The sequence below is a fragment of the Coenobita brevimanus genome, chromosome 75 (assembly GCF_032717465.1).
Source record: "Coenobita brevimanus isolate Jiangsu-jjx chromosome 75, ASM3271746v2, whole genome shotgun sequence".
NCBI lineage: Eukaryota > Metazoa > Arthropoda > Malacostraca > Decapoda > Coenobitidae > Coenobita > Coenobita brevimanus.
In genome coordinates, this window is record NC_137028.1 from 4,394,009 (window position 1) to 4,466,097 (window position 72,089).

Genomic DNA, 72,089 nt, shown 5'->3' on the forward strand with positions numbered 1-72,089 from the left:
TTTGTGAGCTGTAACTGTCCCCTGATTGCGCCTTCAGTGACGAAGAACGTTTTTGATCAACACCGGTCTGTCTGGCCGAGCAGACCCATCAACCGCAGGCGAGTAACCCCCTCCCCCCCCTGCAGAGTCGTTCTTTGCAGTGAACCGATGTTCCCTTGCAGTTGGCAGCTTCCAGAAACAGCGAGACGCAAGGAAAAGTGTAGAGGTTTCTTTCGTGGATGATTGCTGCCTTTGCGTCTCTCCACCAAGTTATCAGGAACAGCACTACAGGCTCCACGCCATCCCCTTATCTAGTTATATGAATACCACCCAGCGTTGTAGAATAGTTTTTCATGGCTGCAGGATTACATTGGACTTGTCACTTAGCGCAGAGCCACCCGAATGGAAAGAAGAAAAAAAATGACAGGAAGGAAAGTGAGAAGCAAGGAAGGAGGTGGGCAGACAGTAATAGAATGACAGAAGTAAAGGAAGAAGTAGACAGTATTACATTGAGTGGATGATGGTCGCCACCACCTACCACCTGAAGAAGAAGGTAATTTGTAAAGGAAGAAGTAGGCAACACTACATCAAGTGAGTGGATGATGGTCGCCACCACCTACCACCTGACGAAGAAGGTAATCTGTTACTTTTAATTTCCCAAGTGGTACTAGTGAAGATCAAAGGAATGAAATGATATTGTGGAAGTACTTTTTTTCATACGGCCTTTCATCAGTAATAAGCAGCAGTAGCATTTATGACAATATATTTATTGTTCATCATTGCTGTATGTTATATAGGTTTACTAATAACCTCATCGCACCGAGTATGTATCTGCTGTGTCATTCTTGCTACATCCGGACGATTTTATTCAATTTAGGAAAGACATTTAGAACTAGGGGGTTTAGATATAGGTTCCCGTGGCCCCTTCACTACAAAAGAAGAGTAAACTAAGCGAATACATCACGTGAGTCAAGGGCGACGAAGTATTATGTAGCCGTGTTTAGGATGTGGTGTGTTGAGTGGAGTGTGTTGTAGTGGTGGGGAGGCAAACTGCTGTTCGTATGGTGCTGTGTTCAGACCTACAAATCATGGCTGCTGTGTTGAGTGGAATGTGGTACAGCGGCGGGGAAGTAGACTGCTGTTCTTAGGGTGTCACGTTCGAACCCACAAATCATGACTGCTGTGATTACCCGGTTATTGAACTGCACACTTGCACAGGCTCAATAACGCGCCAGTCACCGGTCCGTATGGTGAGGGGGGGGATGGTCAGAGTCTTGGACAAAGTTCATTTTCTTCTTGTCATTCTTCACCCATCAGTGAAACTTGGGATCAGAATATAATTTTGTTAGTTGCCTGTTGTATCCTTGGCATTGATTGAAACAGCAAATGTTGATTGACTTAAAGGCCCTCAGGGAGTTGATAACCATTTCTTTTACGGTAGTTAAATAATGAGAGAGAGAGAGAGAGAGAGAGAGAGAGAGAGAGAATACTGGACATGATGCATCGTCAGATAAAGGGTAAATGAAATCAACGTAGAAATATTCGTGAGGTTTCAGTATTGGGATGGCAGATTCTCAAATTTCACTAATAGCTAGCAAAATCCACTTACAAATTCCACTTAAAGCTCCCAGATATCGCATATATTCCGTGAATTTCACATGTGCCCCAAATTTCACATGTAGCTCTCACTCCATATGTGACTCATAACAGTTCCTAAATTCCACATGTAGCTCTCAGATTGAATTTATGGCCATCAGCTTCCATATATGTTCCAGAATTACATTTATACTTTCAGACTCCACATACATTTAGCTTGGATTTATAGCTCTCTGATTCCATATATAACTCCAAGATTACATTTACACTTATAGGCCTGGATTCTACATACAGTTCGGAGATTACATTTATAGATCTCAGAGTCCAGATATAGCTGCCAGATCACATATATAGCTCCAGGATTTCACATATAGCTCCCAAGTTACATTTACAGCTCCCAAATTCCTCATACAGCTCCCAAAGTCCAAATACAGCTCCCAGATTCCACTAATAGCTCTCAAATCCCACTCTAAATTCCGGTTATCGCTCCCAGACTCCAATCATAGCTCCCAGATTCCACTTATAACTCCTACACACCACCTCTAGCTCCCAGGCCTCTCTTATAGCTCCCCCCGAGTTCCACTTTTAGCTCCCAGATTCCGCTTTTAGTCCACCCAGTCCACCCAGTGCGCAGTGCCCCTTTAGTGTAAGCCTAACCCAGCACTATAGCCGAGGGTGTCTGTGTAGGCGCCCTTCATTGGCTGGCGGGGGATGCTGTCTTGCTACCTGGACGCTGATTGGATGGCGAGGTGGCGGAGGGAAACGGAATATAGTACCATGAGTAAGGCTTTTGCATGCACCCGCTTTAATCGTGTTTATTTCATCAGTGTGCTACTTGTGGACGATTTATTTCATTCTTTTTACCGCCAGACGATTTATTCCGGTCATCCTGCCTGAAAGCTATTGGCTGGCGGGGTGGCGGACGGTCTTATATAGTACCATAATTAAGGCTTTTGTTTCCACCCTCCGTGTGCGTATTTCATGTCGTGCTACTGTCTGGCGATTTCGTTCCGGTGGCAGACAATGGAAGAGGCACTCACACTTTGCTTATTTTATTGTTGCTGCCGCCAGACGATTATGCAAAGGTGGCGGATGGTCGCGGAGTGAAGTGCCATGACAAAGGTTTTCTACTCAGACCCATTTTATTTGGATATATTTCGATCTGCCTGGTTTAATTGAGTTCATTTTTATTCTTGCCACCGCTAGACGATTTTGTTCAAGCGGTGAAGGCTTATGTACTGACCCACTGCAATTCCTTTATGTTATTTTTGCTACCGTCAGACGATTTTAATGAGATATCGTAGACTAAGTGGCACTCCGACGACTGTACCCTTTTTACCTTAGCCTGGCCCAGATAGCCACCCTTTTACAGCTTATTTCACCTACGTCGATGGAGGAATATTATACTACTTCAGCTTTACGACCTTACCATAGCAATCCTTCATGACTACTGCTGTATATCTTGTTAATCTCTTTCTACAACTCGGCACTGAAGATGGAGAGATGGCAGTTTTAGCCAAGTTAGAGTAAAAGCAGTATAGCACACCGATCCACTGAATATGCGTTTACTATTTTTACAACCGGACGATTTCTCTCAGCTTGGAAGAGAATCGTTGGTACTGAAAGGGCTTGAAACTGCAGCCATAAACCTCTTCAGTTTTTCAGTCTTTTGGATTTTACTCATGCTAGACGATTTTACCATGACGTGAGACTGTATTTCTCCCTTCGGCCGTCAGACGATTTTATTCAGCGTATACTTAAGGCCCCTGGTACTGAAAGGGTTAGAAGTATCCATCAACCCCTTCAGTAGCTTGACTTGTTAATCTAGCTATCTTCAGGCGATTTTATTCAGCATATACGGAAGAGCCCTCGCACTGAAAGGGATAATTTCATTCCCCGATAGTAAATTGAATCCTTTAATTATGATTTCATTTCATTAAGGACTGAATGCGGGATGAGGCATAATGTGGAGAGAGGGAGAGAGAGAGAGAGAGAGAGGGAGAGAGAGTATTGGAAAATAAAGGGAAAGGGAAGACTTGATGAAAGCGAAAGAAAGGAGATCAAGGAAGAGAAAGGAAAGATTAAGGGACGAGAGACAGCTAAAGAATGAATAAAAAGGTAAACGAAAAAAAAGCAAGGAAAACTGATGAAAGCAAATACAGAAGAGAGAGAAGGAGAATAGTGTGTTTCCCGGATTCAACATGTAGTTCTATTTATATCCGGAAAAACAATGGTACCGTTCTGGGACCTCTGTGTGTCTTCATTTTCATCTTATCCTATTGTTTTTCTTCCTCCTTTCCATCATTTTCCTTCCCTCTTCCTCTGTGTCCTTCATTCTACTTCTCATCTTTGTTTATTATATACAGAAGGCCTATGTCCTCTGTCCGAGTCGTTCAGTTTTCCTCTTCACTGTGTCTTCATGTTCAGCTTACCGTATTGTCTTCCGTCCTCCCCTCCAACATTTTCCCTAAATTTTTCCTCTGTGTCTTCCATACCACCTCCCTGCTCGTCTATGTGTTTTTCTGTCTGTATCGTTCAGGTTTCATCTTCATAGTCTCTCCGTTTTCATTTTGTTTCATTGTCCTCCTTCCTCCCTTCCATCATCCTTCTCCATTTTTCCTCTGTGCCCCAGTTTCATATATATATATATATATATATATATATCTTGTCTGCTCCTCTGTATTCATCACTTTTCTCCACCATCTGTATTAAATCTTTGTCTATATGTTTTTTTTTTTTTTTTTTATCTGTGTCTCTTCCATCACTCTCCTTTCTTCTGCGTCTGCGTCCTTCACACTACTTCCCCGCTGCTTCTTTATCTACATATCCAATTTTTTTAATACGTCAGTTTTCTTCAGTGTTTGGTCATTTTTACTTAGTCTATTTCCTCCTTTCCTCCCTTTCAACACTTATCTCCCTCTCCCTGTGTGTTTCCCACCCAGCTTCCTTTAGTCACCTGTAGGCCTGTTTATCTCTCTACCTATTTTTCTGCATCCACGAGTTTCCATCTTCATTGTGTCTTCATTTTTCCCACTCTACAGCTCGCTCGGGGTGGTGAGGATGCAGCATTTCTTTACGATGAAGCCAGAGGAATTGACTCTAACTGAAACCATTGCGTGGCAGCTGTTAGTTTTTTTTTTTTTTTTTTTTTTCAGGGCCAACTACGGTATTTTCACAAAGCTCTAGAACTGGGAGTCATTTCCCACGTGTTTTCCCTCAAGAACATATTTTCATCCCATAGGCCCATTAGCGTCCGTGGACCTATTTTCCCCCTTGAACCTATTTCCCACAGAAGAACCTATTTTTTCCTAGTGAACCTATTTCTTCCGTTGACCTATTTTTTTTCCCCTGTGAATCTATTTTCCCAATAAATTTCCCCATGAGCCTATTTTCATCATAGAGCTATTTTCCCACATGGACCAATTTTCACCCATTGGACCTATGTTTCCACCTGGGGCCATTTCCCCACGAGGACAATTCCCCAATGAACCTATTTTCCCGCCTGGACCTATTCCAACCATGAACCTGTTTACCCTATTGACCTGTTCCCCAGTGGACTTATTTGCCCACATCCATCCACCTACTCACCCACCAGCCCACATCCCTACCCACGTCGCGTAGTCTCGTGGAGAAATAAATAAATAACACGATAATACGACCAAGAAGGACAAGGTGAATTCAGAATCATCTCATGTTTCTTGCTATCTCATAAAAACAGGTCGTGGATAAGAGAGAAAAGTTATGGCAAGAGATTTAATTACTATAAAAAAAAAAAAAGGCATCATCCCACGTTTTTTGGAAGCATGCAGAGTCTTTCCATGTCCCTTGTTTGTTCCCCCCCCCCCCAAAAAAAAAGGTCAAGTTAGGACAAAGAATCAATCGTATATATATTTGAGAATCCCACCCCTATTCTCTTTCTCCCTCCATACTTTATCTAGATTCAGTACTGAGAGAGAAAGAGAGTGAGCAGGAAGGAAGGGCATCAGGTAGCGAGGCCCGTGAGCGGATCAAAGAAGACGTGGGGGGGTCTGTCTGGCTCCCCCACTTCCCCCCCTCAGCCCCCTTCTAACGCCAGACGCTTCTTCCCACTTCCGTCCCCTACCCTCCCTCTCTTCTACCCCGACCTTATTCCTTCTCTCTCCTTCCCTTCCCCTCTTGTTTCCTCTCTCCTCCTGGTCTTCCCCACCCTTTCTCCCCTCCCCTCCCTGTCCCTTTCCTCCCTCTCCTCCTCTCCACTCCCCTCTTCTTTCCCTCCCCTCCCCTCCCCTTCCTTCCTCTTCCTTTTCCTCCTGTTCCTGTTCCCTCCCTCCCTCTCCTCATCCACAATAGCCATTCCTTTATCCGTCCTGTTCCCTCCCTCCCCTCCCTGTTCCCCTTCCTTATCCACTTCCTCTTTCCTACTTTCCCTTTCCTCTCTCCCTCCCTACCCCTCGTCTTCCCCTTCCTACTCTCCTTCCTCTCCAAGAACGCGATGCCAAACATTTATTCCCGTTTCTATTTCCAGTCCCCACCAACGCCAGACTCTTTCTAACCCTCTCCCCCCCCACCCTTCTTCTGCCCTTTAACACCAGACGCTTCTTCCCCCTTCTCTTACCTCTAGCTCCCACCACCCCACCTCTTCCCTCCCAACCTCTCCCCCTCCACCCACAACACGACGCTTCCGTCCCCCCACCCCCCTCGTTTCTTTCCTCCACTCCTCCTCCCGTCCCAACGCCAGACACTTCCTGCTCCGTGTCCTACTTCCCTTCTTCCGCTCCGCCTCTGTGTCCTACTTCCTTCCCTGCCGTCTCGTCTGATCCTCTTAACCCTTTCGCTGCGACGGCGCCATACCCTCTCCATCACAAGACGATTGCATTTTGCCTACCAGCACACTCTTTATTAACTTTCAGTACGATGACTTATTTTTTTTTATTATTGCTACCACCAGACACCTTGCCTCGGTGGTACAGCAATAGATGTGGTCGGAGAAGGCTCTGTAAGCATGCATGCTTCCCACGATTCAAATCCTGTAAAAGCTACCTGGGGCGTATAGTGACCTGTGGGTTAAATGGTCTGAACTCCGGTAGCCCAGTGGAGGTGCACAAAGGGTTGGCTGTTACCGTGTTCTTGCCGCCGCCAGCCTACATCAATCAGCTTAGGAGAGACCTGTAGTAATGGGATTAATAAGAGGCTCCTTGTGATGTTGCTGATTAAATCTTTCCTAATCCTTCTTGTGCTTCTCGTCCAACTTCGCCCATTTCCTTACCAGATTACTTCCCTTCCCTTTTTTCCCAGCGGCAGCAAGAATTAGATTAGATAAGATAACGCACATACAGTAACGGCTAACGTTTTCATCATACTTCCGTTTTCTACTTACGCACCAGATTTTTTCACCTTTCCTCTTCCCATCGTGTACCTTCTTCCATCTTCATCCTCGTCTTCCACCTCCAGCCGTCCCCCTTCTCACCCGTGTTTACAACCCAGCAAGGATGAAATCCCTTCTAATTTCCGCACGTCCTTTAAGAGTTAACTCATTCTTTATGTTTTCGTTCAACACTATTTACGCACCACCAGATTTTTTCCTTTTGTCTCTGCCCATCTTTTAGCCTCTGCCATCTTCATCCTTTCCTTTCCCTCCCTCTTCCCCCTTTCCTTCCCTCTCCTCCCCTCCCTCCTCCCCCGCCTTCACAACCAATCACTCTGATGATGAAAGCCTCCTACACCCTTGACCGCGTTTCATTGCATTTCGGCTCCAGTCTAGCATGTAACTCGCTCTCATTCCTCCCCAAAAGATGGCCCTCGTCTGTCGCATCCTGGGGACATGAAAGGGGAAATGACCACGCGTCTGTGAGGAAAGAAAGAAATTATCTTTTTAGAAAATCCTGTAATATTTTGTTGGTAGAAAATTAGGGGCCCACCTCCGTGAATTAACGTCAAATCCAGTGATCCATATTTTCCCTGTGAGCGAACGTGGAAGGACGAAAGTTTGTGAGAGGGGAGCGTTCACCCCGTCACCTCGCTTCCCACAAGGTCACACAGGTTCCCACCGCTCTCTCTCTCTCTCTCTCTCTCATACGGTAAATTCGGTGAGGCCGTGGAGGGAGAGGACAGATGCAGGGGAAAGGGAGAAGGGAATCATTAGGCTTGGAGTCTCTCGTGTATAGGATTAAGGGGGTTATCGACATTCATTTTTGGAAAGGTGATCAAGAGGATCTGGCCAGGGGGAAGAGCTGGTGTGTGTGCGTGTGTGTGTGTGTGTGTGTGTGTGTGTGTGTGTGTGTGTGTGTGTCAGCGGTCAGTGATGGTGAGTAAGGGGGGCAGTGTGAGTGTGGGTCTGGAATCGCAAACTTTCTTTGTAATTTCGTGTCATAGCAATAATTTGCTTTCGCCGGAAGGACGAATAAAGGAAAACACAGAATCTTCCCATGTCTCTTCGTCCCTCCAGCAGAAAAATGAATCTTAATTCCGTGAGGGAAAATATAGTGAATTATTTGGTGCACAGGCTAGAGTAGGTGGTGCGCTATGGAGGTGGTGGTGGTGGTGGTGATGTGGTGTGGTGATAGTGGTGGTGTGGTGATAGTGATGGTGTGTTATGGTGAGATATCTCCGGCAACTGTATATGTGTGTGAGTGTGTTTGTGTGTGTGTGTGCCTGGCTCTATCTGGAAGCTTCCCAGGGATCGCCAGTGCAGAGTCCCAGCTGGAGGACATTGGAAGCTGTGCTCGCTGATGCGCACCCGCCGCCCCTCACTGCCACCCTCCTCCTTGCTCCTCCTCACTCTGCACCCGCCTCAGTGTGTCCGTGTGTGGGGGCCAGGGCGGCGGAAAGCAGTGGCAGGGAGCAGGGTACAGGGGATCTGGTGTCCGGCGGCCCCTGGCAAGGAACGGCAGGGTTGGGGAGGCGGGGGAGGAGGGTCGGGTAGGGCAGGGTTGGGAGGGAGAGGGTTGGTGGTGTGTATGTTTGTGTGTGTGCATCCCCCTTGCATAGTATTGCATAATGGCGACTTACCTCACTACGGTGAGTGTTGACTGTGACCTGGAGGCACTCAAGGTGAAGGCACTGTAACACATCTACGGGTATACGTGCCTCACGCATTTATTCCTTTCCTCGAAATTATCCACAGGGTTGTACTTGTCCATAATGTTTACCATGGTGCTCACGAATTATCCTTCTTCACGATACTGTCTCTGGTGTCCATAGAACTATTCCTGGTGTCCAAAAATATAGCCTTGGTCACAGAATTATTCCTCGTGTCCGCAGAAAAATCCGTGTTCTCTGAAATATCCCTTTTCACAGATTTGTCCCTGGTATCCACAGAAATATCCCTGTGCACAGAAATATCCTCGTCCACGATATCTCCACGGTGTTTTCTATGGTCTCCACAGAATTACCAGTTAGTTGAAATATTCCTCTTGGCAATAACATCCCCGGTGTTGACGAATCACCCCTCTCCTCGGTATTAGCTTGGTGTATGGCGGTTGTCTCTGTGTCGAGTGCATTGATTTATCCTCAGTTGGCGAGAGGAAAGAAAATAATGTTCAGAACAGTAAAGAAAAGCAGCTAATATTGTCCTGCGAAATAGTGTGTGAGGTGCAGATAAAATAATGCTTGCAATAATACAATAAAAAAAATCTACTCCTTTGTATTCGATTTTATTGTGTGATTTACATATTTAAAAACCAGAACAGTAAATTAAAATTGTTACTACTGCCTTAGAAAAGAGAAAATATTGTGTGACGTGTATTTAGTTACCCAGTGCAACAAGAAGGGTAACTAATCTCACCCATCATTGCTTTGTTTTAAGTGGAATAAGTTGTACATATATATATATTTCTATTTGCCTGCGTTCCTTGTTGTGTTATTACTGTATATGGCATGGTACTCTAAAAGATGAACTCTGCCTTGGACACTGCCATACTCTTAATGAAACTGTAAGTAGGTTAGTGTGTTTGCCTCTATGTGTGTGTGTGGGGGTGGGTGGAAACTGGTATGCGTGTGTGTATATTATGTAGACCGTGTGTGTGTGTGTGTGTGTGTGTGTGTGTGTGTGTGTGTGTGTGTGTGTGTGTGTAATGTGAAAGAAAAATATACTTGTATACTATAGAACCATTAGTATACAAGGGACTGTATATGTGTGGGTAAGTCAGCTTTAATTGTAGGCTATTGTGTGAGTGTAAAAGAATAGCTCTGTGGCTGTTATTGAGTCAGTGCCAGTGTATAAAGACCATTCAGGCTTTGCAGGTGCTATTAGGTCACTTGGACAATTACCGCATGATTTTATTCAGTACCTGGAACACCCTCAGATCTTGAATGGGCTGTAGTCTATCTTAGTGTATAGTTATTTCAGTATATCCACGTCTGACGACTTTATTCAGCTTCACAAACACTGGCGGGTCTGAATGAGATAGGAAAATGAGTTAATGTATGAGTATGTGCATATGTAGTTTATATAGGTGGGTTAGTATACTGTATACATGCAAACTTGTATGAGAGAAATGTGAGCTTGAAAGAGAGTATAAGTTATGTTTATATAAGCAGATATGAGCATTTAAATGAATACCTTCGTGAGCACACACACACACACACACACACACACACACACACACACACACACACAGAGGCACAGTCTGTCTGTCTCTCTCTCTCTCTCTCTCTCTCTCTCTCTCTCCATGTGTGTATCTATCTATCTATCGCCAGATGCCTCAATCCCGTTTGGGGTGGCCACAAACAAATCGCCTCCAAGTCGCCCTGTCCCCCGCCATTTCACTGCCCTGCTCCCAACTCACACCCCCCTCTCTCATATACCTCTCCACCCCATCCCTCCATCTCATCCTCGGCCTCCCCGTCCCTCTTCCTCCCTCCACTTCACTCACATACACTCTCTTCGTCAGTCTTTCACCCTCCATCCTCTCCACATGGCCAAACCACCTCAGTGTGTTCCTCATAACGCTTCCTATCACATCCACATCAACACCACAACGCTCCTTTATATCCTCATTCGTCAGCCTGTCTCTCCATGTGACTCCACAGGCTCCTCTTAAATAACTCATTTCCACTGCTCTCACTCTTGACTTGTGTCCTTCCAACAACGTCCAAGCTTCACTTCCATACGTTAGAGTTGGTATCACAATACTGTCATGTAGTAACTTTTTCACTTCCATGCTCACTTCCCTGTTTCTTATCACTGCTTTCAAAGAACCAGCAACCTTTCTTCCCTGCTGTACCCTTTCAAGCACTTCACCCTCCAAACCTCCGTCCTTACTCATCACACTACCCAAGTACTTAAACGTACTCACATTTTCCAATTCCTCACCATCCAGCCTCGCTGTACATTCACTGACTTCACCTCTCTCAAAGACCATCACTTTACTCTTCCCTACATTCACCTTTAGATTCCGTTTCTTACACACTCTCCCAAACTCATCCACCAAGCCTTGCAGCTACCCTTCGTCTTCACTTAACAACACAGTATCATCTGCAAACAACAGTACAGGGAGTTTCCAAACACTATCCTCTCTCACCAGGGCCACTCCAACATCCACTACCCTACCTTGTACCTCTTTTATTACCCCATCCATGTACAGATTGAACAACCATGGAGACATGACACATCCCTGTTTCAAACCAACTTTCAAAGAGAAAAATTCACTTAGTTCACCATCCACACGCACTGCAGCCTTCGCACCATCGTACATACTCTTCACAGCGTTCAGCAACTTCCCATGTACTCCATATATTCTTAACACTTTCCACAATCCTTGTCTATCGACCCTGTCATATGCTTTCTCCAAATCCATGAAAGCCACATACAACTTCTTTCCCTTCTCTAGAAACTTTTCCACTAAAGATCTAAGAATGAATATCTGATCTACACAACCTCTTCCCTTCCTAAAGCCTCCCTGTTCTTCTCCAACTAATTTCTCTGTTCTTTCTCTGACTCTGTCAATAAGTATCCTACCATACACTTTTCCTATTATACTAAGAAGACAAATGCCCCTATGATTACCACACACTTCTTTTTCCCCTTTTCCTTTGTACAAGGGAATAATTATACCTGACTTCCAATCCTCCGGGACTCTACCTTCCTCCCAGGCCAGTCTGCACATCTTCTACATCCATTCTACTACTATCTCTCCCCCATGCTTCAGCATTTCTCCACACACTCCATCAATTCCTGGGGCTTTCCCCGATTTAACTTTCTTCATTGCTTCCACAACTTCTATCCTACTGATTTCTTCCTGTCTTCTCATCTCCCTCCTTCTCCCAGCCATTCCCCAGCCACTTATACTCGCATTACTTCCATCCTCTATGTTCAACAATTCCTTAAAGTGTTCTCTCCATCTGCTCACTTTTCTTCCTTCTCCACTAGTAATCTACCATTTTTATCTTTCACTCCCCTGCTAACTTCACTTCCACCCTGTCTCACTCTTTTCACCTCTTTCCAGAACATTTTCTTACAGTCCCTCCACTTTACACTCAATTTCCTTCCAAATTCCTCATCCACTCTCTTCTTACTCTCTCTTACTAATCTTTTCACCTCTCTCTTTCTTTCTACATATAACTCTCTCTTCCGCCTCTCAACTTCTACCACGCCCCTATTTCTCATCCATTCATTGTATACTTTCTTCTTTTGTGCCACAGCCTGTCTCACCTCTTCAGTCCACCACGCTGTTCCTTGCACCGCCCTCTGTCTTCTCTTCCTTCCACACACCACATCACATACTGCACATATTTCTTCTGTAAATATCCTTCACACACCTTCCACGTCTCCTATCTGCTCCAATTCATATTTGCCCAATCGTTCCTCCACTTCTCTCTTATACTCTGCATATGTAGTTTATGTAGGTGGGTTAGTATACTGTATACATGCATACTTGTACGAGAGAAATGTGAGCTTGAAAGTGAGTATAAGTTATGTTTACAGTATATAAGCAGATATGAGCATTTAAATGAATACCTTCGTGAGCACACACACACACACACACACACACACACACACACACACACACACACACACACACACACACACACACACACACACACACACACACACACACACACACACACACTCTCTCTCTCTCTCTCTCTCTCTCTCTCCATGTGTATATATATATATATATATATATATATATATATATATATATATATATATATATATATATATATATAGACAGATGGATAGATATGTGTATATATAGATAGATGGATAGATATGCATATACTGTATATAATGTATGTACACATACATACATTTAACCCATTGGATCCCGGGGGTGCTGGGCGAGGCAGGGCTCTGGGTGGGTACTAAGCGTACCGCCCTCCTCCTGTCGGCTCATAGTCGCGAAGCTCATTAGGTCTCTACCCGGGGGTTCCCTACTTTATAAAGACTTGAAAAATCCCAGTTCTGTCCGATATTCCGGACACTGGGCTCCAATGGGATATGCATACATATATGTTTTCTATTGTAATATCGGAAGGAGCATTTGGCTACGTGTACGGACGTCACCAAATGTCATCGAATGTGTGTGCTGTATATGCCCTCGTGTGTGCGAATTTGATTTATGTGATGTAATAACAGAAGAGAGGAATGGCTGAAGATGTCTGATGATAGTGGCTGACTCAGGTTATGTGCTGATATCACAGTATTACCTACTGTCACTGACATAAGTTCGCCTAATATTTCACCCTTGCTCGTCACTTCCCTCTGCTGGCAGGCTAATAATTCAAAGCTAAGAAAGGTTTGGAATGTTTTTCAATCCATAGATGGTTGTCTTTGGTGTGGCGTATCAGGAAGGAAAGTGACAGAAAAGCATCAAGTGTGAAGTAGTTGCACTGGAAAAGTAGGTCAGGTTCTGTCCCATACTGTACTCTGGTTTCAAATATTCGCCTGACTCTGTGCCCGTGCATGAATTCCTTCAGTACGGTGACGTCTTGATTTTGTTTACTGAAGGGGTTAAATGAAAAAAAAAAAAAAAGTAAATGATCGGAGCCTGTTGTCCAAATGATCCACTCTTACGTAATGATACGAAGCTCTTACTGAACAATTATTTCGATTACCTAGTTTTTATCTTATTCTTGTTACCACCAGTCTCCTGATAAAATAAACCAAAGCTCTTACTTAACGTTCCGAAACTCTCACTTAATTGATCAAAAACCCTTGAGTAAACGATCAGAAATGTCGCTAAAACGATTCGAAATTCTCACTAAAATCGTCCGAAACTCTTGCCTAAACCATTCGAAACTCTCATTAGAATGATCCGAAAATTTTAATTAAACCTGTCAGAAGCTCTTAATTTAAACGATCCGAAATGCTTAATTTAAATGATCTGTAACTCTTGATTCAAACGATCGAAACCTCTTAAACGATCCTAAACTCTCACTAAAACGATCCGAAACTCCCCCTTCTCATTGCGTGGGCCGTCATGCAGAGTTCATGCTCTCATTCCGTTGCATCAGTGTCACATAACGGTAACAGTCTTATGGCTCGTTACTGTTTATGGCTCAATGTGTCCCATTAACCCTCTCATGTTCGGGAGAGGTCCAGCATTCTTCTCCATTTATCACCATACGGTGTTACTCAACTGAGAATGAGTCATAGGAGCCTGAGTATAAATAATCACGTTTGGGCCTGTCTTGATTAGAACAACCCTAATATGTTATGCCAGATAACTCCAGACAGTGTTATTCAGCTGAGTCGCAAGAGCTTGGAATTGTTAATACAGATAACATTTACCTTTACATGGTCAGGACAATTTCAGTATAATTTTTTCCCATAACACCAGACTAGTGAATGTAGGAGTCTAAGAGTGTTATCGACATTATTCTCAAATTCAGGATGGCTTTATTTTTGTATTCGTATATAATGCTGCACAAGGACTTAGAGGACCTACAGGGCCGCTAAGCTCTTACTCTCGCCGAGGGCACTCGGAGGGCCCCCGAGACAAGCGCTGACACCAAACTTGACGTGGGGCTACTCTGACATACCGAACATGCCCATGCGAAATTTCACCTTATTCCACTCAGCAGTATGACTTGTAGAAGGTTTCCAGTGTTTGGCGGAAAATCGATCACAATAGTGCGAATGGCTTGCTTGCAACTGCTAACAGGCAAATAAAATTTACGTCATCGTTTTCAGCTCGTCGTTCTGCGTCTTTTGATGTATGGCACGTCGAAATCCAGGGGGGTCAGATGTGTACAGACACACAGAACAACACTTATTCGCATAGTATTATTGGTTCCTTTGTGTTGAATTTCCAGATGTAGTAACCCCTTCTACTATATACGAGGAGGCTCTCCTAACCAGTATGAAAACGTCTGGTAGCAGCAAAAATACTCTACAAAGGGACGTCACCTTACTGATTGAGTTAAAAACAAGTGCGTAGTGAAAGCGTAGGTGAGGGAACTGTCCTGAGAGTGAGGGGGAAAGAGAGCATGGTAGAGAGAAGAGAGTGGGGAGAGGGAGAGGTGAGAGGGGATACTGACTCAGGATTGCAGAGTATTGAGAGAGAGAGAGAGAGAGAGAGAGAGAGAGAGAGAGAGAGAGAGAGAGAGAGACCTGAAATTGAAAGAGAACCCTATTATACAAACTGTACCCAACTTTTGAATGGCTAACTAACAGAAAAAAAAAAATGAAATGTAACTTTTCCGAGGTATGATGTAATGTTTCAGTGTGCGCATAGGTACTGTGGAAGAGAGAGAGAGAGAGAGAGAGAGAGAATGGATGATGTATGTGGGTGAAAATAGGGGTAGAGAGAGAGATAAGGTTAGTGGAGGTAAAAAGAGAGAAAGTAGGTAGGGGGAAGGACAATACAGAAAGTGGGTGGAGGGGAAGGGAGTGAGAGAGAGAAAGCGAGTGGGTTGAGGGGGAGAGAGTGAGAAAGAGAGTGGGTGGAGGATAGGGAAGAGGGAGAGAGAGAGCCAGAATGATGAGGTCCACTTTAATATCGCTACGCACGGCTCACTCCCCGCACACACACACACGAACATACACACAAACACACACTGCCACCCTCACGTGCGTAGTTAAAGCTTCACTGGCGTAGTAAGTGGCCTCAATGACTCTAGTGGCATATTAAAGAGCACTTAGCTGAAAAAGAAAAAGGGAAAAGCTGTGAGAAGACGCTCATGAGAAGACGCGCAAAGTACCTCCGTCAGTTTACTCGTTTTTTCGGCCTAAATATTCCTCTTGGTGTTATGATGTTATTGTCATTTATCATAGAAGTAGGTGGCGACGCTTACCATCCACTTGCTGGGTGTGATGAAGCCTTCAGATGACTTTACACTGAGTGATAAGTCAGTGATTTCCTGTAACCCAGGATACCATATGCCAGGGTGGGTGGTAACCGTTTAACCAGCAGATCAACGCCTGAGGTCCTAACAGGTTAATACTGTAGATTCAGGCACTGCAACCAAACGAGGCCTTTACAGGCTGTATACGAGGGAGGCTTTAAGTTTATTCCCCACTGGCACTGCTACCCAGCATTGCTCGGATTACTCAAATTACGGACAATAATGTGTAAGGGGAAATCGGTGGCCGAATCGATGAAAAGGTTACCTTCAGCCCTAATGGACCCAGGTTCGAATCCTTTCTGGGGCAGGGAACAGTTTACTTATTTGAATTTCATTAAAGCAGACTTTTGAGGTCTGCCAGAAGATCAGCCGACATGGCGTAAAAACACTTGTGCTAATACCGATACACCAGTCCTGTATCGGCATAATACCATGAACAGCAGTCCACGGTCCACCTAAAAGGATTTATCTTGGGCATCACTTTGTTTTATGTGGTTTCCACGACTTTCGTAAGAAATCCACCCCTGCTCCACGTCCACCATATCAGGGCCCAGTAATACGACACTCCTATTTACCTTGGAAAACTCCGCATATATATATATATATATATATATATATATATATATATATATATATATATATATATATATATATATATATATATATATATTGAAGCGTATATAGTGCTTATAACTTACTTGATCCTGTATCTATATACATTAAAAATTTCATTCCATCATGAAAACTGTATGTATTATTTTAGGAGTTAGAAGAGGGGGGCTGTGCCTTCCCTCCAGGCCCTCGAGTACAGTCCCTGCTGTGCCTAGAACCTGAGTGCAAAAAGACATACAAAATCCATCCCTTAATCTCGAAAAACTCTGGAATTATCATTTTGCTAAGTCGGGCCTGGGGATCGGGGCTGCTCCCCTCACCCGAAACCTCAAGCATAGTTACTGGGCATCCTGTTCATCATATTTGATTATGTCTATATCCCTGCAAAATTTTCCTTTGTTATTTTGAAAACGCTGTTAGGTTTGTGGGCTGCTCTTCCTTTCCCCGCATACAATGCCCCGTCCATAGGGTGCCCATGGCCCTTGTCTGGCTTATATCTGTACCCATGCAACTATTCAACGTTGTTGCGTGAAAACTATGACCATGCATAGCAGACGGACAATTAGACAGATAGAAATTGTGGATCATTAAATGGATGCACTGCTGCTTCAGGAAGGGCGATTGGTCTCTGTGGTATAAAATGCGTGGAGTGTGTCGCCAAGCCCCAGACCCTGACGTTTCGGATGAAGCAGTAAAGGAGTGGATGATAGACTGATGTATGATATTAGAGAGTACTTATCTGAACCAATAGAACAGTGAATAGAACCATATTACCCATTACATCTTACTTGTTCTTTTACACATACATTTTTCTATTAGTATTACTATTTTCTGTACTATATTTAAAACGCTTATGAAAACAAATACACAAGCTGAATGCACAAAATGTTAATTTCATATTATTTCAGACAGTTTTTTTTATAATATTTTTTTTTCATTAAGTATAATACTTTTTTGTATCATATTGAAGAGCACCAGGCTTAATAAATTAAGAACAACGAGATACATAAAAAGCGTATTTCCTTTTTTTTTTCCCTCGACACTGAACCTCCGATAAGCATTGCGATTTTTTTGTGTGTGTGGGGCAATGAATGCTCCTTTAAACTAGAAAGCACTCAGAGAGCGCATACCTCCGCCAATGCCATTGCTGTTAAAAAGGATCCGGATTTGGATCCGTGGAGCTATTGTGTGGAATACATACAGTAGGAACCGGTTCCGCCCCCCAAATTTAATCAATTGTTCCTTGACCCATGGCCAACTCTGCCACAAAATTTCATAGAAATTCATTGAGAACTTTTGGAGATATTGTGCGGGAGACATAGGATCCGGATCCGCCCCCAAATTCAGTTCTGTCTTGGCCCATGGCCCACCCTTCCACAAAATATAATTGAAATTCATTGAGAACTTTTGGAGATATCGTGTGGACAAACAAGCTAACAATCATTGGTGAATACATAGCCACCTCCAACTTCGTTGGCGGAGGTAATAGCGGTCAGAACATGAATTACTGTAGACTACATGGCACTTTACATACTTAGTCAGCAATGTGGTAGAAAGGTCACAGTATTTTTCAGTAATGATTAATGTTTAACCTTTAAACCTTGGGGTATGACTTGCCTGCTTTACTCTAGAGTCGGATACACAGAAGTGATCACAGATTATGACAGGGTGGCTGTCATAACGAAATTATAAGTTACGACATGCCTATTATATAAAAAATTGTCATATGAGGATTTGCTAATGTTTCGGTAGTGGGCCAACTGACGCGTGCTCTGCAAATCAGTATCACAGCTCTTTGCCACAAGAGCCAGTGGAAGATAAGCCATGTCCGCATGCAAATGTCTGTCTGGTAAATTCATCAGCTGCTCGACGTTTGGGCGTATGGTTGGTGTATTATGGTCACTTGCTCCTTTATTCTTCTGATTTTTTTCCCTTTTCCCCTGTGTCTTCGTGTTAATAACTCATTTTCTTTGTTGCTATTTATTATGTTTTCATTTCCGCTGTTTCACTTTTCTTGGTGGATCTCTGCCAAAAGCATTATTTTGTGCTGTTCATAATTACCATTCGCGCTGAGAAGTGAGCGGAGTGGTAATGTATTCAGTTATGAGGTTGGCTGGCTGGTTTTGTTGTGTATGGGTTAACAATATCTCTTGAACGGCTTGAGCTATCAAAATGAAATTTTCAGGGTATCAAAATATGGCCAAAATCTTGGACAAGTTCGAAAATGGGCACTCGGGGTCGAGGTCAAGGTCGTCAAAGGTCAACTAGTAGACCTTTAGCATCCATTTTGGTGACCTTGACCTTGACCCCCGAGTGCCCATTTCCGAACTCGTCTAAAATTTTGGCCATATCTTGATACCCTGAAAGTTTCGTTAGATATCGTTTACCCACACGCAAACAAAGCCAGCCAACCAGCCTCACAACTGCAATCATTACCACTCCACTCGCTTGCCACCCGCATTGCGGAGCGAGCGGAGTGGTAATGTTTTCAGTTGTGAGATTGGCTTGCTGGCTTTGTTTGTGTGTGTTTTACATCTGAATTTGCATCAAATTAGAAATGAAGGTGCAAAATTATGTGCCGAGGGAAAACTTTCTGGCTATGCGGGTGGCGAGATCCCATCGTGAGATGGCTTCTAGTTTCATCTGTTACCGTACAGTTTTCTTTATTTGATTTTTTCATCCTTATGCGTTTCCCTTCAGGTTTTTACTTATCTCCAGTTCTTAACTTTTCTGTTGGGTTTAGACATTTTCCATGTAATTCATAGTATGAAATTTTGTTGAGTTAGATATGACCCTCACGTATGACATGTTACCAAATAATGTCTGAAATGTTTTGGGTAATGATGAAACAGACAGGTATGGCATCAACTGGCAAGATATGTCAAAATGAGATACGCCATTCATAAGTGTTTAAGTGTCCGGCTCTTGGTAATCGCCAGAAATTTTACTTGCCACTGGGAAACTCTCCGAAGTGTAAGGACTAAGAAACTATATCTAATGGTGAATGAATGGGTGTGTGGACCATTCCATTGAGCATGCTGTTTAGTTCTTCCACTATCATATTCTTTCTTTTCCCTGCTCTCTAAACGCTACTTGAAAAATAGGTGAGGAGATGATAAAGAAAGCACCAGTTTAATAATATGTTCAGTACCACCTGATTACAGAAACTGAAGAATTACAGGAGTTTAAGAACAGGACTACAAAGCAGAGGACCAGAGAGTAACTTATTAATTCACATACAACAAGTGACGAATAAGGACTGCATTCTTGGACAAATGTAGAGTGTGAGATAATTCTGACGAGTGCGACGGCTTGACTGTATAGTATGTACTGTAAGAAGATGGGTTTGTGAACGGACACCTGCGGTGGGAGTATCTTGCACATTTCAACCAAAGCTGCCAACCTTGTGATATAAAGCTGCTTAGCGCATGAGTACTGTATACTTGCGAAATTTAGAAAAATATTATGAGGAAACTGTGAACTAATAATCCAACCCCAGCTCACGAACAGTGTTAACACGATCTGCATAAGCAAACTAAACTGTGAACTAGAAATCTCACCTAAACTCCTGAACAGCACTGGCACGATCTGAACTGGAAAATGTGAACTAGTAATATGTTCATGAACAGTTCTGGCTTGGTCTGAAGAGTAATAGTCTGCAGCAGTAGTTTGATAATATCTAAGCTCATAAACAATACTGAAACACCCTAAACAGAGAATAGTACTCTTATATAAGCTCATGAATAGCATTAACGTGATCTTAGCACGAACAACTATGAACATGTGACCTCGCTTTAGCTCACGAACTGCACAGAAACAGTCTGAACAGGAGAACTGTGAATAAGTAATTTTACATTAGCTCATGAACGATATTACTCTGATCTGAAGAGGAAAATCGTGAATTATTAATCGTAGCCCAGGAGCAATATTAACACAGTCTGAGGAGGAATATTGTTCACTGGTATACATAACATTATCGAATTTCATTAACAGTTTTAAGACGATTAAAACAAGAAATAGTAATTTTATCTCTGCTCATTAACAGTATTAACACTGCCAGATCTAGAAAACTGTGAAGCAGTAATACCATGAACAGTATTAACATGTTCTGAGCACGAAACTTGTGCGTTACAGATCTTAGCCCATGAATAGTATTAGCACAGTCTGAACAAACAATTATACTCTTAACTAGTCTCGTCTAAGCTCATCTGTCATTTTGGTGAGAAAGCAGTGTTTCTGGGGCAACTGGGAGAACACCAAGATGACTGAGGCGCCTGGAGAGAGGGGCAGTGTGAGGGTTGGTGGTGTGTGGGTCGGAGTGAGTGTGAGCCTGTGTGAGCATGGGGTGGTGGGGGTGTAGCCGCCATGCCCTGTGCGACACTCCTGGTGGCGGTGGTGGTGGTGGTGGTGCTGGGGTTGGTGGGCCCCTCAGACGCCATAGAGTTCCAAACTTTCGACTCACCGTCAGTGCCCCTAAGGGAAGTGGAGTCGCTGCTCAGGAACCTTCAGAAGGAGGTTGCCGACATCAGGAAGGAGGTACACGCGCGTATGGACACAATGAAGTATGAGCTCACATGCGAGATTCGTAACATGAAGGAGGCACTGTCTAAGGAACGTGAAGAAATGAGCGTCAAGGTAGATCAGGTGGTGACTGAAATGGCTGATTTCAAGAAGAAAATGAAACGTGGGTTGAAGAGAGTAGGCGTTCAGAACGACGACATCAAGGGTGAACTGAGATCGCAGAAAGCAGAACTGTTTGCTGTGAGAAACAGTGTGTATGATGCACGGGAGGAAGTTGTAGACAAGAGCAACATACTGCTTCAAAAAGTTAACACCACCAACTCCACTTTAGTGTGCCACCTGAGCGACTTACGAGGCAAGCTGTACAAGATCAACAACAACCTGGCGTTTATATCCGATGAGCACAGGAAAATGATGGAGGTGATGGCCCGGAGTTTTGGCCAACCAAAAACTCCAAAAACGTACAACAGCGAGGACTACGATGAGAGAGTTTTGCCTGGCTGCACGTACACACCCCTCGACACACACGAACTTGGTTTAGATGCTCTGAATAAAACCTTCCCAAATGATACGCACATTGGGATACCACGGCCTCCTGAACCACCAGACGCAGGCAGGGAGAATGGCTGGGGTGAAGTAACCACAACGGAGGGACCTCGGTTACCAACCATGCCTGAAGACTGCAACAACGACAGACAGCGTTACCTCGAATATCCACCCTTTCCGGTCGATTGCAAAGCTGTGTTCGATCAAGGATTCATGGAGGACGGTGTATATCGAATTAAACCCCCCGACCTCGCCACCCGAGATGTGTACTGCGACCAGCATACATCTGGAGGAGGGTGGACGGTGGCAGTGTTGCGACGTAAGCTGCCCAGACACATCCCCTTCAACCGAACCTGGCACGAGTATGAGGTGGGCTTCGGCGACCCCAGGAGGGAGTACTGGATAGGTTAGTTGAAGTATCTATTTGTTTTACAGTTTATCTATCTATTGTCTGCTGCCTTACGATGTTCGTCTGTGTATCTATATAGCTGGCTCTCTATCAGAAGTCAGTAATGCTGTTTTTGCTCTCTTACCTCATCGTCATGCATCGATCAGATAGTCAGAGTATCCTTTATGTCAGTATATCTGTCAAAGTACTGCTTGACAGCGTAATGAATGGCCTAGGTAAAAAAAAATAATCTAAGCCAGTACGATATCGTCTTGTATATTTCAGTCTCATTATAGTCATGCACTTTTTATTCAGCTCTGGGAAGGCTTTTGGCACTGGATAAGCAACAAACAATGTCCGTGAACCCCTCCGCTGCGACGATGCCCTTTCTGTTTAATTCATGTTACCCCCTGACACTTTCTACGAGATCGGGAATAAAACGGGGAGAGGGGGCGGGGGGCACATTCCTGTTTATGGATGTAGACTCACGAGCATGATACCTTGAGACTTTTATCAAACCTTCTGGTGCGAAGAACCTATTTTGTATTTTATTCCGGCTAACCTCAAAATAGTTTAGCATGCTCTGGATAGACCCAGGACGCAAAAAGCTTTAAAACTATCACAGTTAACTTCTGGGCCGAAAATTAAAATAAAAAAGGAATTTTGCTTAAATATCAGTATACAATGTACGTTTTTCTTCAGCTGAGAGGAACTGATCGCAGCCAGAAGGTTATTGCACTTCTTCATGGAAATTTCTAAGTACAGATCCGTTAGCATGTTATGACCATTCATCTTCACTTGATAACAACTTGTTCTTACCCTGACTTACTCTGTACTCTACAAACCCCTCTCTGTTTTCACGAGTAACTTATGGTCAGTTGTTAGTCGTAACTGTTTTGATGTGCAAGATGGACGAGGAGAGGAGAGTGCAAAGTCTTTCTCTGTCTTCGTAAAATAACAGAAAATTATTATGGAATATGTATCTGCTTTCTGCACGAAGAACAAAGCGAAGAGACAGCAAAATCAGACAGTGTCTCAAGTTCTTTCTGGAAAAACATGAACAGCCTTGCTGTTTTCCAGACAAACCTTCTGGAAGACATGACATAACTAAATGAAAATTTGTATATACATGTCAGTAAAGAGAACGAAGGGATGGGGGGGGGGGGAACAGGGGGAGACAAAGAGGAGTTGTTTACAACCTTCCTCCACCACCATGTTGATCAAGGCTCTCTGGCTGTTTGTCTCTCAGTCTGTGGCCCATCTAGGACTACCTTTGTTACTGGCATTTTCATTGTTCACATTTTCTTAAGCAAAGCATATTCTTTATATTATATATATATATATATATATATATATATAGTAGACCTCACTACCATAGATTAATTGGGGGAAAACTAAGTCCTTTAAAGCCGATAGTCTGTTTTATCCCAAGTTCCTCCCTGAGGTGGGATTTCAAGCACTTGCTTGAAAGTAAATGATTACAATAGCATTTTACTGTAACTTGGCCCATAGTTTGCCCTATTGCAACTTATTTCACATCCTTGTTATATAACTTCTTTATATCTAGTACCGTATCACCATAGCCTGTTATTAAAACTCAGCAGTCACGATGGGGGGAGGGGAATTTCAGGCCAGGTTGGAGTAAAATGGGTAGGAAACACAAATTGCCCCCCATTACATCCCATATAATGGACATTATTCATTACAACTGACAAAAGTTCGTGGGGCATCGTCATATCCGTTAATTCCTATATCTGCTATACCAGGGTCCGTTATAGCGAGGGTTTACTTTGCATATATATATATATATATATATATATATATATATATATATATATATATATATATATATGATACAATGGTCTGCCAAACACAGTTCTAAAAGCATGAGGTTCACACAAAAGATCGAGTCTCATAGTGCGACAGCTGCAATACTGGAATAGTTGTGCAGCCACCAGCCTGGCTGATGTGTGTAGAAGTTGATTACTTGGTAACTTGGTGACAAATGTATTTTGACTTAGGCAGTCCCTAGGAGGGTCCGACAATAAATCCTATTTACATTTTTGAGTTGTTCGTAAATGTGCTCTGTGAATCCATCCCCAGGTCTGAAAGCTCTACACGCACTGACCAAAGGGCGGCCACACCAAATGCGGGCTGATATGGAGGACTGGGAGGGCAACACTGCCTGGGCTGTCTACAATTTCTTCTCGTAAGTAGGTTAGGATGGAGATCAGGAAGTCCAAAGGACCACATCAATGAATGAATAGGCGTTTGGCTTATTCAGTTAGCTTTCTGTGGCTAGTTCTTCTACATTTGTGGTCTTCTTTTTCGACTTCTTGATCCTATCAACGACACATTTTGGGGAAATAAGATCAGGATGAGGATAGGTGACTCATTTTACGGGGCATTCCGTTAAAACTTATAGATCTGTGCTTTTGTTTTCCATCATCTGCGTCCAACCTACACCAGTTATGAGTAACAGGGTTAGGATGATGGTACTGAATGATAATGAATGATGAATTAATGGCTAAAAATGCTTAATTTCCCAGAGCTTTCTGTTGGTAGTTCTATATTTGTGCTTTTCTTTTTTTTTCTACGTCCATCCCACTCCGATATTTAATGAGAAATAGAGTTACGATGATGATGATGACGAATGAGTGGATAATCATTTCCAGTGTGCGTATAATTCTCCAGTTTCCAGTTACAGCTGTCTGATTAAAAATTTTAATTATATTTTTCTCCGCATGGTGCTGACGATGGTGTGGTGATTGCGGAATACCGGTATGATGACTAAACAAACTGAACTCCGTTTGTCATGGCGATGTGGTGTTAACTTCAACTACAACAACAACATTCACCATCCAACATACTATAACAACACAATCATCGAACAACACGGCGTCAACAACAATGCTCCCCAATAACACGACAACAACACTCAACATCCAACACCACAATAACAACACTCAAAAACACGACGATAACAACACTCAACATGCAACACCACGACTTCACCAACAACATTACTCAACATCCGGTTACGTGGGTGAGCAGCGTGGCCGGCCCCGAGGACAAGTACCGGCTACGGATCTCCGGCTATTCGGGCACGGCCGGCGACAGCATGAGGCATTCCCACCTGCAGATGTTCTCTACGATTGACAGCGACAACGACCAGGAGAACTGTGAGTAGAAAGGCAGGAAAGTAGGAGAGAAGAGAGGGAAGGAAAGTTAAAAATGGAGGGGGGGGGGAGATGGAAAAAAGTATAGGGAGAGATGTGGAAAAGAAGAGAGAGAGGAGAGAAGGTTGAGAATGGAAAAAGAGAGGAAGGGTTGGGATTTTGGAAAAGGGAGAACGAAGACCAGGGGGAGAGGAAAGAAGGAAATTATGTTGAGGAACTGTAGTAGACTGGGCATTTTTTCTTTTCGAGGAAGGTCGAGAAAGTTAAGTTAGGCCGTTAGGGTTATGGCATGGTGTGCTGTGGTATATTGGGTTTAGGTAACTTTATCCTTTGCTATGACAGGTTAGGATAGTCTAGGTTCGGGTTATGGTATGCTATGCTAGTTTTATGTTAGGTTGAAAATTTTTAAAATGCTAGATTAAGATGGGTAAAGTTAGACTCTCATGATATTGCTTTACAGTGCTAAGTTAGGATTAAATGTAGTACACTTTTAAAATATGTCTTAGAGTTTCTCTCAGCTTCACCTTCTTCACAGTCTCCATCTTTTCCCCTCGTCTAATTGCCCTCCCTCTTGCGATTCTCCTCCCTCCTTCTCCTGTCACTCCACAAGACGTTATCGCTGCCTTCCCTCTTACGGTCCACATTCACCATCTCTCAAGTCCTTTCACCCCGACCGCCTCCCTTTTGTACTGTTCGTCCTTTCTCCAGACAATTTTTAGTCAGGCCATGAAAGAATTTTCGTACTGGAAGGCGTAGGCACAGCCACTGTTAACCCTTTCTGTACAATAAACCCTTTTCTAACTAAAAAAAAAAATAAAAATCTCGTTCAGAGGCAGCAATGATAAAAATGAGAAACGTCGTCGTAGTGAAGGGCTTAACCCGTGCACTACGATGACACTTATTTTTAGTTTATTCTTGATACCATCACACGGTTTTTACTCAGCTCTGGAAAGACCTCTTGTGGTGAAATGAATGGAAATAATCTCCATTAGCCCTTCCAGTACGACGACACCGTATTATTTATTTATTTAGGTTTTAGTTTATTACTGCTGCCTCAAAACAATATTGTTCACCTGTGGAATGGCTCATAATATTATAATGAAGCAATTAACTGCTTCACTTCGATGCGACATCATTTCCATTGTTCTGACTCTCTGCATGATATTAATGAGTTCTGGAAAAACCTAATGAAGTGAATAAATTAAAAGCAGTTGCCATTAACTATGCACTACAGTCGTGGCTTTTCTGTTGTACTATTATTACGGCTAGACACTTTGCTAGTTTGGAACCCAGATATGTAAGGGAAGTTACGGACTGTGCAGTTGTGGCCACTAGTTCGTATATGCCCTCTTTAAACCGTGTCAGAACGTAATATGGGACTGCCAGATTTCATTAGTTTGGAATCCCAGACGTGTAAGCATGCCAAAACCAACAGAGATCTAGCTAAGCTAGTCATTAGCAACACTCAAATGGACTAGAATCTTATTTCATTTTGTTTGGAACCACAAGTGTGTGAAAGATGCCAGAACGTAAGGCGGTCTTGATAGGCTAATCATCAACAATAATCAGACGAGTTAGAGTCTCACTCCAGTTTTTGGAACCATACACTTGTAAAAAAAAAAAAAAAAATAGTGATTAGGAGTGTACAGACGCCAGAAGTCCTTTTAGAGTTTAGACCCTCTCGAAACAGTGTCAGAGCATTATGAGAAATAGCTAAGCTAATGAAAAACGATAATCAGATGAATTGGAAACTTTCACCACTTTTCTGAAACAGACATATAAAGGGTCCCTCAAGTCAAATGAGATACTGATAAATTGATTTATAACAGTACTTAGGTGGATGGAATCTCGTTTCATTGGTTCACACCCCAGATGTGTCATGGCTTTCAAAACCGAATAAGATCTAGTTAACCTAATCATCAGTAGTAATCCGACGATCCGGAATCTTGCTCCATTAGTTCGGAACCCCAAATATGTAGATGAAATATTGACCGGAATTGTACAGTTAAGGTAAAAAGTTTCTCTAGATCATCATGAGACCGTGAGATCTATGTTAGCCGACAAAAAATGATAAAATTAAATGAAATGTTACATCATTAGATCTGAATCTCAAACGTGTGTAGAAAGTCAAAACCAATTGAGATTTTGCAAAATTAATCATCACTAATAATCAGATTGGTCAGAGCTTCGTTTCATTAGTTTAAAACCATACATGTGTCATGGATGTCAAACCTCATGAAATCTTGCCAAATTAATTAAGTTATGAAATGTGTTATAGCCTCATTACAGTTATTTGGAGAGAAATTAGTGGCCCAGTACCGTAATTATCGGTTACAGCAATACATTTTTCCATCGCGTATAATAGATGGTAGCGTATGCACCATGTGATGACAGGAGTGAGAGAGAGACAGGTTTTGGGATGAGCTGGATGAAGCATTTGGAGAAATGCCCAGGAGCTATAAAGTGAGTGTAATGGGCGACATGAATGAAAGAGTCGGCATTGGTCCTGCGGATGACATAATGAGTTGTAATGGAGTACTCTGTCGGATACAATTATGTGAAGCTGCAGAATGTGGTGAAAGTTTTTGGCATATCTGATAGAGCCAGGATTCCTGGGGCTTGAATGATGAGTGAATAGAGCGTGGCCCATTAGACTGGGCAAACTTGGGCTGTCTGGACGTTGCTACTCCTCACCCTGCCCTCGGGTGGGGAAGGGGGTCCAGATGATGACGATGGTTATGATGGATGGTCAAACCTAATCAGTTATAAAATAAGCTGAAACTTTAATTTGAAGTAAGAAGAGTAATATTGGGTCAGCATTTTTTTCAGTCACGACGATATATTTTTCTCGCTTCCCACAGGGGGCAGCTGCGCACGGGGTCGTGGTGGTGGTGGGTGGTGGTGGGGGCGGTGTGCCTGTACCCAGCCCACGGGACAGTACCGCAGGGGACGCTACCAGGGACCTGAGAGGGGCGTCACCTGGTGGCATTGGAAGGACTCAAACTACTCCCTCAAGACGCTCGTCCTTAAATTCAGGCCGCTCGAGTGATGGAACAGCGACGACAAACCAAAGGAGTGATTTGAAAATACGACTGGCGTGATCTGAAGGCTACGGGAGTGAGTAAAGATCGAAAGGAGTGAAAATCTAGCCACAACTCAGCCTCATTTGTGATGAGTTGGCTATAGAAGTGATCAGGTAATATGCCGGGTGCATACGGGAGTTGGCACTTCGTTCCAAAGTGTGCAGCCTTGAAACTGACACCCGGGACAAAGAAGTACACCATGAGGACTGAAGACAGGGTGTGGATGTCTTCTGGATGCAAGTCCTGATTGCGAACGTTTGCCAAAATGCAAGATTGGTAATGGAAGTCCGCTTTGATGCAAGTGTGTTTGGACGTCTGCCGGAATGCAAAACTGATAATGGATGTCTGCTGGGATGCAAGATTGACTGCAAACGTCTGATGGGATGCAAGATAAGCAGAGATATCAGTTCAGAGAAGACATCAATTGTGGTATGTAAAATTCAGAAGTTTTTTAACAATGCCTTTTGGAGGGTGTTAAGAAACTGTTCGAACAAGTGCATAATGGGATATCATGGAGCAGGATGCCTTCACTGCCCTCATAAGGATGCAATTGTTATTAAGTGAAGAACACTCTCATGAGAATAAATACATACATGTGTCTTATTAACTGCACAGTTGGATGTCACTGCCAGTAGAATGCGGACTGAGATATATATTGATGTCAGTCTCTAAGTATTGTTTAAGCTTCAGCATGATGCTATGACTCTCTCCTTCACCACTAACAACTGCTTCTGCTATATGTTGATGTCACTCTTCCATATCCCACGGTCCAGATTGTCCCAGAGTGTCTGTCCTTATGTTTACCACCCTTTGCTTACGCTGATGTCACTCCCCAAGAAGTGGTTCATGGTTATGGTGCTCTGGAGAAAAAAGCACCATGGCCTGTGTAAAGATTCTATGTAGTTTGAACACAAAAATATGGCTTGCGTAAAGATTCCATGTAGTTCGGACCAAAAAAAAAAAAAAAAAATCAGGCTTGTGTAAAGATCCCTCGAATAGTATGTTGTGGCGCCATAGGGTCAGCGCACACACACATTCACTCCCTCATTGTACACGGTTTGTCGTCGTGCTGGCTTCGGATGAACATTGACGGGCTTCCACACTTATCTGGTAACAGGTTAATGACCCCTCTATACTCCATTAACCCTTTCTCTGCCAGGCCTATGTGCTTACTCTATACTTACTTCCACCAAACTGTTCTAGTCCAGGCAGTTGAACAGTTAAGGATGATTAATCTTGTCACTGCTGCAGACACACTCAGATATTTCATTTTCAGACAGATAGCCGACACTTCTGTACATCTAAGGGAAACTGTAGCAGTGAAAGGGTTAATGAGGCTCATGTGAACTTGCCATTGCTCGGGTCACTGAGTTATCGCAATTAGAATTAGGGATTTATCAAAGTAACCTATCAACAAAACATGGGAAATTGTTAAAAAATCTTAAAGTCTTTGGTATGAAGATGCTTATTCTGTTTCTTGTCACTGCCAGACGATTTTGTTCAGCTAAGGGAAGACCTTTGGTAGTGAAGTTTAAGGGTAATTATTGTTCTTATTCCCCAGAATGCAAGAGGTCCTACCTACACAAAATGAAATCATCATATAGTAGTCAGAAAATTCAGAAAAAAATTGATACCTAGTAAAAGCGTTAACAAAGGTGAAAAATTATATCAACAAAGTACAAGTCAGCACATGCTCTACTGACTGCCATGTAAAAAAAAAAAGAATCTCAATAATTATAGTAAAATTGTAGTTGCTAACATAATATGGCTTCGTAACTTCAGTGCTGTTTAGCTATACTTCTTTTTAGCTTCATGTTATGTCAGGATTTTAAGACTTATTGCTGTTTTATCTGTTTTGGTGTTATACATATATATTAGTCCATAAACAAGTCCTGTGACAGTCAAGATACTTCCAAACTCATCTCAAAGGATCAGTGTTACATCCAGTCATTTCCATTCTCACGTATAAGATCACATCATGTGTTGATAAAGAAAGCAGTCATGGAAAATAATATTGACTGGTATAAAAGATTGGCCTTTTGATACCAAATTTAATTGTGAAATTGTCGAGTGTGGATTTTTAAATTTATATGATTCACATGTTGATACGGAAACTGGTACTGAAAATAATACTGAATGGATTTATTATTATTTTTCAATAGATTTACATGTTGGTACAGAAATTAATCATGGGTAACATTATTAAAGGAAGGCTTTTTAAATGAAATTTTCACCTAATGAGTAGACCACATTCAGAACTACAACCAACTGAGAGTCTTGTTTTCTTCCTGATAATACAGACATTTATCGATATTGTGGAAAATTATGGTGAACGTGAAGTGTATTGCTGTTGTCATCTTATTAGTCAAAACAAAATTTTGAATGTTGTGATTCTCGTTTGCTAATGTTTACTGAATGTTTATATGTCGTCGCCAATACCTTTATGTTCCAGATGCAGGCAAGAAAACCATGCTTCCATATCGTCTAGTATCTAGGCAATCTGAATCATGCATTCTTATAAGCTAATGTCTAAGTAATCTAAATCATGCATTCATGTGAGCTAGTGTCCAAGCTATCTAAACCATGCAATCTCGTGAGCTAGTAGCCTATCTAAGCAATCTAACCATGCATTATGACCTAGTATGTAAGAGATGTAAGCATAATTTCAACCACTCTGCAGCTTCTGCTAGTTCTGCACCTTACCAGAAATCACAGAAGAAGTGAGACGATCATGCACTGAAATGTGGAATCACATGTTCCACTATATTATGCACATTTCATATACCTCAGGCGGCCACTTTCCTGACGGCTCAGCAGCAATATTACTAAAGCTTGACTGATGTCAGAAAGTGGATCAGAAAGGGTGGAGGTGGAAAGGAAAGCACGAGAATGAGCTTTAGTTCTTTATTTCTTTAATGCTTTGTCCTACTTAGAGCTCCTCCCCAGAAAGACTGAACAGAATGTTAGACTAAAATGGAAGACATCCAAAAAATCTCGTTGGGCTTACCATCGTAAGGGTTATGCTGTGATAAAGTGAATTTCAGAAAGGGACAAACTTCAGCATCGGAACCTGGATCTTTAAAAAATCTGTTACGTACGTCAGTGATGCTGTTCAAAACATTAGAAAAGTTAAGAACTTAAGCACTTTCCTGTGTGTTTCATCCAATCCCATTTATCCACATTATGAACTAGTCACAAATGAATGCAAGGTCATTGAGAAACACGACTGGAGATAAATGTCCGTTGGACATATGTTGGCTCAACATGGGAAATGTAGCCTGTTGTTTCAAGGTACACTAAAACACTACTGCTAGAAGCATATGCAAATAATACACACAAAACAAAGTATCTGCAGTTATTCTAAAGGTAAATGGAAAAAAATGCAAGGAAAATATAAAATACAGCAATGTATCTGAAGAAAGTCGAATGACGTAAAATATAATGAAACAATTTATTCTAGATGTATATAAAATATATACATATGTGCAAAACAAGGTAATGCAATGCAGAAAATACTTCAGAAGCAACAGAAACGAGTCAAACAAATAAAGAAGACTGTAAGTTTTGCTATACGGTATAGAGGGTACACGGAAAGCATTTCAGCGGACTGATATTTTACCTCTAATATATGTAAGTCAGCTTTAGTGTTAATTATTTAATTAACATTGCGTGTCTTATTAATGTAGTAGTTAATTTTAAATGCATAGAGACTGGGTACTAAAGAAATTGGCCATTAGTGAGATACAAGCCATCCTTTTAACCCATTACCACCCGAATATTTCACACGTTAAATTGTGTGGGAATGGTACTTATCATACCACCCATTTCTTATTGGTTTATAGTTATAAAGTTCACAAGTCGAGACTGAAAGATCCTATCTTTATTAACTTTTCAAAGATTTTCTTAGAGGGCAGATATTCCTGATGCTAGATGGTAATGGGTTAAGCAGAATAATGTGTTGCTTTCCCACAACTGATCACTATTTAACTGTATTCTTGTGTAAGTTTCAAAGGATGCATGAAGAACATTGAGAGGAATATAGTATACCTTGGTGTATTTGTCATGAAACAGGGGTATCTGATGCTCCAAGAAATCTTGTTTATTGATTTATTGATTTAATACTAACGTCAGTGTTTAAAGGTAACACACTCTGGCTTTTTACATTGCCTTTTAGATTCATTATAAAAATGCTAATATGACCTATAAACCATGGGCTAAAAATGTGGGATGTCAACGTTTAATTGTTCTGCATTTTGTAACAGATGGCGAGTATCTTGTTATTATATCTTGATAGGTTAAAGGAAAACTGCAAGTTAGTTTGGAGAATTATTCATAATGTTTTTTCTAGGTTAGCAGTGGCCTAAACTGCATTTATGGAAAGTAAAAAACTCGTTTATTCCGTAAAATTTTAAGCATTGTTTTTATTCAAAGTTGTGCAGGGTGTTACAGACGTTTATATGCAGTGAGATACGGAAGGTGTGGCAGTACCAGGTGTTACCACTGTGAGGTGTTGAAGTGTGAGATGAGGCAGAGGCTGTGTGTGTGTGTGTGTGTGTGTGTGTGTGTGTGTGTGTGTGTGTGTCAAGACAGTGTGTGGTGTCTGAATGTAATGTGTGCCAGTGTGAAAAGTGGCAGTATTTGGTGTGGTAGTGTGTGGAGTGGTAACATGTGACGTGGTAGCGATTTCTACAGCACATTGACTAAACTAACACTCTGCATAATCTACCTGCTGCTTCATCATAACATTCTAACCCAGCAGTAATCCTTTAACGTTAGTAGGTAAAATCCATGTATGTTTTGCTGTGAATTTACAAGACCAAAGTATTTTCAGTTCAGCTTAGCTTACTACAAAGCATATTCAAGACAGGATTTGCCTAGAATGGCCTTATTTATTTATCATAATATTACAAATGTTGAAATTAAAACACTGTTAACAGCTGTAGGTTAAGTGGTATCGACTCAGGCAGAAAAGGCTTTATACATATATTTTGAGAAGACCCTGGAAACTGGGCATGAGATGGATATATATATATTTTTTGATCAATAGCTGGTTATTAGTTTTCAAAATCTATTTACAGTGTAGTACTATTGATGAAATTATATTTGTAGTTATCAGATATGAATATTTAACTAACCTCACTGGCCCCGGCTTTGTGAGGCAGTGCTAGATATAGCGAGTGTCTTATTTAGGATTATTTGGCGTGCTCGTGAAGGTACAAAAATTAAAAAAGTCTTTCTGCAGTATAACTGGAAAAAGACGGTGAAAATTCAAGCACAGAAAAGTTTTGAAAATCACGCATATCACCAGAATTCTTACAGCAAAAGAAATTCAGTTCATCAGCACTGCTACACAGTGATGCAAGTGAATGATGCAATCTTTCGATTGCAACCTCGTCATCTGCCAAAATACAAGCGACGACTAATAGCATTACAGGCAGCATTGTGGCATCTGTATCCCAATTTGTTCTGATGGAGATGTCTCATACCTGTTCAGTTAAATCCTGAGTACCTTAGTCCTCAGACTTCCAAACCCCTGGGGATAATTAAAATGTATAAATTAAGCTGCTATCACACGAGCATCTAAATCCAAAATTGTTCATATCAGACAGAAGTATTTGTACCAGCATCTTGTTGAATATATTAGTAGTTTCCTTTTCATTAAGGAGTGTCGTCAGTTCTGGGAAAGTTATGATCAAGTAGATCAACACATCACAGTTGGGTTGTGAGAGGCCTCAAAACACATACTGAAACCAGCTGCTGATTTCTTTATCTGTATTAGTCTGTATTAAGTCCACTGCAAGAACTGATCGCTCCTCCTAGGTAGTATGAATTTGGAAGGGGCGTCCTTAACGATAGTAATGCATGTTAAAGTGTTGTACTCGCTATGGTTAAGGCAGTGTATGTCAGAGCATGTGTATACAGTAGCCTTCAGTAGGAACCGACAGGGTGTGAACATAGGGTAGCATAAGACTGAGCATACAGCACCCACAGTAATTGTCTGCAATGGTTTCAGGTCTGAACCCAGAATCAGGGTAATGCTACATGCAGATTGTGTAGTGAATGCACTACTACTGATCTTGCCAGTTTCAGTAACTGCCAGTTTAGGTGCTCGTGTGACGCCACCTTTCCTAACCTTAGCTTTCCGGCCCAACGGGTAGCATAGCTGATGAGATACTCCAGGTAATCCTCATATTCTAGTAGTCTTAAGAATACCTCCCATAATTATGCACTACAAGGCAATTCCAACACAGAATGAGGTTTCTGATGCATAATCTATAATTAAATTGTTGTTTACAAATTCGTCAGTAGCCTATTCATTGTATCATTTTAAGCATATTTGACAAGGGTGATGCTGTTCAGTAGTTCAGATGTTTTCATTAACAGCTTCAGAAACTTCCGCATGCATAATTATCCTGAAATATGTCAGTAAGCTCTTCCTTCAAGTAGTACTAATTATTCTTAGTATTAAAGCGTAATAGTAGATGTGATATATTCTTAGATTCGAGTAGTATGTCGTCAGTAGAAGTTGACCTATACTACAAATTCATTTTAGGGTTTTGGAGCACACTAAGGTGCTGTTAGAGTGGTGCTAGTTCAAGGTCTTTCTAAAATGAGCTGTGGTCGAAGGGACAGGTGTAATGGGCTGCTTCAGTGTCTCCACCCACCGTAGTGAAGCACTTTATATACTTACACACTACAGAAAAATATTGCAAGGGCAGGTGTGGATAATAATATCAACTCACTTTCTAGACGAACAGTTATGAAACTCTTAACTCCCGTCCACACAAGAGGTCATGCCGTGTGCTCAGTTGTTCGCCTTGTTGCCCAACTCGTGTCGCTGATGCTTGTGATGTCCACATTACTCTTTTTTTTTTTTTTTTCCTGAATCAAAAATGCACTTGACAGGCTGATGATGGCAGAATGCAACATGTCCAAACAGCCATCGTTGTATCTCAAATAATTACAACAACGATTACCACAGCAATACTTTTCGGACATGTTGCATTCAGCCAGTCATCACCAACCTGTCAAGTGGATCTTTGTCTCATTAAAAAAAAAAAAGATAAGTTAAGTATAGTACAGTGGGCAGCTCGCACCAGTTACCATTGAGCTGCAAGAGGAAGAGGATGGATACCAACACCACAGCAGTTCAAGAGACTGTGATGTGGAGCATTGTGGCACTATTTTGTGCTGAAAAGAAAAAGAATAGGAAAAAGAAGATGTGGTGCAAGCAGTGGTTACTTCGACGTAATTTTAGAGGGTGAGTCAACCATATTTTCTAAGAGCTCTAGTATAAAGTAAAAAAGACTTTGAAAACTACACTAGAATGCCAGTAAGTGCATGTTATGAATTACTCAAGAAAATTGAGCCACTTATTTCCAGATAGAATACTCATTTACGTGAGAGCAGCTGAGAAGGATCTCGTCTGATGCTGTGTTTAAAATTGCACTTCTTGAGTTTTCGTCCTTGTATTGCTTGCTTTTCATCTGCCAGATACATGGATGCATCTTCAGCAGTTCTATAAAATGTAGGGTGTTGCCCCTTGACCATTCAATACCTGTAATGCCATTGTGTTGTACTGGTGACTGTAAAAATACTACTACTTTCAGTGGAAGTCGGATGGCTACTGAGGGCATTGTGGCCTGTGCTGTCACTATGAAATGCTTCTTTGCCAGATTTGCCAGAAGCGTGCTGCAGACACCCTCTGCAACATGAAAACCCTAGTTGGGCAACTTAATTCGCTACAGAGCGTACGGCATGATCCCTAGCGTGGACTGGTCTTCACACAGTATTCTGAGAAGTTTTTGGACTGAAGATTCCAATATCTGTGCTAGGTTTTGAAAGTCATTGCTGTTTAATTTTTTATCATAAGGAAGCGAATTGACATTTCTGTTGATAATGATACAGTTGTGGATATTGCGTCAGTCCACTTTATTGTGATAAACGAGACCATGGGCAGTGACTCACGACATCCAGTGTTATGGTCAGCAGAGCCCAACAGACTCCTCAGAATATTGCTTAAAAGTAATAATAAATGTTTTACTAGAAAGTGGATCAGTATTACTGGTCATTGGTGTGCATGTAATATGAAAAATGCAAATACAAGATAAGAAAAATGGAACTGAATCGCCAAGCTTTTGTCATTCCCAGCAGTGTTTATAGTACAGTAAGTTCCATTAGCTGCTTGTATTGAGGGTTTGCACATGACCACCATTATGCTTTTGTGTGTTTTTGTGTGTTTTTTCTTAACAGATAAAATTGTACGATCCTTGAATGGCACTGCGAAGCATACGTATGTTACCTTTCCTTGATAATCAACCCTTTTTCATCTTGCCATACCTCTTCCGTGATGTTGGCTGTGCCAATAGGCAAGGAAGAATAGTGTGTTAGTTATATCGATTTCCTGGTGACCAAGAAAAGAGAGAGAGGTGAATGGCAGCTGTAAAGAGAGATAGCTGGGTACCCACTTCATGCTTTTGACTCTGCAGCACTCACTTTACCAAAGGTAAACCTAGTGTAGTGTCCATTATTTTGTATGTATGAATATATATCATGAATGAGATGAACTTTAAGTGATTAATACTTGATGCCGGGTGTCATCAACTTTTTTTTTATGCAAGGAAGAAGAAACCAAATGCCAGGAGCCCGCAAACTGTTCCAAGAAAAAACGAAAACAATACGACAGGGAGCCAAATTCAAGATCCGTGCATTTCGAGATGCCTGGACACACAGCGTTTGAAAGACTGGAGATCATAGGAAGTAGGAAGTATTGACCGAGGGAGACAGTTCCAGAGCTGACCTGTTGCATAAATGAAGAACTGGGAGTAACGGTTAACTCGTGCATTAGAGAGTTGGACAGAAAAGGGATGAGAATTTGTTGCTAGACAGGTGCTACGTGGCCTTCGTAGAGCTGGAGGGGTACAAGCAGATAGTTCAGAGGAGCAGTGACCATTGAAGTCGCGACAGAAAAGAGATAAAGATGCAGCAGTGTGGCGAAGAGACAGAGTTTGAAGGAAACCAGTAGAGGAGAAGATTTAATGAGACAAAAAACCTTTGACTCCACCTTGTTGAGAAGAGCTGTATGTGGGGAACCTCCCCACACATGAGAGTTGCGCTCTACACAGGGGCGAGTAAAACCCGTGCATAAAGTAAACAGTTGTGCGGGTAAAGAAGGTACGGAGTCGGCTTAGCACACTTAATCTCTTGCAGGCAGATTTTACAAGAGATGTAAAATAACCTTTCCAAGATAAATCCTGAGAGAATGAAACCCCAGGTATGCTTTTGGGTTTTACACTTTTTTTTGTCATTGTCATTGAATATGTATGTCTGTTGGTGCCGTTAACAGCACAGCATTGGTATGGCATGATGGAAATTTAATGATCATTTTTAAGTCAGATAAAAGTTTGGATGCTCCTGTGGTGCCCAGAAAATACAAAGGATTAGTGGTGCAGTCAGTGCGAGGCCTTTATACTTCATATTTTTCTTAACAAGCACTTATTTAACATTATTTACTGCTGTATCTCTTAGATTATTAATTTTTGGCGTACAGTGATGTGTTTATTTATTTATTAATGGTCGAATCAGTTATGACGTTTTTGAGTTAGTAGGCATTGGTGATTGGACTTATTCTTTTAAAAAGTTATCACTGCATTGAAGTGTGTATTGTCAAAGGTAATGTTTTCAAGGTAATACAAGCAGTGTGACAGGAAGTAGGACGAGTCGACAAAGGCTCCACCTTGTAGTCTATATGAAGTTGTATCACAAGATATTAGTGTACAGTGCACGTGCACACACACACACAATATCTATCTATCTCAATCTATCTATCAATCTATCTTTCTGTTTATCTATCTATCTATGTTATATATACTATACTGTATATATATATGGGGTGACATAGGACAGGATGGTGGATGGATATATCACACACACACACACACACACACACACACACACACACACACACACACACACACACACACACACACACACACACACACACACACGAGTACACCACCAATTTTCCGGCTCTGGATGGCTCGGCACCTATTTTAATCCTTAGTTTCAGTTTGTAAATTTTATGTTTTATTTACTTCAGTTTAATTTATGTTGTTTATTGATATAAATGTTTATATTTAAGTGTAGTGTAATTTAGATGAGCTTCTTGATATCTTTGTATATATTTTGCCCAGTATAATTTAGGTAGCTATGTTTTAAAGAAATTGCTACTTAAGTCACTGAAATAATCAGAGCAAAATGCAGTTTTATTTTGCTTGTTTGAATCATAAGAGTACATTAATGTTATATAGCTCTTATGTCATATTTATTGCTTATATTTTGGTTATTAACATTGTTCTTTTATTAGATGTAGTCATTAATCTGCCGAAAATGGGAGTGGGGTACCTCTTTCATCAAACTCCGTACCAGAGGTAAGGTTGTGGATGCTGGAGTATCCCTAGCTTGGTAGTAGAGAATGAAATATGCCTTTTTGCTTATGATGTGTCTCTGGTAAGCACAGATGAGTGGGAACTGCAAGGGTTAATGAATGAGCTTCGGAGCGTAAGAAAATAATGTAAAAGTAAATGTAATGAAAAGTAAGTTTTTTTTTTTTTTTTTTTTTTTTTTTTAGTATCGAAGTCATGGTGTGCATGATGCTGCTGCATGGTCAGATTTTGGAGAACGTGAGGGTCGTCAAATATCTACAGTAGGTATTGTGGTAAGTATGATTGGGAGTTTACAGGATGTAGTGTGAGAAGGGGTATGCCAGGAGGGAGGGTTGCAGGTACGAGTATATTGGCGGTGAAGGCAAGGATTAGGGAGATCAGCATGGAAGTGAGAATGTCGTTATATTGTGATCCCCGCTGTAACATATGGTAGTCAAGCATGAACCTTGCAAGGACACAAGTCAGAAGTGAGAAGAGTGGAAATTAGTGACCGAGAGGAGGGCATGGAGTTACGTGGAGAGAAACAAAACTGTGGTGTTCGGAAGTGTTATGGTATTGACATGGATTTACTGGACAGTGTTAGAAGTGCTTGAGATGGTTTGGCTATGTGGAGAGAAAGTTTGATATCGATTAGGAGAGTGTAAATGAGTGAGGTGCAAGAAGTGAGGATAAAAGGAGGGGCGGGGTGGAAGGGTATATAAATGTGGATAATGTGAAATGGAGGAAGGGCAGCCTGCTAGCGGAGAACAGGATGACATGGAGGTGAGGCGATTTATCAATGACCACCATCGTCGGGAATAGGGTGTTTGGAAATAGATCGAGAAATGGATTTATTGTAAAAATAATGTATTCCAGTGTTGATAATTATTAAAATCCACACAATTTATGTTGAGTTTCCTGATATTAATGGTTATATTCAGTTTTGAATCATTCTGTAGTTCTGGTGTTCGGTGGCGGAGCTCTGAGCAGACCCCAGTTTCCAGGTGTTGTTCGGGATCACAATACCATAGTTTTTCAGGGGATGGGTGTCGCAACAAGGATTCTGGATTACCGGTATCTTCAAAGACCCTTTTTATGTAAGTACCGCAGAGTAGCAGTTAGGGAAGTAAGTGAAAAAGCATGTTCTTCAGATGAGACCCATGACGAATCGCAATCTATCCTTTGCTGTGGAATATTGTAGGTTTTTCTCTATTTACATATACTGACATTCATACAGGTAGTCACTTTCAGTGTTGTGTACAAATACGTTTATTACTAAAGGCATAGCTGTAACCTGCTTTTAAATGCTGTATTCTATAGATCGATATTTCGTAATATTACCTCTGTCTTAGTTGTTGAACAGAACTGTTTCGGATTCATTTGTTCCGTTTATGTACATAATTTTACTCTTGTTGGGACTATTTGGCTGGTAGATATCCCCATTCTGAGAATTGTAAGTACTTCAGAAGACCTGTTAATGACACCCAGAACCTTCATGTCTTTCATATTTTGGCCTGTAGTGACCTTGAAATTAAAACATTCCTAAGGCAAGTACGCCCGTATGTGGCAGTTAAAAAAAAAAAAATTACATACAACTAAATTTGATTGTAACATCAGACCACACCCGGAGGATATAGGATGTAAGGGCAAAATGTAGATAACTATTTATTTTTGTATTAAATAGCGACGTGACTTTGGAGAGAACTCGTGGTGCATGTTTTGGCTGGGACTTGGTGACTTTGTTGCCAAATTGATGAAACACGACAGCAAACTTCCCAGTGTGGTCAGCTTCCCCTCGCCACACTGCTGTATATATCAGTGTCTCAGGGCCATACTCCCGTGGGCCGAGGAGATTCTTTGCCCCTCTCAAGTACAACTTCTTCATATGGGACAACCCTATAAAATCAGGAGAGTCATGACATTAGTATTTAGTGGGAAAACTAAACTCAAGAAATGCACGTGCCTGTGGCTGTGCTAATGCATTATCACTGATTTGGAACATAATCAGTGTGTGTGATGGTGATGGCAGAGTTCTTTGTTGTCTTGAGTATGCAGGAGTATTTCGTGAACCATCCATAAATTAAAGCTAACTCCCAAAATTAAAATTAATTAGTAGGCATGCTAAAGCATCGGTTGATGCATGCCGATATTCATTGTAAAACACATCAATAGATGTAAGCCAGTTACTATGTCGATGTTCTAATTGTGTAATTTGTACAAATTATGAATATAAATAGCATAAGAACATTATGCAAAATGCAGTCACTAACAGAGATGCAAAAGAGCCTTCTAAGGCCACGAGAATATGGCCTTTTTTTATTTTATTATTATTATTTTTTTTTATCTGTGCATCCCTGGTGTTGTTTGGGCCAGATGTTGTGTTGTGTTTTCCCCACCGCCCTCTAGTTCCCGGATGACCAAACACTGGAGGCATACCAAGGCCTCGCTGTCTGGACACACTGCCATTATGTCTCGTTGGAACCACCCCGTGCAATAATAATAATAATAATAATGATAATAATAGAAATACTGAATGTCACACCTGCTGAACTGCTGAAACTTAATATTATGAAGATAAATGCTAGTAATAGCTGCAGTAGTAACACAAAGGTTCCTACCTAATAATAAGATTCCTTTAGCATGTATTTGAAAAGGAAGACTCTGACAACAAGCAATATGCTTATATACAACACATTAAAGGATTCATTTTGATAATCGTGTCCATCAAGGGAAAAAAAATCATATAACTGTCGTCATGTGTTCATTGTGAAATTAATGGCACTTATGGAAGTATTTTAGAACTTTGATTCTTAGAGCACAGAGCAAAGATTTAGTGCACAGTTTTTGTTAACACTGAGGATACTTGGAAAGTTAACGTGATACCCGAGAGTTTTGTAGGTACAGAAGTTGAATAGTAAATAAGCAATGAATGGCATTGTTCAGTGTTTAGAGTAGGTGTATCAAGTATCTATGATGTAAGGTTGCTGCCAGGAGCAAAGCGTGTGACATGAGTCAAAACTGGACAGGTGGGGGCCGTTTTGTTTCGGTTGGTTGGTTGGTTGTTGGATATCTGGCTACTGACTGGAGGTATGGAGGCCTAGATCACTAGTTTCACCCATCAGAATTAAGTAGAGAATGGCGTCCACTGGTTTAGGGGTCAGTAGAAATGTACCAGTTTTATTTTTCGGAGTAACGCATGAGAAAAGAGCATTACACAGCCAACACCAGAGGGAACTTGGGCTAACTTACCCCCACCCACTGCCAACGTCACACCATCGCACCAACACTGCCAGTTTCTAGTGAGACTTGCCCGGAACTAGAGGCGTGGTAGATTAGTTACCCCTTCATTAGTCCTGTCGCTGCTGTGGGAATGCATGCAGGGATTTTATTTAGGTTAAACCAAGCAGTTTTATTCAGCTGAGCAAAGTCCTATTTTGGGCACATGCAGGGGTTTTATTCAGGCTAAAAACAAAATGATTTTGTTCAGCTGAGTGAAATCCTAGTGCGGAAAGCATTAACTTAGCTATTTTGCTGCTATTGATGCATGTAGAGATTACATTCAAGCTAATATCCAGCAGTTTTGTTCAGCTGTGTGAAATCCTAGGAGGCAGAGTGTTACATTAATTCTTTTGCTGCTCTTAGTAAACGTAAAGATTATATCCAAGTTAACATCAAGTGATTTTGTTCAGCTGAGCAAAATCCAAGCATTCAGAGGGTCAACTGCAGCTCGCTACTTGGACCCCATGCTATGGATTCTGGATGTGAGACTTAATCGTCATCTTTGCTATGTCAGATTGCTTATCTCAGCTGTTGCGGGTTTGTCTGTGTGTTTTATTTGGCATTAGTCACGGTGCAGTATATGCAAGCAATTACCCGCGCCGAATGTCAGTGTCTGCGATAGTTTACATGTGTGAATTTTATGGATATATTTATAACATGACATACATATCACAAGTAAAAATATGCATATTTGCACTTTATCAGCTGTATTTCTAAAACTGATATTGTGAAGGGGGATGCAAGTCCCAATTTTTATTTTATTTTATTAACTCGTGAATAACAACTTGCGTCAGTTGTTGTCCAATTTTCCCTCCAAAGATCACAAGCCACATTGTTATTATGGCATTATCGTGTTCCCTTTGTTGAATCTGTATGGACTGTACTTGAGGAGACTTGCTTGAAGTTTGACATCCATGATTAAGTTGAACAAGTTGATTGCGGGAAATGCAGAACAAAATGACTCAGCTTGAAGTATAGTGGGTAATGGAGTATATTCAAGGCGATGGAGAAAAAAGGAGTGTGACCACTCTATTTCATTGGTAAATTTTTTACAATTAGGAGAAAATGGGGACTGGCCACATCTTCTCCCACGTGTGTTCTTAAAATGACCATCAATGTCTGGAGGTTTGCCATTTTGCCTTCATGATCCCAGGTTTAACTAAACTGCCATATTCTTATACCTGAGAGGTGAAAGTGTATACCAATCTCCAGACTGAGGGTCATTAAGAAAAACTTGTGAGCATTAGATGTGGTTAGCCTAGATACCTCAGTACAGGGTTACAGAGAGTATTTAGCACCTAGACAGAGAAGCCCATTTCTCTCACCCTTGTTTAACAAATGACTGCCAGAAATTGGGCTCCTCTTCGCCTTCATTATCTCAGTTTTGGTAGAACAGCTCTCAGTCTCTTGAAGCAGCATGCCCGTCATGTTGCATTCAATATCCAAGTTTCCAGTTCTGTCTTCTAATCTCCTTCTGACGTCACAAAGGGCACGTTTAGACAATCAGTGTTATGGCATATTTTCGAAGTATGATGGCAATGGTTGGTATTCTCATTGGTTAAAAAAGCTCCTGAACATCACCTTCTTAGTAATTTATCTTGTTTCAATAACTTTGTCTTGTGTGTTACGTATGGCATTTCAATACTGACAGTTTTTTAAAATACCACAGACGAGAATATTGTGCTATGCAGTAATAAACTGGTAACGAAGAGGAGTTAGGAGCTTCCTAAACTGATTTGAATACGGTACATATCGTGCTCGGGAAGTGGTGGTGTAGACGGCAACACTGACTGTCTGCACGATTACTACCAAGTTTGGCTTCGTTACCATGCTTTTAAAATATGCACCGACAGTGATCATTTAAACCAGCCCTTAGTTACGGAAATATCGCACTGTTCAGACTGACCAAGAATAAAAAAGTATCTTGGTGTGATGTGTATTAGTAATTAGCTTTTTTTTTTTTTTTTTTTTTTTTTTCCTATCCATGTGGAGTAGCTGAGTCGGCTGTTAGAGGCAGCAGTAGCAATTTGTCTTCCCTCCAGCCAGACAAGCGAGCATCCAGGCTTCCTTCCACATCGCGCTGAACGAGTAATGTAGGTGAATATATATTTAAAAAAAAGTCTTTGAATTATAGGTGAATACTTAAAAATGTCTTTAAATCGTAGGTGAATAAAAAAATGTCTTTAAATTGTAGGTGAATAAAAAAAATGTCTTTAAATTGTAGGTGAATAAAAAAAATGTCTATAAATTCGTCTCTCTAGATGATGTAGTTCGAGAGTTCCTAGCGTTTAAAATGCACGGAGAACTAAAATCTGACGTAGGTGTCTTTCTTGTGCTTGTGTGTCGCCCACTTGAGCATAATAAAGCTTAGACGAAAAGTGTGTTTGAATCTCCTTGATCAGTGATGTTGGTTAAGTGAAGAAGTGAAAAGCATGAAGAGAGAGAGAGAGAGCATAATGTAAACAGGAAGTGCGGTGAGATAAGAGAAACAGACCAAAAATGGGAAGAAACAGAGAGAGAGAAAGAGAGAGAACGTCCAGGCAGGAGGAATGACACAAAAAGAAAAAAATACAGCAATATTGCCGATGGAAAAGGTAAAAATAAAAAGAAGACACTGAACGAAATATAGGCGGTACGCGCAGGAATTATTGCTGTTGTTGTTCAGGTCCCGAATTGGATGGAGTGCAGATAGCCGATCACCTCAACGGGCGCTCCCAGATACTTTGTTGAAGTTTTTGAGAGTTACCTGTGTCGTGAGAGTGAGATGGGAAAATCTGTAATGGCGAGACGGCAGTATAGTTAAGACACACCATTTACATACGTACGGTACATTAATGCTTCGTCATTTGAAGGGAAGTAGAACAAAGCGACTGATTATCTAAAATTAGGTGAACACGCGATCAATGGAGAAATCAGATCTGCATAATCTTTAATAGCCTAATCATACTGACTGATTCATATCTGACTTCCCTATTGTATTCAGATATTCGCATGGGTACTGATCATTATGGATTTATTTTTCTAATGAGCAGAATACTGACAGTAGTTCATAATCCATCAACAGTAATGTAGGACGATATTTATATTAGTCCCATCTTTTCCCCGATGAATGTGTAGATTATATTCCAAGTGGATTGGGAGATTTCGTAGCACCTCTTGCTTTGAGATTCATCCTGCACATTACATCTCAGTAATCCTCATGTGTGTTATTAATCGAAACTACGTTGATATTAAAACAATTTAGATAATGTGCAAGAGAATGTTAGGATGTAATGTGCAAATAAATCACTACGCAAGAAGTCCTCCGAGGCCTCCTATGCCACCTGCAATACGACTCTGCGTTCGAACACGGCTGCTTCGTTTCAAGTTCCACTCTGCAGGTGTGTTGGGTAGGGGTCCGCGTCACCTGATGTTCAGGAGGGGAGCAGCGGGTTCGTCATTCACTACGAGGTTCTCAAGAAATTCTAAACAGTGCTACACATGAGGTAAGTGTGTTGTGCTGTTGAGGGACGACGTTACATGAGGCAGAGTGTGTTGTGTATTGAGAAAGCGAGATGTGTTGTTGTGCAAGGGACGGCATTACAATGAGGGGAGTGTATGTCGTGTGTGTACGTTGTAAGAGTGATAGGCATGAGACGTGTGAGAGGCGGCATAACAGTGTGGAAAGACTGGTAATGTGTATTATGAGAGTAAGATGCATGAGGTAAGCGTGTTGTGGTATGATGGGCTGTACTACAATAAGAACGGAGTATGCCGTGGTGTGAAGAGTTGTTTACATTGAAGGCAGTGTACTCTGTGTTTTGTGAGAGCGAGGTGCAGGAGGTGAGTAAGAGAGTTGTGGTGTGACTGGTGGCTGTACAATGAAGAAATAATGCATTATTAAAGATGCATGAAGTGAATAAGTGTGTTTGGCGGTATTTCTTTGAGGCCACTGTGTTTTGTGCTGTGAGAGTGATGTACATGAGATTACTGTGTTATGGTGTTAGGGGCAGCATTACAGGAGGACATTGGTTTACGTGTCATAAATCAGCACTGGTGCTGTCGTCATTATTTCACACGTTTTCGTTTAGTGGCCAGGGGCCGTACCTATAAAACCTACATCATAGTTAACTGAAAGTCAGAAATGTGAGACTTAAGGTCGAAATCATAAGCTGCTGAGATAGCGCTTTGCTATATGTAGTAGGACTTGCGAGTTCTGAAAACTGGAGAAAAATACCCCCCCCCAAAAAAAAAAAAAAAAAAAAAAGCAGAGAAAAGACGCAGCAAAAAATTAAAATTACTACGAAATTTTTCTTAAATGTTTTCGGTGAAAAGTTAACTGATTAATTCAAGTTTTAGGAAATATTTATTTACCACTTTGTTTTACTGTGGACGAGGACATATTGTCCGACTGCACCATCCTGTAAACAAACAACAACACCGACGCCAGCAGAACTTCAACGGTACGACAGAGAAAGGCACAAGTGGTCGTCACCACTGCAGAGTTGCATTTTTCCAGTTGCAAGGTAACGCACTGTTCTTATAATTTTCGTTTCTGGCGTGAGAGCCTTGTTTCTTGCTGTTGGTCTTGTTAGGGTCTCCCGCAACAAAGTTGTCACAAAAATTATGCCTGCACGGTCCAAGCGGGATCTCTTTTCCAGTTCTGCATCACTTAGCTCATTAAGCATATCTTTCCTGTCACGAGAAGGTCATGGTTGACGGTGGCGAATTATATGTCCTCGTGCGGCGGCCATGTTTAACGTTATGTTTGAGTCATAAGCCGCGTCCAAAGAGCTATACCAACTTGGGAGGTGTCTTTAGCAGTGACTCAGGTTAGGTCGAACATAAGGAGTTATGACTCGCTACTGTGAATTTAGGACAGACTTTCGCCTTATGACGCAGTCATAGTGAAAACGTGATGCTGGTACAGCTAACATGATACAGGTATGTATATGAGTATTGCAAGAGTAAGTATGAATAATTAAAACACATGCTGATTGAATTCAGTGCACGGAAGTTAAATGGTTGATACCAATATAAAGCAACCAGCGAAGAGACAAATCATTTTTTACCCACACAGCAGGTGATAAAAAGAAGTAATTGGCCATATAGCAGTTACATTCATTAGTTTATACCTTCACAATAGAAAAGGATACACAGGTAACCAGCCAAATACAAACACTAATATATCCACAGCCAGTAAGAAAATGATTTTGTATTGACATTACTTTTTTTGGAACAGTTAGTCCATTGTCATTGGTGGCCATCATACCGTGCCAGATTCGTTTGCAGGTCAACTGTATACGATATACACAAAGAATATCTTCTGCAGCTCGTGAAGACTTTTAAGTATGACAGATAATGGTGGCATTTGTCTATTAAATGAACGCTAAGTTAATATCTGTAAATTAGTACCCTACAGTACCGCTGGACGGGGGTAGGTAGACACTCCACGACGTATTCCTCCTTGCTGTAAATGAGTCGCTATTATACATAAAATCTACATTTTCATTGGTGTAACTCTGAGAAATCAAAATAACAATACATATCAATGTATCCTAACCATGTCATCATCACTTTTGTTGCTCAAAAATAGCATTTATGGGTTGCGTTGAATTTGTCCACACCGATGTGGAAAGATGTCTGCTTCATCCAAGTCTAGGTTCGTCACGCATTTACTTTTCCACATTAGCAGACGATTTCCACGAAACGGCAACCCAGGTGTAAGGTTCATGAATTGAGTAATGTCTTGTTGTGTAAGAGGCTGCATTACAGGGGGCGTTCTGCCGTGCTGTGCAGTGCTGTGCAAGAGTGGTGTACGATGTGTGTGTTTTTGGTGTGAAGGGCGGCTTTTTAATTTGTTTTTGAGTTGTATATTGTGTTAATAACTACTAATCAGCAGTACCCGTGATCTGAATACAGTAATCAGACAGTGGCCATAAATTAGTGAAAAAGGTATCATCGCAGTGAGAGGAATGAAAAAAAAAGTTGACTAATATTAATGGAAAGTGTTGCAGTATAACAGGATCAAATGTCAGTTATCCCCCCCTTCGTCTCTCTCTCTCTCTCTCGACTGAGATATGAGGACAGGTGGTGATTGGAATGGTGATGACTTGAGTGGTGAGGGTTAGGGTGGTTAAAGTTGATAGGACGACTGAGGGAGAAGAGGTGGTGAGGGTTGCGGTGATGAGGGTTGTAGTTATGATGGTTGTGATGGTGAGGGCTGTGGTTATGATGGTTGTGATGGTGAGGGTTATGGTTATGATGGTTGTGATGGTGAGGGTTGTGGTTATGATGGTTGTGGTGATGAAAGTTGTGGTGAGGGTGTTGGTGGTGAGAGTTGTGGTGATGAGTTGTGGTAGTTATGGCTGATCGTGGTGATGAGAGTTCTGCTGATGATGGTTGTGGTAATAAGGGTTGTTTTGATGATGGTTAATGAAGGCTGTGTACCTCCTCCACAGTAACAGAGCGCTTCGGTAATGAAAGGGTTAATGAAGGCTGTGTACCTCCTCCACAGTAACGGAGCGCTTCGGTAATGAAAGGGTTAATGAAAGCTGTGTACCTCCTCCACAGTAACAGAGCGCATCTGTAATGAAAGATTTAAGGTTGTGTGGGCTGTGGTGGTGAGATTTGTAGTTGTGTGAGATGTGTTAGTGATGATAATGGTGGTGATTGTGACGATTTTGGTGGTGAGGTTTACGGTGGTTTTGGGTGTGGTAGTGACTGTGTTAATTGTGGTAGTGGGAATTGTGGTGGTGTAGGTTATGATGACGGTGCTAAATGTGGTGATAAGGGTTGCGATGGTGACAGTGAGGGTGGTGATGGTTATGGAGGTAAGGTCTGGGGTAGGAGGGTTGTAGTGGTGAGGTCGGAAGTGATGAGAATTGTGGTAAAGTTTGTAATGGTGATGTTTATGGTGGTGAGGTTGTAGTGATGATGGTTATGGTGGTGAAGTTGTGGTGGTGATGGTTATGGTGGGGAGGTTGTGGTGGTGATGGTTATGGTGGGGAGGTTGTGGTGGTGAGGTTGTGGTGGTGATGGTTATTGTGGTGAGGCTGTGGTGGTGATGGTTATTGTGGTGAGGCTGTGGTGGTGATGGTTATGTTGGTGAGGCTGTGGTGGTGATGGTTATGTTGGTGAGGTTGTGGTGGTGATGGTTATGGTGGTGAGGTTGTGGTGGTGAAGGTCATGGTGGTGATGGTTATGGTGGTGAAGGTAGTGGTCGTGATGGCTGTGGTGGTGATGGTTATGATGGTGAAGGTCATGGTGGTGAAGGTAGTGGTGGTGATGGTGATGGCTGTGGTGGTGATGGTTATGGTGCTGAGGGTTGTGGTGGTAAGGGCTGCGGAAGGAAACTCAGGCCTCATTCTACTCATCTTAGGGGGCTTTGTATCACCTCTACCTTCTGGTTTTTGTTTTGTATAGCTCACCTTATTATTCTGTGTATATTGTTCACATGTATGTATGTATGAGTAAATGCCATAAATACCATACAGGAGAAAATTAATGACCCAGATGAAGAAATAAGTAGGTTAGGAAGTGGTGCTAAGGTCCTTTTAAGTCAGTGAGGATCCGGTTTATTGATAATGCTAGAATATCGCGAACATAGAGTGAAATCAGTGAACCTTCCATAACACGAGATAATAACTAGTATAGCACTAAATATCGGTTTCACTAGGGTCAGGCCACAGCTACATCGCCTCACCGTTAAGCCAGATTCGTTTGGTTGGGTATGAGTGACTAACCTCTTTATGGGCTAGAGATCCGCGGATTTAGCACCTTTGTCCACTAATCTGCGAAACGAGAAGGGATAATATGGTAAGCCATCCAAGCCTTACTTAATGGACCTCATCCGAACAAGAATTAAACTGCTTTCAAACTCAGTCACCGCCACGTCAATCATTTCCCTGCGTTATGGAAGGTTCGCCGATCTGATTTTACTGTATTATCAGCGGCGAGGTGACAGCGTTATTTTCCCATTTATGAAGGCATGAGGAGTGAAGGGAATAGATATTTACGAGTGTCCCAGGAAATCTGTACCAAACATCAAGAGGTTATTATGATTATTTTGTTTTTTGCTGATTTTGAGTAATAAGTGCTACATTAACAAAAGTCTAATTCTCTCACCATTATGGAGCTACAATTATTGATGACCTTATGGGAGAAAATGGCTTCCCTCATAATTCCCCCATAAGGCCCGAGTAAAAGCATATATTACACAGATTTGCCGAACAGTAACCTCCGGAAGTTGAGAGATTTGCTGGGGCGCCCTGTATAGAACATGACATACAAAAGGATATCGTACCCTGTGCAAAAATAAACTGGTAAAAGAAAGGTGCTATCGTGCCTCTTAAGCCTACGGATATTTGGCCCAAAGTGTGGTATGTTTGTATGCCACAGGAACCCTAAACTTTCCCTTATGGCCTTCCTCCTTAGTTTGGTAGATGTTTCTCCGTTATGCTCTCTCTCTCTCTCTCTCTCTCTCTCTCTCTCTCTCTCTCTCTCTCTCTCTCCTTTTCATTTTCGTTTCCAAACTTTCAGTATGTTTTATGTACACTTTTATATTCATATTGCATTTCCTCTCCCATTTTATCTCGCTCACAATTTTTATCCCCCTTCGCGTCGGTGCATTTTTTTCTTTATCATTTCTTATTCTTCCTCCTATTTGTTGTTCATTCTTTTTTTCTTTTTCCGATTTTCTCCTCCTCCATTGCTTTTTTTTCCCAATCTCTTTCCTCTTCCCATCTACGTTGGTCCGGCAATCTTATGACTGTTAGGATTTACCTCATTAAACTTATTCGTACTACTTCATTGTGGTAGGTGGGGGCGCCTGCTATCCGTTCGCTTCATGTAAATAGTTTTACCTTCAGGTGACTTCACACTAAGCAACAAGCCAAATGGTTCCTTGTCGCTAGGAAACCATTTACAGCGCTGGGTGGTAACCTTATAACCAAATGATGATTAGGTTTTCTGTTAGGCTAAGGTGTTCCAATCGGATGTGGCGCATACAGATTTAATACCGACAAATAGTTGTGATGTATTACTCAGATGATTCCGTTTAGGGGCTTATGACTGGTTGTTTTCGCCTCAAGTATCTAAACTATATAGTCTAACCCTAAGGACTGGATGGCTGGTAGACAGAGCGCTATTTTCACACGCTTTTATTTAGCTTAGGAGACTTTAGGAACTGGGGGAGATAGATGCAGCCTTCATCAACTCCTTCCATATGAAAGGCCCTCCTGAGGTAGAATGCATAGGAGGCTGCAAGAATGAGGCAGAGAGGAGGTTACAGGATTCAGTGTATTAGCTTAATTGCCTGGTGCAGGTGTAAATAAAAAGAATCCACTTCATCCACATCAGCTGGGTGGCTCATGGAGATGGTTTTTAACATATTCTCCACTAGAATGTCTTAGCTAAACAAAATTTTCTGCTTCTAACCTGAATAAAACAGTTAAGTGCGTTCGTAATACTGGAAGGGTGAATGGGACACACTCGCCTATCCATACAGTGTTATTAATTCTTTGCCACTTCCAGGAGATTATACTCACATTAGGAGAGACGTCTGGTAGTGATGTATTAGAAGCAAACGCCATTAACTCCTCTTGCAATGAGAAGTCTTCCTTAAGCTTAATAAAATCGTTTATCAGTAGCAGTGATAAATAAAGTGTCATCATTGTGAAGCAGTTAAGATACCCACACTCCACACGTTTTGTGCTGACGCTCACACACACACACACACACACACACACACACACACACACACACACACACACACACACACACACACACACACACACACACACACACACACACACACACACACACACACAAGACCCCCTCCCCCTCCACACAGTTGCATCTGCAGTTGACAAGTTCCCGCTGGAAGGGTTGCCGCTCTTAAATGAGAGCCATGAGGTGTACTTATAAAGTTTCTTTAGCTCAAGCTGCTGATAAGAATGCTTATTTATACTCTTATTTTCATTCATACGCTACTAAGTACTTTGTAACGTAACTAAAGTGATGCGTGAAAAAAAATGCGACAGATTATTATTCATGATCATAATGAAGAGCTGTGGAGACTTGTATATCGTAAAATCTGATGATCCTTTGTGAATAGCAGGCCATGTATTCAACGGACCATAATAATTTCCAGGCCCCTTTTTTTTAGTCAGTCAGCACTTGTTTGGTTTTCATTAGACACCGATACAGGCTGTGAGGTCTATCCTAAACTACACTCTGTTTACTTTACCTAGGCGTAAAATTGCCATCTCTCCTTTCATGGTGAGGTATACCAAGGGATACACTGGACGGTGCTTGTGGCAAGGAATTTTCTGTCTTAGGCTGTTCTGACACTACTGTACAGGAAATGCACTGCAAAAAGAGGAAAAGCCTCCTCAAGTTAAAGCGATGGAACTATAGGTAATAATTAAGACAGCCTTCACTACGAGATAAATATGACTGTGCGGCGATTCCTGGAAAGAGAAAAATAACAGTGCACTGAAGGGGGCCGAGGCTCGTATTGTCATGAGCTTAGTAGATTGTCTGTTACCCTTTTCTTAGCTATTTATCCTGAATATACTGCACCGCAAGGCTCTCTTTTCTTCTCCTTATAGCATCCTGTTACCAACATAGATTGAATAGATAACATACCGACAAGAGAATGTTAACGTGTCGTGTGCCTAAATAGATCATCAAGGAACAGCAGGTGTAAAAATCTCCCAGGTTGACGAGAATGCGACCCCAAGAGACGTAGAAAAGTATTATTAACCCCTTCAGTCCCATGACGCATTTTGTCTCAGTCTTGCTGCCTTCTGACAATTTAATACAGCATAGAGAGGGACAGTACGTTGTGAAAGAGTTAATGAGGACTTCCCAACCCGCCAACATAGATTGCACCAAGAATATACTGTAAAAAAAAAAAACACACACACACACACACCGTATTGAAGGGGATAAACCTGAAGGCCGCAAAGGGAAAGGCAAACCCCACCAGTTCTTGACATCACTATTGAAACGCACGACGGCAAATAGACGAAGCCTGGCCATTCTGTCTCGTTGCTTCTCGCGTCATGTTATGCAGTGGAATGTAGCCCAAGTCAGTCCAACCATTGCCAGTCCTAGCTGGTGTTTTAAAACTGGCCGTCTTAAATTAGGGACTTGCTTCCATCTGTGCTTACTCAGTTTTAATATTTTTAGTGATATTCTCCAGCCCCTTCACTATACGAAGTTTGTCCTAAGCTTTTCCCTACGATGGCTTTTCTTTTTTTTTTCTTTTTTTTTTTTTTACCGAATTGCCTCCAGATCAACAATTTTATGCAACTCGACTACTGAAAAGTAAACTATGGCTATATCTCCCCCCCCCAGTTTGAAAAGTCTCTCCGAAGTCGACTATAATAATCTGGAGATGGCACGAATGAATTAAAGACTACGTCCTTGTAGTGAAGGGGTTATTTAAACACTAGAAAGTTATAAGTTTCTAGCTTAGGAGAATCCCCTTGTCGTGATGGGTCAGTTGAAGGCTGTATGTAACACCGAAAAGTCTATCCTAAGGTATATAAAACCATCTATCAATCTGTCTATAGCCAGACGCCCTAATCCCAGAGGGAGTGGCCACAAACAAATTGCCTCCATGTCACCCTGTGCTCCACCGTCAGGCGACCCTTGTTCTGTCCAACACCGCTGTCATGCATTTACACCTCCACTCTGTCCCTCTGTCTCATCTTCGATTTCTCTCTCCCCTTCTCTTCTTCCATCTCACTCACATACACCCCTTTAGTCAGCTTCTCGCTTTCCACTTGCTTCTCATGGCCAAATCATCTCAGAGTATCGCTAAAACTTTCCAAGACATCCATATCAACACCTGAACTTCATGTGTCTGTCTGTCTCTCCAGTAACCCCTCACGCGCGTGTCACATAACTAGTTTCCTCTCCTGTCACTCTTGGCTTGTGTTCCTCCAGCAAAGTCCAAACTTCACCTCAATAGGTTAGAGTGGGGATCATAATATTGCCATGCAAAGATCCATACTCACTTCCCTATTCCTTGTCACCGTCCTCAGTGTACGCCTGCAATCTTCCTTCCCTGCTACACCCTTCCTCGCACTCCATCCATTTAGCTTCCATCCTTGCTCATCACACTACCTAGATACTTGAGGGCACTCACGTTCTTTATTTCTTGACCATTCATCCTCATTACGCGCCCTGTGACTTTATTCTTCTTAAAAAAAAAAAAAAAGAAAAAAAAAATGATTTTACTCTTCGCCACATTACATTCTGTATTCGTTCCTTACACGGACAGCCAAACTCACTCACCAAACCTTCCAGTTCCCATTCGTCTTCAGTATCATCAACAAAAAACAGTACAGGCGATTTCCACACCCTGCTTTCACTCGGTAGGGACACCTCAACATCCACTGCTCTTCCCTGCATTTCTTTTACATCATCCAACAACCCGGAGACATGGCACACCTTTGTTTCAGGCCAGCTTTCTAATAAAAAGAAACCTTGTTCTGTTCATCCTCTACACGCATTGCTGCCCTTGCTTCTTGCATTCTTATAAAAGCATTCAACATTTTCCAACCTGCTCCATACATTCTTAGCGCATAGCTACTCGTACAATCTCTGCCTATATACTGACATACACTTTTTCCATACATATTAAGGAAGCATATAACCTCTTTCCAGTCTTTAAGTACTTCTTTACTGTGCATTTCAAAGAGAAGATCTGAGACATATCCTTCTTAAGTATAAGTAGTGTAGCCTATGTGATTGTTTACACTCGTACAACTGTTAGGCATGTCATAGCCGAACCTGAAACAGTAAAGTGAAAAAATACAAGCAAATAATACAACTTTTAATAATTTACCGTTATGGAGAGTATACTTTCTCTGATCAACACACTCCCTCCACATCCTAAAGCCACCTTGATTCTCTCCTGCCAGTCCCACTGTTCTTTCCCCCACAGTTATCCGCCATTATCTTTGCCACTCCGTTAAGATGACAAATACCCGTATGATTGCCACACGCTCCACGTTCCCCTCTTCACACACCGCACCATTCTCCCAGGTCAGTCTGCACATTTTACAGATCCGTTCAACCACTTCTTCTGTCTCACCCAGTTAAACACATTTCATCATCTACATCTTTCTGTTTGTATATATGAAAACCCCTTCTATCTGAGGGGCCTCCACTCAGCTAATTAGAATCGTCTAGCAGTGCAGAAATACACGTAAAAAGAACGTCATTCATGCGTGGTGACGAGGAAGTTTATGTCCCACTTCCTATTTTTGTGAATTTTTACCTTGCTTAATTGCCGTAAGTACACTTTAATTTAGATTTGATAATTTGCTTTGATGAACATTTTTTCCCTCGCGTCTCCTCCTCCTCCTCCTCCTCCTCCTCCTCAGCCGAGGTCGCTGTGAAAGCCAATGTGTACAGAGTGGTGGAACCGATATGTACCTGAGCCGAGTTGGTGGTGGCGAGAGAGTGAGGGCTGGGAAGCAATAAAACTGTTTCCGCCAATACCTCTCTTCCCCTGTCTTGATTTTGCTTTCCTTCCTGCCATCTTTCCCTGTTTCCTTCGTTCTGTCCTTCCTTCCTTCGTTGGGGCTGTTTCCTAACCTGTTGTCTACTTAATTCCTCGGTCTTGTTTTTGTTTCTCTTTTTCACTCCCTCATTCCCTTCTTTCCTTCGTTCTTCCTTCTTCCTTCCGCTGCTCTTCCTTCGTTATTCACTCCTTCATTCTTCCTTCCGCCCTTCCTCCTTTCTTTTTTAATGAGTGTTTACTTTCTTTCCTTCCTTCATTTTGTATTTACTTCCTTTCCTTCTTCCCTTCCTCTTTACTTCTTTCCTTTTTAATTCTTTCCATATATTTACTAATTACATTTATATTCCTGTCTACCTGATTTTCCATCCATGCCTTTAACTCGTGGAACACTTTAGTTTTGCAATTACCGTCTCTGAACGAAAAAGTCTATTGCTGTTTGCTTTCCTTAGTACTGCTTTGTACTCCCTTTCTCCATACCACTTTTCCTCTCCCTCCATCCTTCCTTCTTTTTCTCCGATATCTTTGGTTTCTTCCTTCCTTTCTCCATATTGCTATCCCATGCCCTAAATCTTTCCTTCTTTTCCATCAAGACATCAATTTTCTTCGCTCCTTTTTTCCATCTGGCTCTCTCTTTCCTTCTTTTCCACCAGTACCAACCTCATCACTCCTTCCTCTATTTTTCTTTCCTTTTCCCTTCCTCCCTCCTCCTCTTTCCTTCCTTTCTCTCTTTCATTTTTGTCTCTAATACCTCTGTTTTCTTCCCACAGGTTATCCTCCATATTTTCCCTTTCCCCTTTCCTTCATTATTTCCTGACTATCCTTCCTGCTTCCCCCTCCTCTTCTCTATCTGGCTTTCCTTTTCTCTCTCTATCTCCCACCTTTCCTCCCTTCCTTCTTTCTGTCTTCTTCTTTCCTTGCTGTCTCCTGTTTACTGTTTTGTCATTCTTCAGAGCCTTTCCTTCTTTCCTTCATCCAGCTTTCTCGTTCCCTCCCTTCCTCCTGTGTTCCCTTTCCTCCAAAAATCCTGCTTGCTTACCTTTTTCTCTTGCAGCATCTCTCCTTTCATTTATCTCTTCCTCTATACGTCTTTCCCTACCTTCCTTCCAGTATCTTCTTTTTCTCCCTTTCCTTCCTCCATCTATCTGTTTCCCTCGGTATCTTTTCATTCGTCCCTCGCTTCCCTCCCCTCTTCTTCCCTTATATGTGTTGTTTCTCTCCCTTCCCTCATCTATCTCTACCTTTCCTCCAATATCCTTTTTTTTCTCCTTTCGCTTAGTCCATCGTTCCTCTCTTCTTCCTTCCCTTCCTCCATTTTCTTCTCCTTTCCCCCAGTGTCTCTCCTTCCTTCCTTCCTTTTCTTCACTTTAGTCTCCCTTCCCTCCTTCCTTTCCTCTGGTGGTTTTATTTCGTTTTTCCCCTTTATTTTGTCAGCTGCTTTTCCTCCCTTACTCTGTTTCTCTTCTTCTTTCTCTCCTTTCCTCCTTCCTTCTTTCCCTCCTCTTCTTTCTCTCCTCTTGATCCACAACTTATTCATTCTCTCTTTCTGCCTCCTTCCCTCTCATTCCGCGATCCCTTAAGCTCCCTCTTTTCCCCTGCTTCCTGGTAACAATTCTCTTTCGTACAACAACAACAAAACAAACACACACACACACACACACACACACACACACACACACACACACACACACACACACACACACACACACACACACACACACACACACACACACACACACACACACACTCTCTCTCTCTCTCTCTCTCTCTCACGTTAGCACAGTTTTCTTTGGCTATTTATCCTCCTTCCATATTTTATCTCCTTCCTCGGTTTTTTATTTTTCTCTTTGTCACATCTTGCATCTCCAACCTCTCTCCTCTTCCCTAATTCCTCCTTTTTCTCTTCTCCTCCCTTCTTCCTCTTCCCTTTGTTTGTTTTTCTCCTTCCTCGCTCCCCCTCTTCTTCTCCTCCTCATACTTCCCTTCTCGCTTTTTCTCTTCCTTGTTTCTTCTTCTCCAAATTCTCGCCTGATCTTCCCTCGTACCCTTTTCATTACGCTCCTCTTCCTCCTCCTCCTCCTCCTCCAATAATTCTCTGTCAGTATATGTTCCTTTCCTGTCTCATAACTTACCTATGTCTGTCTGTCTGTCTGTCTGTCTGTCTTTCTCTCTCTCTCTCTCTCTCTCTCTCTCTCTCTCTCTCTCTCTCTCTCTCTGTAAACCAGTAAACCTCCATCCCTTTTTTTTTTTTCCTTCCTCCTTCCTTCCTTCCTCTTTGTCCGTCTTAAGGATTTCCAGTAAAGCGAGAGAGGAAAGACTTGTTTACCTAGAGAGAGAGAGAGAGAGAGAGAGAGAGAGAGAGAGCTGGGGCTTCCATTTCATCAGACGTCAGAACCCTAACTCCTGACTGTCTTCTTTTGTCGAACTTCTCTCTGCAGTCTTATAAATTTTCGCGTCGCACTCTACACGAAAACTACATGAACATTACACTTTATATAAGCTAGTTAGAGTAGTCATGGTTTTTTTTCATCGTAGTCTGTTCATAGTTTTTGTGTTTTTAGTATCCTGAAGTTTTTTATGTCCTCTTAATTTGTTGAAGCTTTTTATTTTTTTATCCCACTTTGTTCTAAGCTTTTATCATCGTAATCTGTTTAGTTTTTATTGTCCTCGTTAATGACCCCTTTCCCGATGATGACCTTATTGTGATCCATGACCTTCCTTTTGTTATCCCTCCAGTAGGATAATTAGGGACCTGGATGTAAATTCGACTGTTTCGTATCCTTATGTTGGGGAAGGTTGTGACTTGCTAAAATTTGATTGCCTGTCCTATTTTTTTCTTGTTTTTAAGCCAGCTCCCTCTAGGATAGCACATTGGATCGTATTTTTGTTGACTTGAGGTACTTTGTGCCACATTTAATTTATTTTTCCAGGAACATAATAGTAACTCCATTATATTTTATTCTTGCCACCAGTAGACGATTTTCTTCAGTTTAAGGGATACACTATAAACTAGAGGGGTTATATAAAGCCTCAGTTAACCTTTTCACTGTTTGAGAAGTTTCCCAGGTTGAATAAAAATCGTCTGGTAATAGAAGGAAGTAGTAAGGACGTCACCGGATTGTAGATGTTGATATCAAAGTGTTTTACATCGGCAACAGGCAAGTAGATGATATTTATGTGGAAATGATAAATATAACACTGAGGAATATGCGTTAGGAAGGACGTGGGACCACCGAGAATGTGTCCTCTTGTCTCCTTTAAGTCCTATCTTTTTCCTCACAGAGACAGCTGTCGGAGGCTATTGACAGCATTTTTGTGTGGGGGTGAGGTGGGCGGGGGGTGTTTTCTGAGTTTGGAAGAGTTTGTGAGGGAGGGAAAGCCATGAAAAAACTGGTATGTACTCGTAGTAAAGGGACGCTGATACGTATGATTATAAGCGATTGTTTACGTGGCCCTTACCCATCGTGCAGGAGGTAGCGTAAAACTGACAGAACCTCACCAAAGATCCACAAACTTGACCCTGTAAATCTGACACCGTCCCCCAGTTTTGAAAGAATTCGTAAAATCAAGTAGTTATCCTCTGACCATGTATACCACCCAGAATGATGGATCCAGGACAGACACAGCGTTATATGTCCAGAGGGTGAATCGTGGACAACTACACAGAATCGTAGGCACTTGGACGGGACCTCAGAAGAATGAAACAGCCTACACAGAATAAGTCAAAATGGGAAGAATCAGTTGCTGTGTACTCGATTAGTTTTATATTAAAGGTAACATGTAGGCAATTTCATTAAGCTGAGAGAAGTCCTGGCTGTCAGTGGGTTAGAAATGGTCTCGTTTAACGCGGATCGTCAAGGGATATCCAATAACACGTTTGGGGCAGGACCAGGCACAGGCAACATATCTGCTTTATGCCACGCCAGATATAATATGACGCCAGGCACAACGATATATATACAATTCGCCCAATATGACATTAACACCCAAGCACACAGCCAACCAGCTCTGTGATTTGGCCAATAATGACTGATTTTATTTGATCACAATATGGTCACGGTTTGACGCGGTTGAAATATTAATGGCGGTAAAATGTTGCGTGTTGTGGTGAACAGGGGTTGTGGTGTGGATATTAATTGGCTGTGAATATGTGCGCCACACTCTTGTTTTGAAGTTCCATTGATTTTACATGACCCCCCTGTTCCTCCTTCCCCTCCTTCCCCCCCTCCTCTCCTCTCTCTCTCTCTCTCTCTCTCTCTCTCTCTCTCTATGTACACACACACACCTGGGTTTATACCTAAGCTGAGGTTAGTAATTTTCTGTGTGCGCGTTTGTACAGATGGGAATGTGTGCAAGCAAAGTTTTGTGTTGTGGGGGAGGGGTGGTGTTGCTGTGTGATATATATATGAAATGAAATCACCGAGATTCAGGACTGATTTTTAGATATGCTGATATCCACAAGGTAATAGAAAACACGATATTTCCAGAGTGTTTTTGTGAATTCTGTTTCTCCTGGTGTTGTGAATACATGATAAGTGTCAGAGAGAGAGAGAGAGAGAGCAGACAAACAGACAGACTGACGAACAGAAACGAATTCACAGCACACAACATAAATAACACAGCCCCAGAAAGGTAAATTGGCCTTATTACAAATAGAATAACTTACTCCAAAGTTCCAGAATAATACGAAAAGGATAGTACACCAAAAAGCTCCCATCCTCACCCAGTAGATCGTCAGGAAGTTACTCAGCTACGTTATTCCTTGCACATCAACACCTAAACACATTAAAGATAAAACAAAACAAACAAGTAGAACAAAATCACAAACAAACAAACAGATAAAGAGGCACAAACGAAGCAGCTTAGTAAAATCATAAACAAACAAGCTAACAAAATCACACACACACACACACACACACACACACACACACACACACACACACACACACACACACACACACACACACACACACACACACACACACACACACACACACACACACACACAAAAGCCAAACAGTATTACAAACGAACTAGCTAAACACAGTCACAAACCGGATAAACCAAACCACAAATAAAGAAAATCACGAACAAGAAAAAATCACAACTAAAGAAATAAGAAAAAGCAATCACAAAGAAGCCAGACAAAATCACAAACAAAATAGAAACCAAACTCCCAGCGGCAAAACATCTCCGTAATTGGCTGGAAAAAAAAAAAAAGTCACAGAGGGGAAAAAGTGGCTTGAAATATGTGGGTGGGTTTGTTTTTAATCATATGTGGCTGTAAAATGATCACCGCGCGGGCGACCAATCAATCCAGCTTTAAAAAATAATAACGCTGGGTGTATAAGTCAACATTTCCGGCCTGTCCAGTGTTGATCACCAGGGCGGCATACTGAGGCAGGAAAAATACTACCCGTTTATACTGATGCTGGAAAATACTGTGGTCGCCAAATACTGAGGCAGGAAAAATACTACCCGTTTATACTGATGCTGGAAAATACTGTGGTCGCTAAATACTGAGGCAGGAAAAATACTACCCGTTTATACTGATGCTGGAAAACACTGTGGTCGCCAAATACTAGACTGATGTAGCAAAGGGGGAAAATACTGAAAAATACTCATTTATTGGAGTGAATAATAATGAATCCGAAAGATGTTCATATACTAAAGCTGAAAAATACTGAATCTGAATGTTTATTTAGTAAGACTGCAAACTACTAAGAAGAATACTCATTTACTGAACCCAAAAATTACTGAATCCAAAAACTACTTGTATGCTAATCCTAAGAAATACTAAGGCTGAAACGTAAGGCATTTGAAATATATTGAAACTGAAAAATACTGATATATTGAAACAGAAAAATACCGTGACCGAAGAGTACCCATATACTGACGCTGAAAAAAAAAAAAAAAAAAATACAAATACGGTGAAGCTCAACATCCCTTGCCCAGTGTCAGAAATACGAACAGCTTTGATCTCTTCAGTTCTGTGACGTCTTTCCAACACCTTCACGATGATGATGTTCTATTTTTTATTTAGCTCAAAGGAGTCTTCTTGCAGTGACAGGGTTAATGCTCAGTTATTATGTTTGTCGTTCAGTTTTTTCCATAATCATATCATCGTGGTTGTCGTCGTCGTCGTCGTCGTCGTCGTCGTCGTCGTCGTCGTCCCCTTTAAAATAAATGGGACGAGTTGGATTGTCAGCTTTCTTTTTCGCAGTTTTTTCAACATAAGGGATTGGCTGTTCTGATGGGCTGGCTTCACGTACACCTCTGTCCACTGCATTCTCTTACGTCAGGTTTTCCATCCCACTTCTCCATTTCCACTTCATCCATTCACCTCAGTCTCTATCTTCCCCTTGATCCTCTCTCCGTCTCCATTAATGTCTGTCTCCACTCCATGACTCCATTTTATCCCTTGCTTCCTTCATGTCCCTCTCTTCTCTGTCCCTCCACCTCACCCTCCGCCTCCCTCTCCATCTCCATTCCATCCCTCCACCTCAGCCTTTCCCTTCATCTCCATCTCAGCTCCATCCCTCAACCTCAGTCTTTATCATTCTCTTGATCTCCACTCCATCCCGCCACCTCAGCTTCTGTCTTCCTCTTGATCTCTCCATTCTATCTCTCCACCTCAGCCTCAGCCTTCTTCTTGGTCTTGTAACCATTGGTTCCCTCCAGCCATCCTTGATGGCTTCTGTTTCTCTCTCCACACCACGTGACCTACCACCTCAGTCAAGCTTCCCAGATGTTGGCCAGGTTATTTTCGCGTATAGCACGTCAGTATTCCCTTGCATGTTATTTATGCAATCTTTGTCGGCATTAAGAAGACATAAATAAAATACACGAGAAAAGCAAGTCATAGTATGGAAAATGGTTTTCAGGGTCACAGTAAACCATTAAGCTTGTTACTCAGTGTATAGCCACCTGAAGCTGAAAGAAAAGCAATAAAGAGTGACAGGAGGGAAGGGGAAACGTAGGAAGAGAGAAAGGAGTGCAGATACAGTGATGGAATGAGAAAGGGGAAGGAAGAAGTAATCCGCACCACACCAAATGAGTGGATGATGCTTGCCACCACCTACCACCAAAAATCGTCTGTAAATAGCAAGAATAGAATAGAAAACGATGTCATCGTAACAAAAGATTAATATCACAGTAGAGTAAATCCTTTTGATTTTTTGTGTATCACAATTATTTTCCATAAAACTGATGCTGTAAATTGGAGGGGACTGCCAAATCAACTTTATAGGCAGCAGTGGAACTTTAATAGGCAATTTTTCTGTTAATTACTACGAACATATTAGCAAAAAGGTACATAAAAAAGGCGACTTATTTCGGGGCCTTTCTATATTCCTGCTTCGCGCACGTGCTCGGCTGGTTCTGTGATGTCTGCAGTAGTGTGCAGGTAAATTGCAATTGTCACTGATTTGTTGTACTGTCGTTTTAAGGTGACCTACTCTAGACATAGACTTGACAGTCTGTCCTCTTAGACCTTAACAGTTCTATGTGTCATATACCTTCACATATCACCAGTTAGACACCAAGCACCAGTTCTCACCATCCCTATTGAATACATACTAGGGCTATTCCAGTGAGGATTAATGTGATGGTAACGTCGAGGGTGTTTTTGTGATATACTGTATCTCTGAGTCTTGTGGAATAGCGATAAGCCCAGTTTAACGAAGGTCAAATAATTAACCTGTTCCTTGCATGGCCTAGGATTGAACTCGCGTCCTCTTGAACAGCAATTTCTTTAACCACGTGACCGCCAGCTCTTCAAGGGACATCACAACTACGATTAAAAGCAAGGCACTATCATTATTTTGACGCTCGTTATTTTGTAATACCTTGTGAACCAGAAGACAGCATTTATTGTTAGTTTTGATACCGCCACAAATTTATTCATTTTAAGGGGCGACTTTTATAATCTGCAGGGTTTAGATATACGGTACCTTTCTTTAATTCTCTCACTGTTAGGGGTTCACGCTTGTTAAATACGCGTCATCGTAGTGAAGGGGTTTTAGTCAGGAAGAGAGGGAGGGGTTAGTGGTGTTTGGAGGAGGGAATTTCGGGGGAGGAAGGAAGGGGGAGGGGGATGAGAGTAATGGGAAGAAGTTGTGGAACGATCAAGGATAAGGGATGGGCATGTGAGGGCGAGGGGGAAGGGGGAAGGGGGGATGAGGGATGAGTGATGAGGCGAAGTAAAGGATGATAAAGGCTAGTTGCTCTGAGACGGGGTAGGATAACTTGGAGTATAAGGGACATAAGAGGATAAGATGAGACAGGATAGGATGGGGTAGGGTAGAGTATTGAACACAGGAAGGGGATAGGACGAGAAAAGAGTGTGTAGGATAGTTAGTTCGTTGTGGGATAGTGTAGGGTAGGATAGGATAGGATAGGATAGGATAAGTTGGAGTGGATGAGGATGGGAAAATGTAAGATGAGATGGAGTAGGCTAGGATGGGATGGTGTAATACGGGATGGGGTGTGATACATGGGTATTGGATGGAAAGGTAAATGATAGAATGGCATGGGGTTGGGATAGAATGGGACGGAGTAGGATGAATTGGATAGATTGGAGTCGGATAGGATGGGACGAGATGAGATAGATGACTGGGTTCGACGGAGTAGCAAGAAGTAGAACAGGAGAGTAGGATGGGATAGGGTAAGAAAGATGATTGGATATTGAGAAGAGGGAGGGGTTTGGGCATGATTAATAACAGGAATGGGATGGGACAGAATAAGATCCAGTGTGCGGTGAGAGGATAACAGGATGGAATGAGGTGAGATGGGATGTAATATTGGTGATTCAGCTCACATCACCTTTCCGTCAGATTAGCAACCAGTCTGCACAGAATTCACATCCACTTTCATAGCTACACAAAGACTGGCTCACATTCTTGCCGTGAGACTCAACTTCAACTTCAAGTGGTATTATCCGAATCTGTATTCTTTGAGCCCGAAAATGTACTTTTTTTTTTTTATTATGCCACTTTCCGACACTTTCATTCAAGTTTGGAGCAAGGTTGCGGTGTCGTGGAAATAGTCTGGTAATGTGGAAAAAAAAGTGCAGCTGCCCTAGATATGGATGAAGCGGACGTCTTTGCACACCAGTGTGGAAAATTTACAAGCTTGTCATTTACTTTTTTTTATTTTTTTTTATTTTTTTTTATTTTTTTAGCAATAAGAGAGATTATGACATGGTTAGGATGTATTAATATGTATTGTTTTTATCCCCCATAGTTAAACCAATGAAAAGTTAGCGTTTGTGTATAGTATTGACTCATACAGGAAAGACTACAGTACACTACTTCGTGGAACACCGTCTACCTGCACCCAGCCAGCGGTATCGTTACTACTTTACAGATTATTACTTAGCAAATTGTTTGCAGGGCAGATGACATCCATTAGCAGTCATACTTACTTCAAAGTGTTCAGAAACTGCAGATGCAATTCTTTACGTAAATCGTGTGTAGATGAACTACGAACGTCTTTGGCATGGTAAAATGGCCACCAATGATTTCGCGGATTAACTGTGATTCATAATAGAAACGTCAAATTTATTTTCATACTAGTATGCTATAGACAAACTGATGCAGTTTTTATTTGTTTGGTTACCAGTATATAGTTTTCTATCGTGTAGGGGTAAACTAATGAAGGTAACTGCAATATGGTTACGAGCGAGCTATGATTACTGTCAGTAAAGCTTGGAAATGAGCGGCCAGATCCGACCGTGATGCTAAGCAGAAGCTAATAACTTACTGCTATGTGAAGCAGAGTTGAAATTCTTTCTGCGTGTGATACATTTATGCAATAAATTGTGTTATCAACTAAAAACTCATCCAAAAAGGCGTAGGAACCCTATGGAATCTCGACTTTTCCAAGGGAGTGTTCAGCTCTGATCGATGAACGCCTCAAATATGAAAAAATTAAAAATAAAAAAAATTTCCGTCATAAAACTGTTTTTTTGGCATCAGGTCTAGCAATAGAATATCGGAAATTCCGCCTATAATTTTATATCAGGGAAATTGTGATAACATGGCGCTCGCTTACTCACACGCGCTCAAAACGCGCAGTTTACTGGTTATTTATTTCTTATTGTGTGTCGTGTATGGATCAAATTATTTGTTTCTTAGTTGGTTATTAGTTAGCATTTACTGGAGCGTTATTTGGGCATCTTAACCTTTCGACTTCCCTGCACTTCAATCAAAATGTTTTATTTCATTAGTCATACCTACTCTTCCAAACTCCTAATATACTGTATGTCCTCATATTAGTTATAAAGGATCACGTTTTCTGTCATCCTGGCCACTAAAAGAGAACGTGTGGAAGGTGACTTCAGAACCTGTGTGGATTTATGGCAACGCTGCTTGGGACTACGAACTGGAGGAATTTGATATAGTCTTCACTTCCGTAATTGAATAAAAATTTTGTTTATACCGTAGTTGAATAAAAATTTATAATACATCTGCTGGTAGCTTGGTTAATATGAATAAGTCGCCATCATGCTAAAGGGGAAAGGGTCGTCAACGCAGCGAGACAACAAGACAAGACGAGACGAAACGGTTCGAAGCCAATGAACCAGATGCACGCATCTCCTGATCTCCTCCCCGTGAAGTGGTAGTTTGTGCGCCGGTCTTGTACGAGTGGGATGTGCGTTTAGCCTGTCTGTAGGATCAGCCATAACCGCGGTACGATATTGTTGTGACGGGTACAGACATTGACTAAGCTAATATTGACTAAGCTAATGGGGAAGATGACTATATGAGGTAAGCCTGTTAACGTTTTCGTAGCGTGGTGTCATAGCAAGTCACTGTGAACGAACTCATTGCACTCCCGTTAATGTATCTGGCCGGTGTGAATAGTTGATCACAGTTGTATAACCCTTGTCGCTGTACTCCCAGCAATAAAACTGGTTCATTTTATGTAACAGATTTTGCGGGTTAGCTTTGATGACCCTCGTGTAGTTGTAGAGAAAACGTAAGCTCCTCTTCTTCCTTTATGTGTTCTTGTATCACTCGTAATTGTTTGTGTACCATACCATTTCGTCTACAGTTACATCAGTTCATTATTTAAGCAGTCAGAGTGTAGTGCTGTAGCCACAATTGTTTGAAATATGTGTTCGACCAGAGCAAATGCGGTACACCTGAATTCGTAGGTTGCACGAAATAATCGTAGTATCCCAATTCAGTCACATGGGACGCAAAAATCGCCATCTTTGCGGAGTGACTGAGGCAAGGAGGAAGGGATGGGACTAAGAGATAAGTGACTGTGCGATCGGGTAGTGGAAGTGAGAAGGGACGGGGAATCAGAAGCCGCGTTTGACGTGTATATGCATGCGTGTACATGTGTCTGTACGCATGTGTGCTTGTGCATCAATTTACTAGTTTCTGTGTGAGTTTGTGTGTATTTGTATGTGTGAGTGTGTGTGTGAATTTGCATGCATGCTCAAGTGCATATGCCCATGTGTGTGTGTGTGTGTGTGTGTGTGTGTGAATTTGCATGTATGCTCAAGTGCATGTGTGTGTGTGTGTGTGTGTGAATTTGCATGTATGCTCAAGTGCATGTGTGTGTGTGTGTGTGTGTGTGTGTGTGTGTGTGTGAATTTGCATGTATACTCAAGTGCATGTGCCCATGTGTGTGTGTGTGTGTGTGTGTGTGTGTGTGTGTGTGTGTATGTGTGTGAATTTGCATGTATGCTCAAGTGCATGTGCCCGTGTGTGTGTGTGTGTGTGTGTGTGTGAATTTGCATGTATGCTCAAGTGCATGTGCCCGTGTGTGTGTGTGTGTGTGTGTGTGTGTGTGTGTGTGTGTGTGCATTTGCATGTATGCTCAAGTGCATGTGTGTGTGTGTGTGTGTGTGTGTGTGTGTGTGTGTGTGTGTGTGTGTGTGCGCATGTGGATTCCCTTATGTGTGTGTGCGCGTGCGGATTCGCATGTGTGTATGTGCATGTGGATTCGCTTGTGTGTATGGGTGTGTGTGTGTGTTTTTTTAAATGAGAGACTGTGGGCATAATATGTTCCACAGCCTGCTTCCAATGCCCAGTACCGGTAGTCCTTCTACATACCATGCACCTCCACATGTCACCACTTAGGCTGCAACACCCACCATCCATATTGAATACATGTTAGAGATGTTTCATACAGGACTGGTGTATTGGTATTAGCGGGGGTATTTTTACATGTCAACGGGTCTTCTGGTTGATCAGTAATGTCGTAATGTCTGCTTTTATGAAATTCAAATATTTAAACTGTTCCTAGCCCCAGCCAGGATTCGAACCTGGGTCCATTAGGACTGCAGGCCACCTGTGTGTGTGTGTGTGTGTGTGTGTGTGTGTGTGTGTGTGTGTGTGTGTGTGTGTATGCTTGCTTGCTTGCGTGCGCCTGTGTATGTGCGTGTGCGTGCTTTCCGATGTTTTTGGTCGCACTGCCATCTCTACATTTTCATGCATTTTATTTAATTATTTTACACTTGTTTTACACTTTAATACTACGTAGGAAAGCTCTGAAAGTTCATGTAAGTTTTCAGCTTGAGCGCGTCAGATTGCTGAATTGATTACTGAAAGCTCTGACAAACTCGCTCCCGTTCGAAAAGACTCTTTAGTTAGTTAATTTTTCTGGAGAGAATAAGAAGGAGCACTGAGAGAACGCAACACCCACGCCATGAGATCGGTTTATGGACCTTATTATAAGTGGCATCGGAGGCTTCGTAGCGCTTCTTTATGATTAAATTTGCATATAAATGTGATCCATAAATTTAATACCGACACCGTTTGCACTGATAATATCTTTGAGGATTGTAAGGTGTAATGTGCAGAATAATTCGCCACGGAAGAGGTGATTAGAAACATCCCGGAGCCACTTTGAATACGGGCCCATGACCGAATTATGACCAAATTTTTGTCTTCGCTTTGTGACCTTGATGTTTGACCGATTGTTCCCTAACTTGGAATACTTCACCGCGCGTGAGCATTAACCCCTCCAATAAATTTATATTGGATTTTAAAAGTTGACTTTTCCTTGCGACCTTGACATTTGTCGTATTGTTCTCAGAATTGAATGATAATCATCTTTGACCCCAAATCGTTCCTCCAAGTTTAATCCGAACTATTCAAAAACTTTTTGAGTTAACGAAACGAAACTTTGACAGTCCTGTGACCTGAAATTTTTACCATTTGTTCCCAAAATTGAAACACGTCACTTTTTTCTCACCCTCTACCCATCTACTAAGTCTGTGTGAATTTGGCCGGTTCCCGACGCGTTACCTTTGACCTTTTCCGGGCAATATCTGCCATGCTTCCGACCAAATGGAGAATGAAATCCCACTGTGAAAAAGCCAGGGTGATCGGTTTTGCTGTTTTAGAGTGAGTGGGACCCAAGAAAGAAGAAAGGACAATATTTGGAGAAATCGGGATTTTTGTCGATTGTATTTTGCCATGTTATACCATTATGTTTTAGTGCAGATGTTATAGGTATAGAAAAGCATGAGAATTAAGGCTAGATACTGGAAAAAATAATTCCTGTGTGCTGCGGTACATTAACGCTTAATCTTTCAACTCGAGAAATTAATTTTTCTTTCAGTGTTGTCATTTTCACACGCCTTTTTTCACCTTGCGAGAAGCTCTTCGAACTAGAAGAGCTGGATATTTATTGAAAATCTCTTAAACGTAGTGCAGTTAAATAAAATTAGTTAAGTTCGTCTGGTGGTAGCTTACAATAAGTAGCTGTCGCGTTGGAGTTGAGGCAGCCGTCACACCGAACATGTGTAACCAAACGAAACGGTTCGAAGCAGACGAGCCAGATGTCTCCTCTTGGTGAAGCGGTAGTTAGTCCGCGGGTCTTGTACGAGTGAGATCAGCCTCTCCATATAATCAGCCATCCCCATCATACGAGATGCGAGTTGACTGTGTCAGAGAAAAACTTAGGAACGAGAAGCTGCTTACAGGTAAAACTAGCAATGTTTTCAAAGAGTTTTATTAGGGGTCGTATTCAGGATTTATTGAGCGTGAAATGAATGCAAGATTGTTTATATTCACATCATTATTTGCCCGTTAGCCTAGTTACGCCTCTTAATTCAGATTATTTGCGTGCGTACGTACGTGCCCGTGCGAGTGAGTAGTAGGACGGCAATACTGATATTTCAATCAACGGCTTCCCGTTGATGATTGATTTATAATTTGCTATACCGTGCAGTGCGGGCTCACACACACACACACACACACACACACACACACACACACACACACACACACACACACACACACACACACACACACACACACACACACACACACACACACACACACACACACACACTAATGCACTCACGCACACCCCCACACGCACACTCCCCCACAGGCACCCCCTCCACACGCACTCCCCCCATCTGAGCATTCTGCCACACGCACCCCTCCCCACTGGCGCTTTCCCCCACTCGCGCACACACACCACACGCGCACACGCGCACACACGCCACACGCGCACACACCCCACACGCCCACACACCCACACACCCCACACGCCCACACACCCACATACCCCATACGCACACCCACCCACCCACATTCACACACCCACATTCACCCACCCACCCACCTACCCACACACACACACACACACACACACACACACACACACACACACACACACACACACACACACACACACACACACACACACACACACCTACACCCGCACCCGCACACCCACACACACGCACCCATCCACACGCGCACACGCACGCACCCAAGCATCCCCCACACACACACCTCACTTATATTTTACTTATACTGAGAACCGTATATCATCTCCAATCATCAGAGGCATCAGGCTACCCATTAGCACCACGATACAGGTAAATCCCTTTGCTAAAAATAACAGAAAAAAAGGGCACTAGTTCCTCCACGTGGCAAACAATTCGGTGAAAGCAATTCGGTGGTAAGTGGAGATTACGGGAAGATAGCTGGACACACAAAGAGGGCCCTTTTTCGCTTTTAGATTTTAATAGCGGGGGAGATTAGGAGGATAATTACAACGCGTCCCTTTACCAGCGCCCCGTCTTGCACACACGGCAGACACGGGAAAGGCAGTTGTGTTGGCAGTATGAGCAGGGAATGAGCAAGGTGTGGGCAGGGTATGAGGTAAGTATCAGTAAGGTGTGAGTGAGGTATGAGGACGGTATGAGGAAAGTGTGAGCAGGGTATGAGGACAGTATTAGGAAAGAGTGAGCATGGTATGAGGAGGGTATTAGCAAGGTGTAATTGGGCTATGAGGGCGGTATTAGTAAGGTTTGAGTGGGGTATAAGAAGAACAGATATGAAGGAGGGAGGGAGATAAGGAGGGGAGAGTTGAGTTGTGAGGAAAGGAGGTTGGGGAGGGAGGGAGCGAATGAGGGAGGGGAGAGCTGTGAAGAGAGGAGGAAGAGGAGAGTTGGGAGAAAGGAAGGAGAGAGGTGTGAGGGTAGGATGGAATGGGAGAGGTGTGAGGGAGGAAGGAGAAAAGAATGAGATATGTACGAGGCGGATATGAGTTGGTGGAGTGTGAGGGAGGGAGGGGAGAAGTGTAAGGGTAGGATGGAATGGGAGAGATGTGAGGGAGGAAGGACAGAAGCATATGCAGGGGAAGGGCTGAGGCATAAGCGGGGAATGAGCAGCAGAGCGAGGCTAGTAGTGATAATAACACACACTCTTGAGGCCCTCCGGGATAAAAAGGCGGGGCGGGAATTAAAAGCGCGCAGTTTGTTGTGAATGCGAGAGCGGAAACAATTGCAAGCGGCAGGATTTACGTGCTTGCCATCCATAAACATTGCCAAGCGTCCATTTCTTACCCTCGAGTAATTACTTTCCTCAGCAGATATTGAACTTCTTGCGAAAATTTCCAGGGAAAGGCTGAATACGCATGTGCGGAGTCATTACCGTAGCACATACTTCCTGTTTCTCCTTTATTTCGTTTGGTGTTACATTAATGATAGAGCTGCCCTAACTATGAGAAGGTTAATGATGTCAGTACTAACACTTAGACTCCTGTGACCCTCTTATAACTAAAATAAATCGTCTGACATTAGCAGGAATTAAATACTAGAATTGTCCTGAACACGAGAGGGTTAACAGAGAATGGTGGTACAGTTAACGTGTGTAATTTAGGTTACGTGATGTTAGTTGCGGCTATTTTTGCCTCCTCCTCCGAATGTAGGCCGTCGTGTGGTTGTGTGGGTGTGATTGGATCAGGCACTGAAAATGGAGTAAGATATGAAGCTCGGATGTGCTGGTGTGTTGTGGTGGTGTTTATGTTGTTGGTTCTGTGATCCTGTTTCTCTCTCTCTGATTGTCTGTCTGTCTGTCTGTCTGTCTCTCTGTCTGTCTGTCTCTTTCTCTCTCTCTCTCTCTCTCTCCCAGCCCTGTGGAGGCGGCGCTCGGTAATTTGTGGTAATTATTCACCAAATCAGCAAAGTTTTCAAAGCTCTTTTTTCACAATTGTGGGGAGAATAATTTCCAAGCAATACGAACTTTTGTTGGAAGTGGCGTGGAGATAAAAAAAAAAAAAAAGCGACGGGCTATTTTCACCTTTAAAAACTGTTCTCTCTTGGTTTATCTCTGTTTCTGTCTCTTTTTCTGTCACTAGTTCTCTCTCTCTCTCTCTCTCTCTCTCTCTCTCCCAGACTTTTTGTTTGCATGTGTGCCTCTTTGTGTCTGTCAT

General features: G+C 42.0%; 1 protein-coding gene across 1 annotated transcript; it reads left to right on the forward strand.

The window, feature by feature from the left end:
* The first annotated feature begins 20,820 nt into the window (after positions 1-20,820).
* Positions 20,821-28,138, forward strand: LOC145408028 (uncharacterized). Its single transcript, XM_080278830.1, has 4 exons — positions 20,821-21,928; positions 24,014-24,119; positions 24,965-25,092; positions 27,951-28,138. The coding sequence occupies exons 1-4, from the start codon at positions 20,821-20,823 to the stop codon at positions 28,136-28,138; spliced, it is 1,530 nt and encodes a 509-aa protein (XP_080134956.1).
* Positions 28,139-72,089: the final 43,951 nt, after the last annotated feature.

What these genes read in the sequence shown, in the direction of transcription:
- LOC145408028 (XM_080278830.1), top strand. Translation starts at nt 20,821, where the DNA reads ATGCCCTGTGCGACACTCCTGGTGGCGGTGGTGGTGGTGGTGGTGCTG. An exon ending in CAGGAGGGAGTACTGGATAG is followed by an intron (nt 21,929 to 24,013) that starts GTTAGTTGAAGT and finishes ATCCATCCCCAG; the next exon opens with GTCTGAAAGCTCTACACGCA. An exon ending in CGACAACGACCAGGAGAACT is followed by an intron (nt 25,093 to 27,950) that starts GTGAGTAGAAAG and finishes CGCTTCCCACAG; the next exon opens with GGGGCAGCTGCGCACGGGGT.